At 42.0% G+C, this 72089-nt stretch overlaps 1 protein-coding gene and 2 long non-coding RNA genes across 5 annotated transcripts in view; 1 reads left to right on the plus strand and 2 right to left on the minus strand.

Moving 5' to 3' along the window:
• The first annotated feature begins 17417 nt into the window (after nt 1–17417).
• LOC117244028 lies at nt 17418–26349 on the plus strand. 2 transcript variants are annotated; one of them, XR_004496347.1, is made up of 4 exons: nt 17418–17542; nt 20571–20713; nt 23998–24159; nt 25251–26349. It is a non-coding gene; the product is annotated as an uncharacterized LOC117244028 (long non-coding RNA). The 2 variants fall into 2 exon arrangements; XR_004496348.1 differs by lacking the exon at nt 25251–26349 and having other exon boundaries at nt 23998–24512.
• Nucleotides 17788–55666, minus strand: LOC107200081. Of its 2 annotated transcripts, XR_004496349.1 has the most exons (3): nt 53201–55666; nt 28853–28989; nt 17788–18700 (listed from the first exon to the last, which is right to left on the minus strand). It is a non-coding gene; the product is annotated as an uncharacterized LOC107200081 (long non-coding RNA). The 2 variants fall into 2 exon arrangements; XR_001519488.2 differs by lacking the exons at nt 17788–18700; nt 28853–28989 and adding an exon at nt 50993–52775.
• Nucleotides 55667–70854: 15188 nt separating this feature from the next.
• TMSB4X (thymosin beta 4 X-linked) overlaps nt 70855–72089 on the minus strand; it is a 1691-nt gene continuing 456 nt past the window's right edge. The window contains exons 2-3 of the mRNA XM_015629881.2: nt 71735–71852; nt 70855–71355 (exon numbers count right to left, since the gene is read on the minus strand). Coding sequence (XP_015485367.1) covers nt 71321–71355; nt 71735–71834 — 135 coding nt within the window. The 5' untranslated portion in view covers nt 71835–71852 and the 3' untranslated portion in view covers nt 70855–71320. The remainder of the gene's footprint in view (nt 71356–71734; nt 71853–72089) is intronic.

Here is a 72089-nt window from a genome sequence, read left to right on the forward strand (position 1 = left end):
TTCCTGATACCAGAGTTTCACCTCAGTAGAATTAAGCTTTGCAGAATCAGAGAAACAATTCCCTCAGGGCAGGGGATGAGGCACCTGCTTAGGGGAGCACTACTAGGCAGAGAACTGGTTTCTGCTTGTTTCAAGAGACAAAGTGAATTTTTCTACCAGACAGAAAATTCAGGTTTAAGCCAATCTGGTTTTAGCAGTTAGGACCCATGAGGATAGGGCAGGGATGCAGAAGAAGGGGCTGCTCAAGTTTTTGGGGTTTTGTTCCTGTTTTCCCACAGTTTTCCTTAGAATTCAAGCAACCTTGTGCAGCTGCACACTTTCATTGCCTATTTATATCTGGCTTTATAAGAAACGTGAAACACTGTGCATGGGGGAAAGCTGCCAAACAAATAGCAGGTCTCCATCATTAAGAGTAAAGATGAATGCAGAAACATACAAACCTAGAGAGCCTGATGAGCTTGTGATTTGAAAGCAAGAGCAGCAATATTTCGACAACATTTTACAGGAGAAGTCTGGCATCCATCTGCACCGTGTTCTGTCATCCCTGTAACTTGTGCAGACATGAATGTGTGTTTTATGGGTGTAATTGAAGGACACTGGAATTATTTCTAGTAACCTTAAAGGGCTTTAAACTAGGTACCATTATAGGCAGGATTTTCCAGTGATTAGTGACTTTGGATTGCCCTTAACATTTGGGAATTCTGTTTGTGTCAGAGCTCATGGCAGGCACAGTTAGGTTTGAAATATATGTAAATAATACACACATAAAGTGTGCCTATCAGTGCTAAAAAGCCAATTTATATGCACTCTTTGCAAAGAAAATTCTGTTGTGGCACAAAATAAATTCCAGCTACTAAAATGGCATTTGGAGGACAAAAGAAGCTGCACTTGTCTGCAGAGAATAGAATGGGTTAATCCGGAAACAGGAAACATTGACAGCTTTCTTCATTATCTGTTATTTGGCTGCATTTAGCAGGAAGCTCCCAAGAAAGCTTATAGAACCTTTGTTTTGCCCCAGATTTTCTTCTGAATGAATCATTTTTCTGTATTCTTAAACTGCAGCCCTAGGATTTAGGTCTGTGTTTCCTGCACCTCTGTGCAGCACTGCAGGAGGACAGGGAACCCATCCCTTGTGCAACCCAGTGATGGGTTTGGCCTCTACCTGTAAGAGATATATCAGGCATGTACTTTCATGTTTATTTTAAAAAGCTGGTCTCTCTCCTCTGCAGAACATCATGTAGTGATCAGTACAGGGAAATGTACATCACTGTTTCTCTGAACACCCACCCTCCACCTACTGAAAAATGTCTCCTGCTGGAGGACTTTAGCAGCCTGACACATCAGCTGAACCGCGATCTCTCAGAAGGAGCTCACATGAGAAGCTGAAGACTATGACAGGAGATTACTGTGCAAACAGCTGTGGATTTAAAATATGCCTGTTTTGTTGGCAAGGGTGACTTTCCCACAGCAGGTTGGCAGAAGGACTGGCATACCTGAGCCTCAGCTGCTGCATTCCCTTACCTGGGCCTCTAAGAATGTGGTTTTGTATTCCACCTCAGCTAAATATGAGACCTTCCAAATGGCCAGGCTTCTTGGCCTTACCTTCTGCCTCAAACTGGACCTAGCAGTTGTTTGGATAGAGGATGAGAGGATGCAGTAGTTGAGCTAATGAAAAATATTTTCATTCCCCTGCCCCCTGTTTTTGCACAGATAATCCTTGCCAGCTCAGACAGCTGAACTGATTCAAAATGCAAGGTCTGGAACCTGCACTAGAATTGGCAGGAGGGACCAGGTGGGCACAGTATAGCTCTTTCCACAACAGCTATTTCTCCTATAATATTAGGTGTAACCTGAAACCAAAAACTTACTTCAATTTCACTTTTAACAAGCATCTAAACTACTACATCTGGAAGTGAACAGTTTCCTCTCTCAATGAACACAGTGAGAAGAAAGGGAAATACCTAGGAGAAGCAGGCAGAAGTATTCCCTGAGCATAGGGACAGCACATAAAGTTATAACAAAAGGAAGTACTAGTTGCTGTGTGTTTTAGATTAATGAATCATTTGAATTCCATGCCGCTAAGCATCAGGCATGTCCAAGGTAAACTTGCCTGACCTGACTTTCCCAAGGGAGGAAAGAGGAGTAATGAGGAGGAATACTTTGACTCTAAAATGGCTTTATGGAACAGGAATGTGCCCTGCTGCTCAGTCTGATCAGGACTAGGATAATTCTGGAGAGAGGGAGCTAGACTTGAAGCACTTGGAGAATTTCACAGGTATAGACAAAATACCTGTGAAATTTAACAACCTTTATGTTATGAGGCAACTGAGCAAGAGTTTCTGGACTTTGTTTCAAAGATTTAAACGTAAAAGAAAGACACTGAAGTGTATGCATTCTTTCACCATCCCATGAGGGATGCTGTTGGTGAAACTAAGCATGAAGGGCCCAAAGTAAACTCTAGGTCTGACTTGAGAACTTTATACCATAGAGGTTAAAACAGATGGCAGAATCCATACCACTGCTGCACAGTGGTGTCTGAGTGATTGCCCCCCACCCAGGCAGAGCTGAACATTTCACGTTTCTCTGAGTAGTGCTGGCATCATTTGGTAAAGGGTTCGAGTGACACCTCTTCCAGTTTTGGAGGTTCTAAGATCAAGACTTGAAAAAATGGGTAAGTGCTGTTCTGTTGTTAGCAGAGGTAGGTAATGCTTAACACATGCTCAGGCTCACTTCCCTTACACCAGCAGTTCAGGGTATGTTTAGCTCTCAGACTGTAAACTAGTATTTATTTTCCTCTCATTATGGAAAATAGCAGAGGAGCTAGTGGTGACACAAATTTTTAGTGATCCAGTCCCAGCCTTTCTTCCTGCTTTTGTCTTGAGAAAGGTGACACGGGTGCTATAACCTCATCAAGTGACAGCCATCTCCTTCAGCTCCTTACAACAGAGGTTTTTGGAGACAATGCCAGCTCATTCCTGCCTTTTTTGCAGGGTACCTCATCTGTCAGATGAGGAGATATCCTGAAATTGTACATACTGGTAGTCTCCTTGCATCTCTCTGAAGTGCCTGCCTGAAGAATTGACAAACACAAACCCAAAGCCATGGCAGCAACATCCCCAGTGGGATTCCATATGAGGGGAGACAAGGTGATTCTTATCTCCAAGACAATTTATATCTGAGCAACTTCCTTGATGTCAGCTCTGGGCACAAGTTTACACAGGTGAACATCAGAGCTGCAGTGCAGACACTGTGCAGGTGAGCATGTGTGGGCAGGTCCCTGTGCAGGCCATGTCCCATTTGTTCCCAGCCCACAGTGTCCCTGCAGTGCCGCTGCCAGCCCTCTGTGGCAGTCTGCTCAGGGGCTCACATGCACACCCAGGCAGGCAGGGCACCACTGAACTGCTGGCACACACTCACACCTGCTTCTCCCTCTCATGCCTCAGGCACCTCTGGGGAACAAACTGAAGAGAAGCCATCATGAGAGGATAGAGAAGGGGGTGCAATCCTCTGCACTGGAAAGATTGCTTTGCTGCAGTGACATTCTCTTTTTGTGGCTGCTAGCGACCAGCCTTTGCTCTGACCTGAAGCATGGCCATGCTCATAATTTTCATGATGCTGTACTAGGCACCAGATACCCATACCATGTGCTCTTATGGGTTGGGGTTTTTTTTGTTTTTTTTTTTTTTAGGAGGTGGGATGATCCTTTTTGTGCCAAATGGCTTTAGCTGTTCTAAGTTATAAGCTGGTTGAAGTAGAGTTAATTGTAGATCCTTCACTGTAATTGTACTAGAAATCAACTGCTGTAAAGAACTGAGCTCATGCTGTGTGCAACCTTTATCTTGAAACATGAGCAACAGGAAATCTGTGTGGGTTTTCTTGCAACAACCCAACACATACAGTTGCTTTAGGAGGAGCAGCAGCTAGGGAGACTATGCAGCCATGCACGATAGCTCTCAGAGGGGAAAAGTTATCATAAAGGCTCCTGTCCAGCATTTGAAACAGAGTCACTGCAATTTACCAGGATCAGCTCTTCAGTCTCAAAATTAAATTCAGAGCCAGCTCTGGGGACTAGCCTGAAACCTCTTTAGGTGCACCAAAGATCTGCATATCCCAGTCCACACATTCATGATTTGGCAGTTCTTTCCTCAGTCTTATCCAATGTGATCCTAAGGAAACAAAATCCACCTTTCCTCCTGCTCTGCACAGGCCAAAGAAAGGGCTAAGGATTACAAATACTCCCACTTGCCTCTCCCCCTGAGCTGCCAGCCCATAGTCTGTGGCATAATTCTCTAAGCTGGGGAAGTACTGTGTGGGGACAGGCACTTTCAAAAGAGCCTTTCTTAATGCATTAGATTATAATTGTCTTGCTTGGCTACTTACTGAGAGTTAAAAGTGAGTCTTGATAGCAGAGATTAGAGTTGCTATGAAGAGATTGTGGAATCTACAGTTTTTCATTCCTCTTTTTCTTTTTTTTTCTTTTTTTTTCTTTTTTTTTTTTTAAAGTTTTGGGAATTCTATTTATCCAGGGAAGAAAACCACTGAAACAGATTGAAACATCATGTAACAGTTTTTGCATGTTGCTATGTATGCTTTTAGCACACATATGTGCTTAGTGCTACTAAATTTTTATTTGAAAATCAGTTGGGGTTGTTGTTGACAGATAATTTGGGCTTTAAGGTTTTCTGACAAATAGAAGAAAACTATGAAAAGCTGTGATTCCTCCTGGAAAACACTATATTAAATAAAGGTTTTCTCAACTAGGATTTGAAACCTCTTCTGGTGGACCTTTCTTACGGTGCCTAGTCCTATCACTACAGACAGATTTTCAAATAGGCTCATCTTCTGTTGCCACACTAGATGCAAATGTCCATGAATATAACTAGCTAAGAGCACTGGGGGGTTGGCATATTTTGAGGTTTGGCTCCAGTTTCCTCACTTGAAAGTGTAGAACACCTGAGAAAGAATTTTTGTATCTGAAAGCCAGCTCCTTGGGAATTGAAAAGTGAGGAGCTATATACGCAATAAGCTGTATGCACGGGCTCCTTTTCTGCCACTTGGTTGTGTTTTCTGCAGAATCACTAATTGCATACTTCCCACCCAAACCCAGCCTTCATCAGCCTTCAGAAATTGCAAAGACATCCTTGCTTCCATCGTGACAGATGCTGGAACTGAAGTTAAAAAATGAAGCACCCAAAACTGAAATAATGAAAATAGTCTTTTTATCTTAAATTGTACTCTGATTTTGTCTTAGAAGTACTGGAGGAAAAATAAAAAGCTTAGTACAAGAAGACCTCCAGATCTATAACTGATGTTAAGGCACAGCATATCAGCTCCAGTTTTCCAGATGAAAGAGATGATCTGTCTAAATGTTTAATTGCTCAAACAACATAAAAACCTTCCTGATAGAAGGGCAAGAAAGTGCCCCAAGTGTATTTAGGTACTGAAGAAAGGCAGGTGGGAGCAGGGGGAATTGCAGAGGTGTAACCAATCCCTCTAGAAAGCAGTGCTGGCTGTGCCCCTGCCAGAGCTCAGGGGAGGAGCTAAGGGCAGCAAAGTACCTCTTCAGTTTCAAATCTGCACAGGAAGCACATGATGCTATTTTCTAATTTCAAAAGGCCTTGTGCAAGCTCTCTGTGGGACAGCCTGCAGCATGCCACTGAGAGGGACTTCCTGCCTGCTTGCCACGATGATTTGGACACTGAAGCTCCTTGTGCAGTCTTCACTTTTTTCTCACTGTAGAGCAGGCAGGCAGCTTTTTTGTCAAATACATAGCACAGTTTCAAATACCTTCATGGGAGGTAAGCAGTAGCTCTGAAAGCATAATTAATATTTAAAAAAATAAAAAAAAGAAAAAAAAAAGAAAATAAAAGAAACAGGAATAAGGGGATAAATTTGGAAAGGCTGAGGAGCTAATAAATGGTTGTAAGCATAAGCAAATGGAAAGAAACCATGGGAATAGAATGCTTTAACAAGCCCCCTGGTCTGTCTGCCTGGGGAGTCAGGGCTGTGAGACACAGTGCTGAGCACAGTTCAGATACAGCCTGGAGAGCACTGGCTTCCCCAGTCAGGCTGTCACTGTCCTTTTCCCAGCCAGTCTGGGTCAGAGCAACCTTCCCTAATGCTGGGGATGCTCTCAGGATGCCTGTCATTTTCTGTTTGCAGATAATTGCAACTGGGCTTTCAGTAGAGCACAACTGATGGGTGTCAGAGCAGCTAAACTTTGGATGCATCAATGCACCCAGAAAATAAACTGGTTCCTAATTCAGCTAAGTGGGAACTACAACTCCAGGCTCATTTTGTGTTCCTTGCTGTATCAGGTTCTTCCTCAGGCTGCTGTTTGCAAGACCCAACACGCTGCCAGGCTTTTTGTCTCCAGCTGGAGGGAAGAAAGTGAAATGGCTTTTCAGTCAGCAGTCTCTTGACTAATGGTTAGCAACAAGATCCATGAGTGCTAATGGCAGTATTTCCCTGTGCTTTCAGTCTTGTTTTCTGTGTTCTCTAAAATATGTGGAGACTGTTGAATTTTACATGTAGATGTTTGAACTCTCAACTCAGTCTATGTTATGAATAATAACTCATCAACATTTTACCATTAAAAAAAAAAAAGACTAAATCAAACTCTAAAAATTATTTACATATTTTGCAATACCACAGAAATGTGTTGGTTTATTATGTCAGATCTGTCAGGATAGGGTTATTCCTGTACATGTCAAATTCCAGGTTCCTGCAGAGTCATGACAAACCAACTGCAAGAACAAAACTAAATGTGTCTGCTACTAAAAACTGAGCTCTAATTCTGTAGAAAAAACTCATTTTGCTGATTCCCTCTGTCTACTTTTATTTATATGTAGCTAGGCCTTCTTCCCTCTCAGGAACTATTTAAAAAGTATTAAAAGACAAAACAAACCGTAAAAGAGAAATGAAGAATTACCTTGTGACTGATCTCAGTTCCCTGTGAATCTGTGGGTTCCCTCCAAAACCTGCCCAATGGAGGCAATGAGCCCAGGTGGGGAGAAGGGGGATGCACTTCCCTCAGTGCAGTATTTGGGTGCTTTGGAGAACTGTGTGCAGGGGGATTGCATGGCTCACCCTGAGGCAATCTGTGAGACTCTTTTTTGATTTGTTTTATGTTTTTAAATGTGGGAAAGCCTGTCAGCCTAACACATTTTTAAAATTACCTCTATGTCCTGGAGATTCTTTAAAAATTATCACTTTGCCTTGGTTACACCAAATGGAGCAAATAGTGAGAGCAAATGTTGTAGAACTATAACAGATGATTGACATGTTCATAAAGTTGAAGTTATTTGAGCTGCTTATACAGAGTCTAAATGAAGCCCTCCATTACTTTATTTCTATGGTAGGAATAAGTAACTTTGATTCTTTGAATTGTGAGAATTAAACAATGTAAAGTGACAGAATAAGTAAAAAGAAGAACTGGTGGTTCAGCACTATTTTCAGTTAAATTTATTGAGGAATTTCTGTTGAATTCATTGGAAATTAAATATCCATGAGATATGCTACACACTTTGGATCTGTTTTTTTTAAAATAAAAACAACTACACGTAATTTTCACATAATCACATGTAGCATACCTAGAACTTGTCAGGATTTGGGTTATTTTATTTTTTTTTTAAATTGCAAATGCTTTCCATGAGAAAATACTATGCTAACTCAGAAACTTGTGTCCATCTGACAAGACTAGGAGCAGCTTGTCAGGCCCAGGTATTCCTTGGTAAATAAAAGGGGTTGGGAACTACGCATCTGAGACGACCAATGGTGCAAAGTCAAGATGCCAGAGACTCAGCACACCTCCAGAGCTCTCTCTACCTGACAGAAATCTGAGCCAGGGACATAAACAGCTACACCCCAATTGCAGTAAAATGTCAGCTCATAGTGGGCTAGAGACCCATTTTTTCCTTCTTCCTATGCAGTTTTTTACTCACAGGAGAATAACTCCAGAAAGAAAAATTAAGGTGTCTGCATGCACTCATTTCAGATAGAAAACTTTGGGATGTAGTTGTGCAAATCAAAGTTGGTGCAGGGATTTGGACCCTGGTTGTCTGCACTCTATAGCAGTGTCAAATTAGCTCTAAGGTACAATTACTCCCAAAATCAACTTGTGCTTGGTTTTGGGGATTTGTACCCTCATGGATCCTCCTTGGATTTGGTGTCCACAAGGCTCAGTTCAGCAGCTGGATCACAGCTTCCTGGTGGCTCTCAGATTGCTGGCCTGTAAGATTTCCTCCAGAGCCAATACCATCATCCTTTTCCCCATTCATTACAGCAGGGAGGAAAAAAAACCCATAATTTGTGGAATTCAGGACATGCCAGTCTTTGACTTGTCCTTGTGTCAACAGGGAGTCACAGATGGCACCAACAGTGATTCTTCTTTGGGCAACCTTGTCTGACAAACAGAAGGGTTCTCACACCAAGACTTTGACACAGGCTTGAGGAAGTCACAGGGTGCAATACAAGTGTCACCTCCCTTAGCTGGTACCAGTCCCCCACTGCAACCAGCTCCAGGTGCCCCAGCACTGGTGCAAGATCTCTGTAGTTGGCATTATCATGTCTGTGGAGCAGCTTTAATTCTTTTTCATCCACTCCTCCTCTGGTGATTTCCAACCACAGCTCCAAGCTCCTCTGAGAGCTAAAGGAGACAGCAAATTAGTGATACCCAATCTCCTTGTGCCCATCTGAGACACCCACTGTAAAGTCTTCTGAGGTTTGGGCTGGAATAAGTGGCAGCTCTCTACAGTTTTACCAAGCACTGTAGGTCTTCTCTGCAGTGTTTTGGCAGCACCAGACAGAGTAGTCTGTACTGAAATTCTGATACTGAATTATTACTAGCACTTCTATAGCACTGGGGCCTAGAAGCCAAGATTTCCTGTGATTATTCTTGGGGCTAGATCAGCTGTTGATGCCCAAACTAAGATCAGAGTGATGCATTTTTCAAACTGATGGCTGAATCACACTATATCTAAAATATACTTTTTAAATTGCATTACTTTTTTTTAAAAAAAAAAGAAGTGAGGAGGTTTTAAATTGTGCTTGGTAGAAACCACATATTTTCTTTATCTAAAACTAAATGCTAAATTCAGTTTTTGGTATTTAAACACCATTTATTATTAGCTTATTACTCCAAATGTTTTGAAAAGTAATGAGAATAATATTTTTTTCCTTTTTCTTAGTAATCATTTTCTACCTGGAGAAATCACAAGCTCTGTTAAATTCTAGGAATAGTTTCTATCTTTCTAAAAACCATAATTTTGATTAATAACATATCTTTCAGCAAAATATCTGAATGTTACCTGGTAAGCTCTAAGTTTTTCTCTGTAAAACTGTTACTTCTTAGTTTAATCAAAAAGACTACTGGAAAAATGAGAACTCTGGATGTTACTCAAGATAAAAGCCTTGTGGGCTGGCTATGGTGCTATAATAGGTACACAGCTCTTTTGTTATTAAACCCAGTATAATGGAGCTTTAGATAAAAACTGTTCCATGGAGGACAAAACAAGAGCATTGAGTGGTCTATTTATGATTCAGCAAACTTTCCATAGGATCAACTGAAAACAACACAGGAAAATATAAAGACATGGAACGTCAGCCAAATATAGCACCAAGGGCACGCAGCAACTGTTTGGTGTTGAGCAGAAAAAAACCCACATAAAATCTCTTGGAAAGCTGAGATTTCTTTCCTGCATTCAGGTGCATGAGGAGCTCCCAGCAGGAGCTTTGGTGCAGATCACACATGGCTGGTGGTGGACAGCAGCACAGGTGACCTGCTGGTGCAGGGGGAGTGGAAATGACACAAGCCTGTGCAGAAACCAGGCCAGGATCATGGGCTGGCTCCATCTCCTGCCAGGCTTGGTGGGTGCTAATCCTGCTGCTGTGCTCAGCACCCAGGGCTGGATCCACCTCTCCTTTGTTCAGCACTGAGCTGAGCTCTGGATCCCCCCCTGCAAGGACTGTCCCCCTCCACTGTTTGTACACAGGGTCCTGGTGATTCTTTTCCTAATTGCAGCACTACAGATAAAATTTTCCTGGGATGGCTCTGAACCCAAACATCAAATTAATAAGATCTGATAACTCAGCATCTTTGTTACATCTTCTGTTTCTGTGCATGGTTTGTTTCAGCTGCAAGATCTTTAAAGCAGCATCTGTCTTTCATTACATGATTGCATGGCATCAGGGACTGTGGACTTAGGCATAAAAATACAAATGAGAAATGTATTTAATTAATTTAACTTACATGTAACTTCATTGTGCTGAATGATGGTAGGGAAGTATGACCTCCAAATAAATAGCCTGCTATTTACTCATGATGGTTTTTATTCATGTCTGGCGCACTGTGGCAGTTTCTCTTTAGAGCAAAAGCCAACACTGCCAAATGAAAATACCAATTGCTGTGTTATTGTGCTGTGCAGTCTCTCCAAAAGCCTCGCTAGCACCTTTCCTCTTGTCTGGGAGGACATTTTCTGTATTTGTGTATGAATTATTCCTAAAACAAAGATGCATTCTCACTCTCAGATTGTGGACCTGGAACACATTTTTTTTTAGAAAACATCAGAGCTGTCTGAATAAAAGCTATTTCAACATTGCCTTGCTGGTGTGTTCAGCTCTGTAGGAAAATGAACAATGAATTTGTTACTAAAAGTGACATAAATTATATTTGATTTTGCTTACTGCCTAGAGAATAATTAAAAAGCCATTTAAATGGAAAATAAATTGTGTAAAACATAAATTGAATTTTCATGCAGCAAAATGGTTCTACAATATAATAGCACATAAAGTTCATGGTAGAGAGCTCTGCTTTTTTTCTTTATGGGACTTCTGAGACAAATTGTCCCACAAACTTTAATGAAATGTACACACATACACTTTCCCAATAAAAAAATCTATTTAATGATTTGTCAGATATTGTTATTCTTGGATAGCATATTCTGGATGCTATGCTTATGTAAATGCTTTTCTAGTGCTGCCACTTAAAAAACTGAACACACAGATACAGTTAAGATCATCTCTGATGGTACCTATGTAAGTGATGCCAGAGATGGTGCCTTTTGTTTTGGGTGGGAGGCATATTTCTCATCATCAGCTTTTCAGCGCTCTGCTCAGCTACACAAAACCAGTGGTGGTTGTTCACAGCAGGACCACCAGGTCCCTCCCACACACAACAGGCTGAGGCAGGTAATGCCAGCTTCTCAGAAAATATAGAAAACATTTCCACTAATAAGCCTGTTTGCCTCACTCTGTTGTTTGACTAACAGGAAAAAACGCGCTGTGAACAGAACAAGCAGAAATTGGGATCAGAGCATCTTTTGCACGGAGGTTAGCATAGCACTGGGGTGAAGGCAAATCCCTCAGTATCAGCTAATTGAGAGATTTTGCAATGAATCAGAAACTTGTGGTTCATTCCTATCCTAGACATGCCTGCAGGGAAGGCAGCAGTGTGGGGTGAATGAAGGATTTGCTCGAGTCAGCCACATCCCTTTGCTTTTCTTTCATTCCCTGGTCTGTGACTCTGCCAGCCATTTGGATCTGTTGGTAAAAACCTCCACTGGGACTGTGCAAAGCTGTGCCATGGACACCAGGGGTGTGCTCCACACCTGTGAGAAGTTCATCCTTAAGCAGAGAGCTGGAAGAGATGCTCATAAAAGGCTAAAATCTGGAGAGCTGAGATGGTGAGCTGGAGGGACTGGCACAGTTCCTGTTAGGAGACCCAGCTGACACCAACAGCTGTGTGAAAACACTGAGACATCATTTGCTGATAAAATTACACCTATGGATCTGTACTGCTGGGGCAAGGACAGCAGTGTCACCCCTAAGGGGTTCTGCCTGGGGCCGGTGGATTACATTGCATCAGAGGATGCCTGGGTTATCAGTGTAAAACAAATTCAAATTCTTCCTCCTTTTGAGCTGGATGCTGGTCCATGATAGTGTCATCCCTTTGACAGTGACATGAAGGAAAAGCCACAGAGGACCAGGCATAAACAAGTGAAACTCAGGACAGTGTTTCTTTCTGTCCTCACTAAGGTGTTATGTGAACTCAGCATTACTGAGGCAGGAACAATACATGGGGGAGAGGCAAGAAGCCGTTGCTGTATTTGAAATGTGTTGGACTAATGTTTTTTTTAGAATTCATTTGATAGACACGGGTTCAAAACAGAATGAGAAATGGTTGAAGTGTTTGAGCTCAAGGACTGCACTACTGCAATTCACGTCCCTCACAGAGGTGCTGAGCTGCTCAGTCTCATTGCCTCACAACCTGGAAGCATAAGAGCTAGAGATGGCCACTTGGGGAAGAAAAACACATCCTCCCACTAAAGAAATCCTAAAGAATAAAGGAAGTAAAAAGGTAAACGTCATGCACCAGACAAAACAGGAGATGTTTCTGCAGGGAAAATGGGGGCTAAATATATCGTAGTGTCTGAGACATCAGCAGGGTTCTGGAAGGGGCCCTTGGACAAACGTTGCATGGCGCTGTGGTCATGTCACTTTGCCCTGGGAGCCCTTTTGGGTTCTGCTCATAACCAAAGGTTTCATGAGAAAATAAGAGCTTGAGGGGAGCTGTGGTCTGTAGCAGAGCATGCCCCTGAGTCCCCAGCATCTCTGGAAACAATAGTGGCATCTTGTGCAGGCCAGCTCTTAGCAAAGCTTTAGCATTGACCCCTAATGCCAGGGAGGGCAACTCCCTCCTTCACAAAATGTTTCATTGCTCGTGAGAAGGCACTGCTAAATGAACCTGGCCATAAATTATTTCTTTCCTCTGGTGAACAGAGGTGATTTTCAGTTTGAAAGCATGAATTTCTAATCAAAAAGAAAGCTTGTGGGGAAAAGTACTTCCAGCACACTCTCTGGAGCTTTTGATGAAAGTGCTAGGGAGTAAAATGCAGAGTTGGAGATTGTTATGAAGTGCTGTGACTTAAAAAAAAGCCACAAACAAGCAAAATCCTGACACAGTCACAGACAAAACTCACATTGTTATTTCCAGAGCAGAAAAAAGATGCTGTATAAAATAACAGAGATTGTTTACACTGGGTTGCTGACACAGCATGTTCCCCAGCTCTTTTCACAAGTGAAGGCCATGCTCTTGGTGGTCTGCTAGCAGAATTGGCTGCATAATTTTCCAATTTTCAACAAAGGTATGCATGGTTTAGGGATGGAAATACTTAGAAGAAGGATAGGGATTAATAGAAGGATTCTATTAGCTTCACAGGAACTTTGACTAATGTCAAAGAAGTTCATCTGGCCAAAATGCAAGATAACCAAGTAAAGGAAGAGATATTGGTATCACTGGGAAGAATTTTGTTTGTTTGTTTGTTTGTCTGTTTGTTTGTTTTAGGGAAAAGTAGGCATAGGTAGGTTTCATTTGTATAGAAGAAAGGCCATTAGTCTCAAGATAGAATTAGTAGCTTCTATTAGTCAGGACATATCTGAAATAATAATGGATATATAAGATATATAGGGATATATAAGATATATATAGATATATATGGATATATAAGATCATCCTATGATCTTCTGTGACCATTAAGTGAATAAGGCATCAAAATAATATGTCTCGTAAAAATGGCATGGAGTCTGTCTCCAATCTGCACTTACCACTGTTATTGAACAAAGCTTCTCTAGCAAAGCATGGATTAACACCTACTGATGCTTAGTTCCCACAGACAAAGATACACTTCTGGTATGTGTATCTTTTTTCTAAATGGTGGTTTTGCACAAGGCCACCACTAGCAAAACAGCACAGTATAAGAAGGATTGCTGATTCATTTTATTCAGATTGGACACCATGGATTCAAACAGCCAAAAAGTGAAAATACACAGGCTCATAAATTGCATTTTGAGAGAATTTCATCTTCTGTCTGGTTTCCAAAGGAAATAACACTTGTGCAGCCACACTGTATGTGTGTAACTCTCCATCTGCCTCTGCCTGACTGTTTGAGATCTGAGCCCATTCACAGGTGCCAACAAAATTTGTAAGGGGGCAGAGGTGTCAACAAAATCAGTTTCATGAAAGCCAGTGGCTGGGAGGAGAAGGCTCTTCATCCATGTAGGAGGAAGGCCATGGTGCAACAGAGGGAAAGGCTGCAGTCAGAGCTTATAAAGTCAGGCCCTACCACAGCAGAGTGAATACACAGAAGACGAAGCTGTGAAAACCCCACACAAAGCCAACACTTGATCAGAATTTGATCCTCATTAGATGTAAATCAGCCAGAGGACAAAAGTCTACTGGAAACAGATTTTCATAAAGCTACCTGAATAATAAATCTGGTTATATTGGGTAGCCCAGCATCAGCTACACCCTGTTTTTTTATTTACCTCAGCATTTTATCCAAGATGTTTGGTTGCAAAGTGGTTAGGCATCAGCACAAACTAGGACAAGATGATCTAAAGATGATAACTGAGAATAATTTTAAGATCATTTAAGTAATGTAGGAACATGTGTGAGATTTTGGTTGCAGCAAGATCACAACTTTTTATGTTTGTAGCAAGAGGAACCAAGTTTCTGGGGACTCAGCCTGACTTCACAAAACTGTATTCAGTTTTGGATTTGAGCCAACATACTAGTTTCCAGTACCGGAAGGACTTGGCAAAATTTCCTTCTGGATTTTTCAATAAAGACAGTAAAAAGAATGTTTCCATATTGTTAGAAGGGAAGTGAAAAACCTGAGGAACTGGAGGAGAACTGAAGCATTATTTCATCACTCATCCTTTTCTCATCCAAGCTTTCTGTATACAATGCATGCAGGATGGAGGAGAATATAGGACAGGATTGAAGCTTAGCACATGCATGACTGACAAGAAAATCTGCAAATGAAATGCAGTACTCAGAGTCAGGGGATACCAGGAGGTACATTTACCTTCGACTCCTCTACACTTCCGCCCAGTCAAAAGTTTGAATCTGCTGCAAGAGGGGAAGCTAGATATTGCTACATCCAGCTCCTGTTTCTGCTTTTATTCCTGCCATCAAGCCAGGAGAGAACACTGAGGATAGTCTCAATATACAACTGTGCAGTTGCACAACTGAAATCACACTTGTTGCCCTCTCTTAAATAATGTTTGCCTTTCAGATTTTAAACATCTCTGGTCCTGATCATGACTAAATAGTATGAGTGTAAGTCAGGTAACCAGGCTGTATTTTACATCTGTTTGTCTAAGACTATTTTTTGAGGCATTGTCTTATACTATGCTTTGTCCACTTGTTACACAATGCATTAAATCACACTCTTCTTTGCAGTGCTGGATTGTAAATTAAGCATTTTCCTCTTCACCACATTCCCAAATATTTTGCCAGCAGTCACCACAACGTTAAGCTTTTTGACAATAGCCAGTCACACCATATTAATGAGAAAAATTTAGCTTGGACACTAGAGTTCTACCACCCACCAACATTGTACCACCCAGAGATGTGTTGCTGTAACCTTGTTTTCTTCCCTTTATTTTCCTTCCCCCTTTCAGCTCACACAAAGCCCTGAGCCCTCCATGAGTGAGGCTCCCTGCAAGCCCCTCTGCCCTTCAGTCCTGTCCCCTTGCTTTGCCTCACTGGGAGATCTGTGGGAAAACACTGGGCTGCTTTTTGTGGGAAGCAAGGTACACAGAGCAGGAGTGGCACCAAAATCAAAATTGTGTTGATCCCGTTCCCAATCTAAAAGTTGGGTGGGACCTGCTAGCTGTGTTCATCTCTACCTGCCAACTGGGAAGTGTGTCCAGGGTCTACTGCTTCAAGGTATTCCAAAATATCTTCTAGAACACATTTTAAGATACTCTACAATTAATTTAATGTTGAAGTATTTAACAGTTTCTCACTCTCACAATTCACATTACAATTGCTATGGTAGATAACACACAGCCTTAAATGCCTCCACATGAAAAGGACTCGGACAAAGCAGAGAAAATTCTGAAGAAAAAAACCAAGAAGGAGAGTGACTAGTAAATGGCATGGGTAGAAAACTGCAGAGCACAAAATATGTGTTAGCATTACATTTGGTGAAACAATGACAAGGCAAACCCTGGTAACTGTCCACAACAATATAAGATTGTAAAAGGAGAAAGAGGGGGTGGGGACGGGGGCAGAAATTATTTAGTCTGGCAGTCAAAAGCCATTTGGGGTGGTGGTACCACAAAACCCAAAAACCCCACCCCAAACAAACAAAAAACAAACAAACAAACAAAACAGAACAAAACAGAACAAAACCCCAAACCAAACAAAGAGGAAAAAAAATGACGGCCGGAGCCCCAGCAGTGTACACGCTCGGTCACGCAGAAATTGCCTCTCTGGGTCATTCTCCCGAAGGAGGGATCCCTGTTGTGCAGGGCCAGCTGCTGAGCTAGCACAAGGGAGATGCTGCAGGAGCCACAGGCACCGAGGCCCTGCACTTGGTTTTTGCCTCCCAGACGGGATTGTGAAAGCGGAGCCCATTGTTCCTGGAGGCTTTAGACGTTTCTTTACTGGTCGCCTCATTTCCATAAAGCTCCCTGGCCTCCCAGTAGCCCAAATTGATTTCATGAATACAGTTTTGTGTGTTTTAGGATTCATTATTCCCCACATCCCACCCTCTCAGTTTTGTACCAAGTAATCTCGGTCCCTGTGCAGAAAGATCCTGCTGGAGCCTTAATTAAAAGCTGCGGGCACAATATAAAAGTGTTTTCCTTTGCTCCTCTGGGTGCTAGCCGCATACTTCTGCCTGCTTTCCTGCTTCAGCTGAAAACAAACAGAAAGGAAGGACACATCACTGCCTGTAGCTCTGGGATAGGCAATAATATGACTTGCAAGAATGTGGGAGGAGACTCCTATGCATCTAGAAAACCTGAATCTATGGAAATGTAAAATTCAGAGTGGAGGATATTAGAGAGAATGAACAAGTTCTTCCTTCTTCACTCTTCCATCTCCAGGCGTGTCTATGTTTCTCTGCATTATCATTGCAGCTTAAATTTTGACACAGAAAGTTTACGGCTTCTCTTCACAAACTCCTTGTTGCACTTGCTAGATAGTGACCTAGATATTTTTTGGTTTGAATTCAGCCTTCATTTTGCAGGCTTTTGATAATCCAGGAAAGGGTGAGGAACCACAGAGATGAGCCACAAAAAATGTATAATCTCTTCTAAGAACTTTTGCATCATTTTGAAGCTGAGGTTCTGCATGGCTGTATGAAGTAACTTTGACTGTTACATGTCACAGAAAGGCTGTGGAATCATAAAAGTGTTAGAGCTAGAGGATATCAACAAATATTTGGCAGTTTTCACCATCTTCTTGCCATCACAGTCCAGTTTAGACAACAGACCTTCCAGTTGTTTTATTTACCCTAAAGATAGGAATTTTCCTTCACCTGGGGGAATCTTCATATATGGTACCTTTAAGAACACTTTTTCTGCCATTAAACTTCTGGGTTTTTTTCCTCTTCTTTACCAGCTTATCCCTGCACTGGCACCAGGTTAATAACTCCTTTATCTCTACTGAAGTCTGGCAGCACTATCATCATTCATTTGTACTGGTGTGGTGATCCAGAAGACACCTTGTCAACCTCAATGATGCTGTTGGGTGGGTACGACCTTTGTTCAGGAGTAATTCTCACATTTAAGAACTCAGTTTCCTTTATAAATATTTGCAGGTGCTCCCTCAGAGTCAGCAAGACTGATATATTTAGTTCCTTCTAATAAGTCACTTGCTATAGCTCATTAATCACTTTTATTACCCTCTCAATGCATTTGGTGAATGTAGCAATATGGTATTAGAGTACCGGAAATAAGACAGCTCATTAATTGAGGCAGTGCTTAAAACCACATTTATTTTGCTATTCATTAACAAATCTACAAGTAGATTTTAGTTCAACAGGATCCTCACAGAATTCACTAACACTGTAAATATTTGTGTAAATAAATAATCATATTCAAAACACCATTCTGAATAGGAGGTCATATTTGCACAAAAGCTTTATCTGAACAGCGTGTGGGCTTGTGTCTATTTCATCTGCTTAAGGGATACATTAAATATTCTCTAAGGTTATTAACCTTGGTGTTTCAACACAGGCCATATGTAAGAACTCTTTTTCCAGTGTGACCCTGACCCTATCCTCAGGCAGATGATTTGCATCACCTATCATCTCACTTTTCCTTTCCTGCCATGGGTTACTTTCAAAACTAATGAATCAGAGGTGGATTTGTTATAAACGGTGAGGGGATCCTTGTAGTATCCCACTGCTCTTCTCATTTTGAAATTCCAGTGTATATTGTACTTTAGTTCAAAGGCACAGTACTGCTGATGGGGAATAGGAGACAGTGAGTTGTGTGGAAAGAGATTCTTGCTTGTGGTCAGTCCCACCAGCCCCACAGCTTTCATCACTAGTCCTCACACCCCACTAAACTGAGATCCTAGCAATTCTCCACTGTCTTTTGGTGAAATGTTTCAGTAACCCATGTCCAAATACCTCCACACTGGTTCTGGCTGTACCAGAGAGCCAAACTCAGGATAGTGATGCTTTGTTTCTTTTCCCCCTCACTCACATTTTGTCTGCGCCTGCTCTTGATGTATCTTCAGTGAAAGTAGGTATTAGTGTGATAGTAGGCTCAGATCTTTGTACTGTAGTGTAGCTTCCTTCATTCATCTGTGCTCCACCATGCCATTGCTGCCTGGGAAATGTTCTGTGGCATAAATCTGCTCCTTGGTGCATGCTGACATCTATGCATCAGCTCTGGTGCACTGGTAAGGCAATGGAAAGGAAAATAAGATAAACAAGATTATGGTTAACAAATCTGCAAAAGACATGAAAGCTGCAGTCTTAATTTAGGCTTAAAGAACTGAAAGGACTGTATCAGCAGTGGCAGCATCTAGGTGTTCATGTTCTATGCACAGCACAGAATAACAGGGTCACAGAATCATTCAGACTGTGAAAATCATTGAGTGAAGCTTACATTGCCAAGTCCACCACTAAACCATGTCCTTAAACACATCTACATCTTTTAAATACCTCCATCTGTGGTGACTCAGTCCCTTCCCTGGCAGCCTGTTCACGTTCAGAGTATTGCATCCTGCACCTAAGGAGATGTATTTCTGTACCACAGATTATATGGTGCTTGAAATGATTATGGGGAGGAGAAAAGGCCTGGAACGTAGAGATGTTTTCTTGAATCCTGTGTTAGTGTGTGCAAAACAGAAGGGAATGCAGCACTCTGATATCAATGGGCACATTAGGTAGTAAAGACAAAATCCTTCAGAAGTTAACCATGTTTCTGAGACACAGACAGAAAATTCTACTTCCTCCCCCTGCCCCGCAGAAACCAGGCATCTGCAATGGAGAGGCAGAATTGCAAAAGAGTGTTTTTGTGTAGGAAAGTGTGTACATGGGCTAAACTAGTGCCCAGAGGGTGGATCTCCTGCTCTAAATTTCCGCTGCACCTCCTTTCACCCTCTGTGCTCCATCAGACAAGGGACAAGACTGCATTACACACCTTGCGTGAGCTGCTCACAGCTGGGTTATGATGCAGCCATCATCAACCTCTGTAGAAAGGAGAGCTGGCCATAAAACCATATTCCCTGGCTCCTGGCCAGTTTTCCCCACATTTCTCTATGCCTGTCAATGGTGTGTTTTTTTCTGTGGAAACATCTCATAGTGTCAGCTGTTCCCTCTAGAACGTACTGTGCCATTGGATTGATTTTTTGTAATTGATCTGGACATGCTAGTAGCAGGTATGAAAGTGGAATAACATTAAAGCAGTAGAGACTACTGGAAACAATGTCATTTGTCAAGGAAGGACAAAATTTACCACCTTGGACATGAAAAATTTCAGGGTTTGGTCTAAAATACTTTTTCCTTATTGCAGGTATGCTGAGTTGCTTCTTAAAATGCCATGGGCAGATAATTTAAAACCACCTCTAACTTGCATTAGTATTTAATTCAAAAAGTTTCTATACACTAGATGTTATTCCATATTTACTATAGGTGTCTTACATGCTTACAGGGAAGAAGTGTTCTCCTAGTTATTATTGTGCTCATTATTAGCAAACATTCACCAGCAACAGGTAATTAATTACCAGACAATTATTAGGGAACAGAAGCAATCAGGCCATGCAAAAATGTCTCTGCTGGGGTCACAGCTAGAGAAAATGCAAAAAAAAAGGGTATTTTTAGAAGCTTAAAAAATTAAGGCTTAATTCACATAGAAAAATTATTCAGCACAGCAAACTGAGGCTGCAGTATCTTTGAGGGATGCTGCAGCCCCATCAGCAAGCTCTTGACTCATAAAAACAGCTGGTGCAGGAAGGTTATGATTAGCAGGTTTGCACTGTGTGCCTTAAGAGCAGCAATCAGTTGGCAAGGAAGAAAGAAGGCTGTACCACACACCATACCAAACCCCTGCTGTTTCCATGAAGAGGTAAATGAAAAGCACTGAGAGACATCAGGGCAGGCATGTACTACTCATTAAAACTGGAAGGAAGGGGCAAGGACACAACCCTAAAATTGCTAATTCTTTTGGAAAGGCCATGTCAGTTTTAACTCCTCATGGCTGAAAAGCTGGACTTTCAACGTGAGGATATCTTACTAAGTAAGTATATATTCATTCATCCTCAGGGCAGCATAAACAAGGCACTCCTGTTTCTGAAACAGTCCCCTGTCACATGCAGAGCAGCTGATGGAACAGAGAACCACCTTTGTACACGCTCAGTGCCACCCATGGATACACATTGCTGCTGGAGCCTGGTGCTGCTGGAGAGGTATCGCCCTGTGTCCACAGAAATCATCCTCTCAACACGCCCCGTGGTGCATCCAGCCCCACTGATGGTATTTCAGCTCACAAGAGTACAGCAGGCAGGGATGCAAGTGGAAAGAAATATATTGCATGTGAAATTGATGGATTGCTTCATACTTCACTCAACATTGAAAAGCTTACTGCTTTTTTTCTCTCTTAAATTGAAAGTTCTCTTACTTTACCACTTGCTACTCTACTTTCACCTATGCCAGGTCCCATTCCTAATGCCCAATCAGCCCTCTCCACCTTGGGACAGACTTGGGGCTGGTTTTCTCTTTATGAAACAGAGAAGTTAACTCTGTGTTGGGACAGCTGGGACATAGCTGTCAGTTCCTTTTCATTATCAGCAGCACCCAGCTGGATGTCTGGAATTCACAGACACTGGGGGAGACTCATGTTTGCTTGAATTTTAAAAGCAGGTTGCTTGCTGGGAATGAATACCCTGCAACAGTTGCTCAGCTTCGCCTCTTCAAAAGTAAAAGCAATCCCAGTGGCCGCTAAAAAGCAGAAGAGAAATCAAACTAATCTTCAGTTCAGAGTCTGGGTAGTGCTTGGGAGTTTTGCTTTTGCTGCAAAATAATCTGCACAAGAAGTATTTTTTAAAAGATCAATACCAAAAGCAAAATCAAAACTAAGGAGAAACCCCAAATTCTCATTACTTGAATATCAGTTCCCACTGCCACTACCCTTATGAGGTAAATAACGACACAGCTCTAAGTAATTCCAGGATTTGCTGGAATTTTGGGTGAGAATCTATTGCTGAGCACCCTAAGATCATAAATGATCTGTTTGCCATGTATCAAATTAGCAACATATGCTGAAGTCACAGTCTGAAGACTATCATTTGTGCAGTGGCACTGCTTCTTGGAACAAGAAAATATCTCTGAATTTCTCCTAGTGGGGGTTGCAGCTGGTGTCAAGGACAGGAGTTTAAAGTATTTCTCTCCCTAATCCATATTAGCTAATGACTTGGAGGAGTCCTTTACTTACTTGCTTCTCAAGTAAACTTCCTAATTCTAAATTTAGCTTGTCATCTGTCACAAATGAAGGCAGTTCCCTTCTGGGAGTTCAGGCTGCCCTTTGCAAGGGCCTCCTCTTCATTTTGGCCTTGCCTTTAAACATAACTGGTTTCCCAGGTATATTTCTGCCCACACAAGACCAGACTGTCAGAAATCTTGGTGGAGACCTCCTCAGACATCTTTCTTCTTTTACTTTAGATTGGGGGTTTCTGTTTGTTAGGGGTGTTTGGGTTTTGTTGTTTTTGGGGTTTTTTTGCAGGGGGGGGAGAGGATTGTTTGTTTCTTTGTTGCTTGGACCAAAAATAGTTTGGGCTAGCTAGGTGGTCATGTCATTCAATTTATTAGAAGTCTAAGTTATTTTCCACCTGGCTGAAGCTGCAACCATCCCTGCTGTTGAGAATGGGCTACTTCATACATGTAACACACTCATCATAATGACTGAGAAATCTTTGCATGTTCTTCCTATGAAATAGTTAATATCCTAAAAGTAACAATTACTCAAAAGTACAACCAGTGAGCTTAAATAGCCTGTGTAGGGGAGGAAAGTAGCTTTTGTAAAAGGTCATTTACGTGGAAGCCATACTGACAGACAAACCCACAAAACAACTTTTATGTGTAAAATTATATAAAAATCTCATGACAACTCAGAATACAAAAAGAAGGGATGTAGTGAATGTTAATGGCCAGCCATTCTTCTCACAACTCAGACTGTGCATGGCAAAATAGGCTCATTCCAGCTAGCTGGTGCTAAATACAATTTATACCATTGGTGTGCAACTGCCTTCAGTATAACTGTTCCAAAATCCCAGTGTAATATTTTCTCCTGACATTCTTCCTGCTTGTGCTGGGTCACCTGGGAGTTGTTTGGTCTTACCTAATTCTAGACAACCAGCATCCAGGTCACAACCAGTTAGTAAATAAAAATTTTGCTGGTGGTTTCAAAGCATTAACTCATGGAAACACAGTCTTAGCAAGCTGATACACATGATCAGAAACACATTGGCATCATCACTGTTCAGGATCTTTAGGAAATCCTAGGTGAAGGGAACCCCAAAGTTTAAGCAAGTTTTAGCCCCAGCCTGCAATGCACACTTTAGCCCTCTGTTGTTTTTTTATTTTCCTGAAGTGTTAATATTGCAGCCTAAAAACATTTCCCTTCAGCTATATTAAAGAAGACTATAAACAAATGCAATCTCACTTCACCTAGGAAGTGAGTCCTAGTCCCAAGGGATTCCAGGATTCTTTGTGAAGCAAACATGCCCTGCTCCAAACCCAAACTTCTTGAGTTTCAGGTGTTTATTTAGATGTGCTTGGCCTGCAGAAGTGCTTCTTTTCTTTTTCTAAACAAGGGTCATAGTCTATTAAAAACTCAGGCAGACTGATGATTGTATGAATGTCTTTTGATGTTACTCTCTCTTCAGTGAGGTTTGGCCTCCTGGTGTGTACACACATCTATTCATGGCCACAAGTTTAGAGGAAACTATCTTATGTCTTGAAAATACCAGCTCTTGGTCCACCTTACCAGAACACAGACAAAGGTTCTTGAAGTCCAGTGGCCAGAAAGTGGCAGCAATTTCAGGGTTAGTTAAATTTGGTGCTGAGCGTAGCAGAAAATCCAGTTTACTGGATCAGAGCAGAAAACCAAAGATATTTTATAAGAATAAGCAGGCTGGCTGCTTTGTTTTGGGGCCTTGGCTGTCTTTCCCAGGAAAAGTTACAGCTCCCATTTGTATGTTGAACATGATCCTGTGTTGAATAGTATCAGAAAAATATACCAGCAATCAGGTGTGATTTGGACACAGTCTGGACATAAAATAGCACTTCTGTTGAATAAGACATGGTTCCCAGCAAGGTGTTTACCTCATTATTTTGGTTCTAAGTTCATGCTATTTCAGCTGTGAAACAGAAATTGTTGGAGCAGAATTAGAATAGCATGGACAAGCATATACCACAAGGTATAAAGTGTTCTGGGACAAAGAGATTTTCACAGGCTTTTAAATCACAAAATAGTTGAGGTTGGAGAGAATATATCAAGGGCATCCCACACTTATGGAGGTCATCTTCTCCAAAGTAATCTGGTGTTTCTACCAGGTCAGTTCTGTGCACAATGGACCAGCTGGATGGTACTCAGCTACAGAGACAAGCTTCATGTATGATGAAACTACAGTTCTACTGATAGCTTTAAGTGTTCTGAATTATTTTTTTTCTTTGTTTGTTTAAATATGTTTAGGTTACATGGGACTGGATGAGCTTTGCAACTTGGTTGAGATACTGTGGCTTTATGACTGCATAAAGGAAGTCCAGGAGCTTGTCTCTCACTACCAAGTCAAGTTTCATGTTCCACTCCAGAAGGAATTTCTTTTGTTGGAATGGCCCAAATCAGGGTTTGGAGGTGAGTTAAAAATGAGACAGGGCAAGTGAAGAGGATGCAGTCTTGTGTGTCCTCCCTGCTTCACTTTTACTTAGCATTATAAGCATGCTCATAAATAGTTGCTGAATTCCGTGTGGGATTTGAACAGGAAAAGGTTTGCTTTAAACTACCTTAACAGTTCCCACAGTCCTTAGGACATCTGGCCACACATCCTTTTTCAACACAAAACAGATTGCCTTGAAATGGTCCACCTCATAATCCCAGAATTTCTCCAATAGCAGCAAATATTCCAGACATACCTTTTATTCCTTACACAAGCTTTTATTTGGAATATGTTTTAAATGCAGAGAAACTTTTTATAAGCCCATAGGAGTTCTCCCAATATGAAGACATTTTTGAAAAAGCAAATAAACCTGAAAAAGACCTTTTGGGACTTCTTGTTATGTTTTCTTAAATGTTTTATCAATTACTATATTTCCCATGTGCTAAACCTAGCAAATGGTCTGAAAAGAGCACCTGGCTCCAAATCTGAACTTTAGAACTGACTCCAGAAGATGAACCATGACCCTGAATTCTCACACCATTTCATAAGTACTCTTGTTTCTAAAACATCAGATCTATGCAAATTACTTTCTTTGTACCTTCTTTGTATCCAATTACCTACTTGTATAACAAATACCCTGAAATAAATAGATTCAAGGTGACACTGAACTTAAATTCAGCCTCCCAAAACAGAGACGAGGAGGAGAGACTCAACAAAGAACTGTTCGTACCACCTTCTGTATCACTGTTGAAATCAAGAGGATCACTAAATCCTCTGCAGCACCTGGCACATAAAATCTTATCTCCCTCAAAATCCAGAGAGATATTAATGGAGCTTACCTCCAGCGCCTGAGAAATTATTAAACCAAGTAGGCTGACTCAGTGTTTTTTACCTACATGAATTCTGTGCTACTGTGTTGTTCAGAGTGATTCAAAACAAAAGCAGAGCTTGTCTTGTCAAAGAGCTAATGCATCCAGGCAGGATCCCCTCTGCATCTGATCATTTTAGAGTCTGTACCAAAGCACTTCAATGAAAATCTGCATGCTTCTGTCTCAATGTGTTTATCCAGGCCTCATCATTTGGCAGCAGCTCATCAGCTTGTCTTCTGGATCTGTTTCTGAGGTGCTATGGCCCTGTGAGAGGGTGTGCTCTGCTGCAGCTGGGGGGACACTTGATGGTGTTTTGAGTGTTCAGGTGACCCTGAGTCTTGAAGATACAAACAGGAAATGCTTTTTATATGGGGAGACACTGACTGAAGAAATACTACTACAGCTTCTAGTGGAAGAGCATGTCACATGTTGGGTGTTTTCAAACAAGATGATTTTATTATAACTGTTCTAATTTGTTATGAATAATTACCCTGATCTGGTCAGAACCATCAGAGACTGAATGAAACCCAACTTTATTCCAAGGACAAGTGCCCACTCAGTTTTATAACTGCCCTTCAAAAATTAAATATGAGTGCAGATTAAGTCCTCTGGAAGGACAAGCCTGGACTTTACATGACAGCCTGGCTGTGGGAAAGGCCCTATCTCCAGTGCTCCTTGGGTGCTGAATCAAACCATATGTTCATCACAGCCAGGGAGATGAGCTGATGATATTCAAGCTTGCTTTTGTGTCTTCCAGTCCAGAGTAAAGTACAATGGTTTCTGGGATGCATAATCAGGAAGACATTCGGTGCTTTGCCTCTTCCTGCCTTGCTTCTCTCAACTCTGACAAGGTGAACCTTTGTGGCAGAGAGGCGATTCAAACCCTTCCAGTCAACTGACTTAACACAATTCACAGCAAACATGAAATCTGCCACCTGTATCACAAAAGGACATGGTGGCATAGGTGAAAAATAATCAGGGCATACTTATTTCAGGAAATGTTCCAGGACACATTAGATGGAGCTTGGAGCAACTTGGTCTATTGAGCAATATCCCTGCTTCTGTCAGGGAGCTTACAATTAAATGATCTTTATGGTCCCTTCTAGCCCAAAGCATTCCATGATTATTTACTTCTATGACACAGAAAGCATGTCATGCCTTTGGTGAAGTGTCCCTAAGAATGAAAAATGAGATTTCACTTCCTGTGTGTATCATGATTAGCAGCTCTGTGATGTGCAGCCAACTTTCCCTTGTATTTGGAAATAAAAGGATACCTTCTTATGGTAAGTAGTACCACACGTAGACAGCTCTTATGCTCAATTGTGTCAGTCTGAAGAGGAGTGGTATTATAGCGCAGCACAAATGATTTATTGCATGATGGCTTTTTCCTGAAATTAACAACTGTCTTTTGTTTTAACATTGTGTATATAAGGAAAAGAAAGTCATAAGACATGGAGCACTTCTAATTCTTAAGGGTACTCTGCGTTACCTAGGAGAAAGCCTAAAGTTTGCACAACAGCAAAAAACAGAACAGCCTTAATTTTGTAAGCGTGTAGTAATTTTACCGTGGATGAAAACTCCAAAAGGAAGCCTCTGTTCATTTCCAGCACAATTCACTTGTTGTTTGTGACTTTTGACACACAAATGCCAGGAGATATAGTGAGGTACTTTTCAGCTAGCAGGCATCCATTTCCTTCCAATAATCATTGTTGAAATCTATCTCTAAAAACAGGAAGCTTTATCATTTTGATTTTCTAGCAACCTCGCCCTTTCTTGTGAACCTGACCCTGGCTAGGAATCATCTGCTTTGATTCAAGCACGGCTGTTAGAAGACTGAAGCGCAGCTACTTCCTATTTTGTTCTAAAGCACATACAGTGTGTGCTTAGAAATGTCCCTGCTCAGGGTTATTCATCCAGCTCTGCAGGAGCATTGGTTAATGGAGCCTTACACAGGAGATCCACATGTTTATATCGTGCTTTTGTTTATGTTTTATTTCTGTGGATTGGAGGGAATGAAGCAAGACCTCTTGTGCTGGGAAAATATTATCTGAGAGCAGAGCAGAGGGAAAGTGCTGAGGATGAATTTGCAGGGACCACAGCACAGATGATGTTTTCTGACATAGCAGCAGCAAGTAAATTACTCTCCTAGTGGTACTTAGCAAGAGGGCTCTCCACTCAGCAGTGTAGCAGGCTCACAGCTGCAGTGGTGTTGTCAGCCACATTTCATCCCTTCTGGAAGGGATCCTTGGCAGTGCACACAGGGTTGGTGCTGACTAATTGATCCTGAAGAGAGCAGTCACCAAGACCACTGCCCTCCCAGCACTGTAGTCACTGAAACCCCCAGCTCCACTCCGTGTTTTGGCAACATAAACATTCTCTGGGATGCCCTGGGCTCTGGGATAGCCTATGGGAGAAATCCCCTTCACTCCCCACTGCAGAGGAAAGCTGGTGCCCAGCTGAGGAGTCCTTGGGACACATTAGCCTGGGAAACTGCTGTCATCACTTTTGTCACAGGCTTTTGTCTTTGGCTGGCTGTGAAGTAATCCTGGGGTGATGATGGTAGAAGAAGGGATACAGGCTTGAATGCAAAACACTGTTAAAACTGCTTTATTCCCAGGAGGATTGGCTGAACACCTCACTAAATCAACTCAGGGAGTGGGCATTTAAATGGCTGGCAAGAAGATTCAGAAAGAAATACTCTGAAAAAAATTGTAAATAAGGTCATTGTAGGTCTGCATCTCCAGTTCCAGCAGAGAACAGCACATTTAACACAGCTTCTTGCAGTATTACTACTTTCCTTAAGCAGGCTGGAGAAAGATAATGGGAAGTGGTCTGGGAAGTTATTTTCCATGTTGCCTTGCACTGTTTGGACAGCCCTAAACATTGTTTATCCTTGTGATCTTGCCCCTCTGTGTCTCCCACCCACAGCACAGTGGTCATGCAGAGCAGCCGTGTGCAGGGGTACAAGGGTCCAAGTACACCAACGTGCAGTTCATGTGAGTTACACTGAGGCCAATGTACCTAAAGACAAGGAGAAGGAGCCATGGTGTCCCATTCCAGTGCTTGTAGCACCCTCTTTATGGCATTGTCTGCTCTGTGCACGTTGTGTCTTTGTGGCCAAAAGCCAGGGCTGTGCTGGAAGTAACTGATCAACCTTGGTCAAAACTGCTGTTGAAATCACAGTCAGTTCCTGAAACAGCAGATAAGACATCCTTCTGCAAGCTCCACTCACTGGCATCACTACTTCTGTCTTTTGAGGGCAGCTGCCTGCTCTGCCTCCAGTTCTCAGCACCTCCTTCTCCTCCTGCCACCTGTGGTCCCCAGCTCCTCCCTTGTCTGAAGGGCTGGGAAAGCCCACCTAGGATGTCCAGTGAAGGAACATGTAGGTGCTAACCACCCAGCCTGCTCCTGGTGCCTCCTGAGCACCTCTGTGGAGCCTGCATGGCCTGGGCTTGCCCCCTGCATGCCCCAACAACCCCAGAAGTGTCTTGGGAGATGATGAGGAAGTGATGAGGGCTGGCCACAAATACAGACTGTGTTCTGGCTGTGAACTTGACAGTCAGGAACTGCAAAATACTTCCGTAGCCTAAAGCAGCATTTTCAGTGCTTTTTATTGCCTGAGGTTTCTTTTGCTTTGTTCACACCAGAGATCACTGATAATGGATGAGAAAAGGGAAGAGGAGGGTTTCTCATTTGCAAACACGACACTCTGCTTTCAGAAGAGGAGATTTTGCAAATCCTTTGTAAGCAGAAGAGCAAAAACTCACCATGGAAAATGCACAAGGCCTTACCCCCTCAGTACCTGCATGATGATGTCCAGCTGACAGGAACAGGCTCTCCTGAGCTTTTTTCCTGCTTACTGTCACCAGAAGGTTTAAGCATGCACATGTCACACCCCAGGATGATGTGTAGCTGCATGACACAGAAGAGAAACCGTTTCTGTGGAAGGAAAAAAACAGCTTTACAGACTGGGAAGGAAATAAGCAATCTGGACTGAGAGTCTAAACTTCTTCCCCTGAATGCTTTCCCAGTCTCAGACCTCTCATTATTTGATTACCACAAGAGAAACCTAAAGAGTGTATTCACTGACTCCTGAATAAATGCTGACCTGTAACATGGGTCATGCTTGCATACTTCACATTTACACCAGTGCATATGGGACCTGAGCACTCTGGCAACAAGTGCTGAGTCAACTGTGAAGAGCCAGAACAGCTGAGACACTGATTATTTCAACAGATCAATCAAGACAGACCAGCCCAAATGTTTCTTGGTATCGGATTTTATATTTCTGCTTCTTAGAGGTTCAATGGATGTAATGCCCAGCAACTTCATCTGTGGTTTCTGCTATGCATGGCTCCAACCAGAGAGCCTACTAGAAGCCTTTCTTGGTCCCATTGAGTAGCAGCTGTGAAGAAGATGGACGTGAATGATCAAGTAAGAGAGCAAAGGAGGCAGCACTGCGCAGCACAGCAAGCTGAAGGTGTCACTTCCTTCCTGTAGTTCAGATTTTTGTAGGCAGTACAGCAAAAGATGTTTTTAAAGCTGCATTTAAGGAGCTGCACTAGAGCCTGCTACTAGAGAGCAGTGGACACTCTAGTGAATACACTCAAAATCTGAGGGGAGGCGTGGGGAACCTGGTGGGCCTAGCATAGACCAGATGAGATTCTGGTAGAGAAGATGTTCAGCACTTGCTTCTGTAGTCACACCAGGGTGCAAGTAGTGAGATGCAGACAAAATGGTATGCCAGGAAGGAGACAGTCCATGTCTGATAAAGGAAGAAGAGCCTTCAGGGGCTGTGCCCCTAAAGCAGAAGGGTAGGGCAGCTGGTGACAGTTTGGGAGGGAGAAACAAGAGATAAACAGCCTCTTTCTTGTGGCATACAGTGATTAAAATCTGAACTGATTTACAATGACTGCAGCTATTGCTGTCTCACTTATCCCAGTTCTTTGCAACATACCCCCCTTCTTGCACCCCAGCCATCACTCTGCTCTTGTTGATCATGATTTTGCATAAGGAACAGGCTGACCTTCCTTCCCACCCACACACATTTGTCGGCTTTTTGTGTACAATAGTGTTTATTAAATCCTTAGGCACCAAATTTCTTGCTCTGAAATATTTCAAACCATATTTTTTTATCTTTCTAGTCTGCAAGGCACTAAGGAAAGTCATGTAAACCTAGCTTTATCATAGTGCAGAAATTCAGTCGTTCCATCTGGTAGAAATCTTATGTCTCAGCAAATTTTACATTTTCTCAGCAGGGAACAGGGATGTGCATGCACAAATCTTGGCTGTGCATGTCAGATGTACACATCAGTCAGACACACACAAAATTGCAGCTCTATCTGAGAAGCAGGATCCAAAGAAACAGTGTTAGTGGCAAGACCCTGCACTGCTGCTCTCACATATCCTTGACCGCTTGAGTCCCTGAGAATTGTCCAGCTCCTAACATAATAAGTCTTTTATAAAAGAAAGAAACAACCTTCCCTTTCTTTTTCTGAGGCCATGACTTAGGCTATTGAGACTTAGGTCCAGGAAACCCAAGAAGGATGTGGCTTTTTAAAGCGTCATTGACAGGTAGTGTGAAGGCAATTAAATCATTATCACAGTGTTTAAGTCAGGTTACTGAGTTGCACAAAGGCGTAGGCAAGAAAATGGTAGAAAAGATACTGTTCCTTTTGGTTTATTGAATAAGCTTGGAACTCCAATCTCCTTAAACAGACTGAATTACTGAGAATACAAAAAACTAAGAAATACATGCTAATTTTGTCTGTAATACACCTCCTGTGGATGCAAGAAGAGAGACTGTTCAGAATAAGGCTGTCATTTTTTACATGGGTAGAGTTTTGCAGGCCAGCTGACTTAGTGCACACAGGCCACTGATGAGAATCAGTCTCCCTCATCTGGATGTTCTGGTTCCCCATAGGATGGAACAAGTGAAATGTCCACCACACCAAGCAAAGGAGTTATCTTTGCACCCTGCAGTCAGAGTGCAAAGGGGAGGGGAGAAAAGGAGGAAGAGTGAATCTCCATTTCAGAAGTAATATGGATTTGCACCATGCAGTCTTGCCCACGTCTGCCTCTTTGTTTTCTTCAGACTGTACAATGCATTTGAACTGATTAACTAATGGGGTAAATATTTGCAATGATCCTGAGTAACAACCAGGTCTGTATTAAAGATAATATTTTAAACTCCTTCCATCACCAACTTCTTCCAAGTGAGGCTGACTCCAGCTCGGCCTGGTGCCCTGGTGCCATGCATCCCTGCTGCTGGCAGGAGCTCTCTGCACTCTCACCTGATCCCATCAGCTGCCTCCTCCCCTGGGCAAGCCCCCATGGGGCTGTTTCAGCAGTGGTAGGCAGATACAGCTTTTGTGATCCCCATCTCAGCTTGCCATCTCACGGAGGGGCAGGTACTACACAAACCCTGAGTTTTCCTCATGTCCTCTTTCTAGCCCTTCATCCTATGACTATTAAAGGGGAAAGGACCCCAAAGACCAAGGAAGAAATAATAGAAACAAAGGTGAAATTTATTGTCCCTCATCTACCTGAAATTTATTCTACACTCCCCACTCTGAGAAGAATTGGTCTGTCTCATATTCCTCCACTGACTGGGTTTTTGAGTTTGATTTAAAAGAACCACAGCCTAAAAGAAATCAAGGTGGCAACTAGATTTTTCTTTAAAAAGCCAAAGTAGATTCAAGTAAGAGTCATTATAAGAAATATTCCCAGATAAGTTTTCTATTGATATCCTAGTCTGGTCTATATTTATTAATGATATATAATGCCTGCTCACAGTTTAGTGGGTATTTTTGCAGTTTGTACAAAAGTGATGAAGGGATGCCAATGTTAGAGTTGTGTTTCAGTCCAGCAGGCTGGATAGGAAGGAAAGAGAAGGTTTAATTATGGCAAGGTGTGGATTGCTGATACCAACACATGACTTCTGAATTTACAGTAATCAGTAAAAGATGCTCTTTTGCTTTAGGAGGAGAAGCATTTCTTGAATGGTTAGAGAGGACACAAGCACATGTTTTTTTTCAGAAAAGCTTCTACTCTCACATTACCAGGAGGAGAAATGGAACCCCAGCAGACTCACTTTTAAGCACTGAGGAAACAGTAAAGTTTCAGAGTAGTGGCATCTTTTTTTTAACTGAAAATTGCTTGATATTTTTATACTTGCAAACATTTTTAGCATCCAAATTTGCTTTAGGTGATTTCCCCAGGCAACTAGGTAAAGACAGTATCCCAGTGTTATTCATTTGTCTTTATCTTGCTTCATGCTGTGCCTGGTGGCAGTGTTGGTTTTCAGTTTCCCATGCTTTTTCATTAAAAAGGAGAACACTGAATTCTACACTGAACAATGCAGTTCTGCAGTTTTGTTTATTTTTACAAATTAAAATCCTGGTTCAACTTTGGACCTATCAGCTCATGTTAGTATTGGATCTAGAAGCTGGTGTTAGTATGGTGTAGGTTTGGCTGCTACATTCCTCCAGGTAAAGCATGGTTGGCAAGCCTTAGATCTTCATGCACAAACCAGCCTTTTCTGTAGCACAGCAACCAGAGAAACGCACGGGATTAAGTTCATGCACCAGGTTTATTGTGGTGGTTGAGCTCCGAACATTGTTCAGTGCTCCAGAAGGGTGAGGATCACTGAGTGTTGATCATGGAGGGTGGGAGCAGCAATTTTTGAAGAAGACCAGAGGGGAAACACACACTGAACAAGAATGAGAAGAGGCAACAAGCAAAGAAAAGGGTTGGGGGAGAAAAAAGAAAATGAGAAGCAGACAGCAAAAGACAGTGAAATAAGTAAAACACAGTTGTGCATTGCAGACACAAAAGCAGAAATGGAAGTGAAAGAGGGGGTGTTTCGAAGGGACACTGAACACCAGCCCCAGTCACGCTGGTCAGCATTTCTCAGCCTTAATGCACTCAGGCCCTGTACCATTCCCTGGTCCTAGCCCAGAGCAGAGGTCTCTCTCATGACTGCAGCTAAGGACACTGCAGTGCCGGCTGCCACAGAAACAGTCCTGCTCTACTCCCCCTGGTCAGGCAGACCCATACTAAATGAGGCACTCTGGAAAGTGAGGTTACTGCAAAGTAAGGTAAGAGAATAGCCTGGGGTCAAAACATGCAAAATCTCAAAGCTTTCCATTGCTACTGTTATCACTCCTGATCTATTTTTATGTCCAAGTACCTTCAGGTATGGTTACTGCAGCTGGCTGAAGTTAAGAAACTGAAAAAAACACAGCATTGCCTTTCCACAGAGCAAGTAGCCTCCCAGCAATTAGCCAGCTTACTGGGAAAGAGGAGCCTTGTGGAGTCATGGTCACTTGTTATTTTCATTCTGCCTCGTCAGCCTTTCCTCTGTCTGTGTCACAAAAAAAGCCAGTTGCCTGAAACAAACTCCAGTTGATCTGAAGTCTGAACTAGCCCTGACCCTAAAGACTCATTCCCATATTTTTCCCATTTGTTCACTAGCCAAGAAAAGTTCCCCTTGGTTTGCCAAATTTTCAGGACTTTCAGAATTTTCAATATTTGGGTTGTAAGTTTGGAGAGATTTTCCTTGTGACTAGTTTGACTTGATCTTTTTATTTGTTTGCCTTTCTCCATGTGGTTATGTAGTGGGATAGGCTGGAGCAGACAGGAATGTGCTCTCTTAGCCCTCGCACATTTTCACATTAGAAATTTCATTTCCATTTCATTTTCACATTCACTTGGAAGAGGGAACTCTCTTCTGGAGCCCAAGCAGCCCATCCTAATACTCAATTATCCTCATAGCTGTAGAGGATGTTAGTGGGGCTTATTCTGAAGTATTTGTCTAGTTGGACTGTGTGAATCCAAAGGAACAGCTGGTCTAAATTTCACTAGGAATGGTTATCTCTGCAAAGATTCAACTAATTTAATTTCTGCTTTGGTTTTGGTCTGTCTGGTCTCCATGCCACCTCACCACTGGGACAGCCACACTTAAAGCAGAGCTTTCCTTTGAAAGATGTTAGTGGTTCATATTCTCCTACCACAGCTCCCTGCAGCTCTTCAAACAACTGCTTTACTTGCAGAATAAAACCCAAACCAGAAATAGGAAGTTCACAGACAGTTTACTATGTAATATGTTAAAAAATTAATCATGAACTCTGTTTACACATTCCTGTTTTGTCCACACAAAAGGTCTGTGATGGCACTTTTGTTACGCTATTTAATTACACCACTTCACAGGCTGGTAGCTTCTTCTGTCAGTGATAAGGTACACAGCAGGGCAAAGCACCAGTGGCAAAGCCCAAACTTTTAATTCAGGTACTCATTTAGTGCTAAGACTTTGACAAAGTTTGAAAAAAATACTTCATGACTGAATCACAGTCTTGATTTTTACAAGCCCACATTTTAACCAGGCTGATGCTTTCTTAACTGCCTATTGATTTGTGTTCATCATACGCTATATTTTTATAACTTCTGTCAGAGTAATTATTAAGGCTACCACAAAAATTCATTCCAACCTTCTTTTTGCAGTGACCTTTCCATGCAGATGTTCTGCAGAGAACCCAGTCCCCAGAAAACCCAACAGGGATGAGCCAGGAAATGAAGTGCTGAGAATCTCGGGCTTGATCTGGAAGGCAGCCAGGGCACACTCCCGAAAGCAAGCAGGAAGGCTTCTGCCTTGAATGTAGGTCACCAATCACTTATGGAAACTCTCTGCTCGTGAGAAGAGTGCTGTGAAGCACTGCTTTAGGGAGAATAGACAAACATGTAATGCTCTCTGTGCACTAATTACCGTGATGTGAGGGGGAGGGCTCCCAGTTGATTTGGCTTTTTCTAATCCTTTTTCACCACCTCTGTAGAAGCAAGGCATGTGAACTGCTGACATCACTAGAGAGATTCCTCGAGGGTACATTTCACTTAGAAGCATACTTTAAATACAAAATTTCTTGATGTAAATAAAGCATCTGCCTTTTGTTAAACAGATTACACCAAAGGAGTTGTTCCAGGCTGAATTCTATTGTCAAGGTGAGGAGATGGCAGCAAGCTAATCTCCCCCTTGCCTCTAGATCCCTGCCCACAAGCCTGCCTGCAGCAATTGATGGGGATCATTTCACTCTTGAGGAATACAAACACACACAGAGATATTAATTTGGTGATCTGACTTCTCATGGGCTCTACTGACACAAATTGCAGAGCATGCTTACTGTTGGCATGTAACCACACAATTCAATGCGCTGGTATTGTACTCCCAAAGCAAGGAAGAAATAACAGGTGTGGTCAGAGCTTACAAACCTTTCATCTGTTTTCATCTCACATCATACTCATCAGAACATCTTCCTTGTATCTCATTTAGTTGCAGGGCAGTAATGCCCAGTTCTCTGCCACTTCCCTTGTTTTGGAGATCCACCACCAGTCACTTAATGACCTGCTCTGCTGGCCACTCTCATCACAGTGTGCCAACATCCTGTGCATTCAATAAACCTTAATGTATCTCAGGCATGATGATGCAAAGAATATCTAAGTGTTCAAAAGAGAGGTCCCAAGAGACAGCACACTGAAAGGCTTGTATTGGCACTTCAGCTTCAGATGAAGCCATCAAGGTCTTTCATATCGGTTATCTGCTCTGAAAAGGCAGCATCTGCTCTTGTTAATGGTCCTGTTCCTGCCTTTCCATCCTTTGCATTTACACTGTGTTTATTTCTTAGTCCCTGCATGCATTCCTCTCTGCAATACTAAATCTTTTGATAAAATTACTTTTCTGTCCACCGTCCCACTAACAGTTGCACTTCCCAGAAACACACTCCTGCTAAATAATGCAGCTGGGTTGCATGATGCACACCAGTGCTAGAGCCCTAGCACTGCAGCTTTGGGCCTCAATCAGTAGCTCCCCCATGTCTGTGACAACAGTTACTATAAAAAAAGACCTTTTATCCACCTTCATTACAGGGGCTGTAAAAGGAAAGGATTCTCTTTGGCAGACCAAATCAGGACACCAGGCCCCAATCTCATACAGTCTCAGTTCTGGCTCAGTACCATGATTATTTCTTCTTGCTGGGAAATACTCTGGTTGGAGACATGCTCTATCTCAATTCACTTGCTCCCAGATAAGAGGAGAAACTCATACAAGTGACTTTCACATCCCAATTCTGATACATATTTGTCCTGGTTTAGGGCAAATTTGGGAAGAAACTTCCAAAGGGATCCCTCTAGGAAGCAAATTCAAGTACCCCTCCTCCAACCGATTCGGGAAAAGATTTGCTTGGAAAAAAGTGGAAAAAACTGTTTATCCAACAAGAAAAGCATAAAAAATTAATAATATTAAACAATAAAATCTCTTGCTGTTCTGAAGAGATGGCAAATTCTGAAAGTTCTTGTTGTGGGGTGTAGCTGAGCTCACTCAGTCTCTTATCAGTCCCTCTGGCACCAGAAAGTGCCGAGCCCAGGTCCTGGTGGGCCACAGTTCTTGGGGTTTTCTGAGTTTTCAGTCCAGAGCAGGCTGATCAGCTCCAAGAAAAAGAAAAGACACAGTACAGGAAACTTCTCTGACTCAGCTAGCTAAACTAAAAGCTAACTAAAAAGCAAAAGAGAGCTCTGTCCCACTGTCCATGCTGTGGACAACAGTCCATGAGAAGGAATGTGGGGGAGCAAGTGCAGTTTCTGCAAACAGACTGCCCGCTTCTTTCCTCCCTTTGCTCTTGGAACCCGTCTTAAAGCTGCAGAACTTAATATCCAGCACAAACAGAACAGGCAATTGGGGATGCAAGCATCAAAAAGTCACCTTAGAACATTATTAAAAGCAATTTTTAATACAACTGTCAGGACAAAAGGCTTTACTAGCCAATGACCATTTCTGAAGAAATACATGGAGGATTCAGGGAGGACATAGGGACCTGCATCCAAAATTAAACTGGAAAAGAAAACTAAAACAAAAAAGCCAAAACCCAAACCACTGGCTCTGACTCTTTAGGAGTTTCTTCCTTATACTTCCCGGTTTAAATTCCTCCACTCCTAGAGGTGCAGTGCTGAGCATGCCTGGAAGTGCCTTGCTGCTAACCTGGTTGAACAGGTTGCCATCCAAGCCTAATCAGTAATCAAAGGTCAGAATACAAATTCTCTGTTTTATCAGTTAGCAGCCAGCCAGACAAATCTCCCAGTTAAATCTCCCAGGCTTCATACAGTTACTTACAGATTTTTCTGAAAATGGTCAGTATTTCATTGCAGGAGCCAGTTGCAACCACAGCCCTTTCTGTAACACAAACCCTGAATTGCCTTGTCACTTGTGTTCAAAAAAAACTCTCACTGCTCTAGCCAGAGTCTGGGCTCCAGCACTCCACTGAGCACTTTCAGCATCCTCACTGCCCTGGCTGCTAAGATGGGGACAGGTTTGCTGTGAACTCATCACATGCTGAGAAACTTCATTCAGGATTTGTGCAATGACACATACAATGAACAGTCTGTGGGACTTATCTACAAAGCCTGTAGCTTCAAAATACAAGCCTCCACCTGTTTAGCACAGGAATAGCTCCATTAGATGATAATATCAGGAAATTATGTACTTTATTCAAACACCTATAGGAGAAGGGTACAATAATATGTGTCTATTGAGAAAAAAAATAGTAAAATACCCCAAAATCCTTGGTGGAAAGAGCTCATCCTGCCCAATCCTGCTCCCACTGCCAGACTTGCTCCAGAGCCACAAGCACATGGCTGAGGAAGCACATTTTGTGTGGAGCAAGAAATGAATGGTCAGGGAAAGATGGTGAAGGTGATGATGATGGGGTGAAGGAAAGACAAGAAAAGAGTGGTGGTCTCTCCCATTGGCAACCACATTGACAGCCATGCATTGTAAACCCCATCACAGAGGTTTCACGTGTCCATCCTCATACAAGCAGATTTGTTAGTGTGAGTGTACAAGAGATGTGGCTGCCAAAGCTGTTGGAGGGAGGAGAGGCAGTGCTTCCCCATCTGCAGACCAGAACACGCTGCTCCCCATGCTGGAGAAAACAGCCTCCACGAGGTACTTATGGGAAGGACAGGAAGACAACCAGCATTCAGATGTCCTGAATATGCAGATTTATATTTGGAGGCTGTTAGAAATACAATATTTTAAAGCAATCACATTAATCAGGGACTTCTTATGCATTTGCTACAACGAGACCCAAATGAAAAGAATCACGAGTGCACACTGCATGTAAAGGTTAATCAAAGGCAGCTTCTTCTTTTGGCAGCCACATTCTTCTGCTGGTCTTTGCCAGAAAGCATTTACTCCATCGTTTTTCTTTATTTTTTTCTGGTTTGGGGGTTTTGTTTTGTTTGGTTTTGTTTTTCCTTTTACTTTCTGTTAACTGTGTATGTGTTACTCCCACTGTCAGGTTTCCTTAAAGTTATATCACAACCATTTTATATATATAGAGAAGAAAATGGCAGACTTGTACCATTGCAAAGCTACTTTGACAAATGGGTTTCCAGTAGTTTTGACTGAGACTTTTCTATATCTTTTGTAGAAGGGCTGACGGATCCTTTGTTGCAGACATTGGAGGTAATCCCTTTAAGAAAACCACCTGAGCTAGCAGAAAACTGCAGAGCAGCCCATTTGTCAAGCAGCTGTACAGGCTTGTTGATATATTTGTTCTGGAGACAATGCCTCTTACACACTGCTCAGCTGGGAAGCATTTGGAAACATTTTATGGACGGATTCAGCATTAAATGGTGGGGTTGACTGCAGACTGCAGTGAAAGATTGTAGTATCTAAGTCATCTTTCAACAAGCTCATGCCATTTTTAGATGCAATTTACCTGGTAACATTCACCCTGGGGAAGCACAGACGTCACCTGTGCTCTCATTCACCCAAGCAGATCACTTCACACAGCTTCACTAAGAGCTAAGCCATCAGAGGAGCCCTGATGGCAGAAGTCGCAAGAGAAGGACTAAATCAAAGCACCACCATTCAGCTGGAAAGTCTCTGTGTCTCTGTGTGCTGCTCCTGTTGGAGCTGGAATGGATCTGTCTGTGTGGGCCAAGACTTGTAGACCCTCCTGCCACTGTGAGCCAGTGCTAGGACAAATCCAGGTGGAGATGCTTGGTCCTTTGGTACAGAAACAGAGCTGATGTTGGCTGCACTCCCTGCCGTAAGCACCGCACTTCCCATAAATCATTAATTTTTAACTTCTCTCAGTCTATGCCAGGAACTAAATCACTGTAAAATAACTCATGCTCAATTTGAAAAAGAGACTGAGATAAGCCAAGATATTACCTTTCCTCTTTGAAGGAATTTTACTCTCTGAGGCCTAGTAGGTACAGTAGAACTGTTTGCACATTCCACCATCTCTGTCCTTCCTTTCTAGTTCCTCACTGGACTTTTCTCATCACAGAAACTCTCTAATAATTTTCCTCTTCATGTTCGTATGCCTTTTCTAAACTCTACTCTCTGAATTTTCATCTTGTTTAAATTTATCTTTCTCTACTTTTTCCATTATTATTTTCTCTATTATTTCCATTATTAGAAAGGTATAAAGGCTAAATGAGGTGAATGAGAGTTTCACCCTCCAATTTTTTTAGTTGCATTTTCCCAGTCAAGCCCTGGTTCTCAGTCTCAAAATTCTTACATTAAAGTTTCCCCTTCAAACTTAGACTAGATGTAGCTAACATGCCCAAAACTTTGAAGGCGGATTTCTGAGTTCCTTTCAGCCTAGTAGGTAAAAACCTGCCTCTGGCTCTGCTCTCAAGATACATCAAATGATCATGCTGTCTGCTTTCAAACTTTCACCTGAAATGAAAGTGAGTTTCTATCTTGATTTCTTAGCCATATTTAGACTATTGATTTTAAAATTTCTAGTTTATCTAATAAGTTTGCATGTAAGGTATAAATGAGATCAAAAGCCTACTTTGGCTGCTTTTATTTGCAAAGCAGTATGTTTTACAATCTCACAAGCAGTATGTTTTACAGTCTTTACAATCTCAGTGTTTTTTCCCCTTAAGTGGCTTTAAAAGCAGTTGATACCATTGCAGCATGTTTACACCTGCTTTATAAACATCACTGGTGCTGTCCCAAGCACTGGAGGAGCACACTGGTGACATTAACATGTCTGCAGCACAGCAGAAGGGAGATGGGGTGTTCTGCACCTGAGCTTGGCTATGAGACATGTTTGTTGTTCTTGTGCCACACAACCCTGCCCCTCCAACTAGCTGGGATCCATCCAGAGTCTCCAGGAAGGGATAAAATACTACTTCAGTTTCAGCATAGAAAGTCTCCCTGCTGTGCAAAAATCCATAACTACCCAACCCCTGACAGGGGCTGGCAATTTTCCTGGAGGTCTTGATCATGAGAGCTTGTCCATCCAGGTCAGGAAAAGGTGGATGGATGGAGCAGCCCTGGGAAATCTGTATACCACATGCTGCCAAAAACCCATTCAGTGAAAGTCTTCTGTCTTCCATGCAGTTTCATAAAGAATTTTCATGGCATATGAAATGAGTCAGGATTTTTTCTGGTTAAATTATATTTGTAGTCTGTGGAGAAGTACACTTTCCTTGCAAGCTGAACAGTTACTGCAGAGGATTAATTTTAGTTTAACTTTGATCAGAAAAGGTCTGTTAGGTACAGAGAGGTAAATCTCATCTAAGAATAGTTTTGTTTTAGTCACGGAACAAAATTCACATTTCCTAAAACAAAACAAACAAAACAAGGTGAAAGGGAGTAAGAGAAAACAGAGAGAAGGGAAGGGCTAAGATCTGATAAATGTTGGAGACTGTGACCTATTACTTATGAAATTACTGTGCTGTGAAAATAAAAGTTTGTTCTGTTCTGCTTAGGAATTTAGGTACACAAGACAAACAGCATTTCTCTGTTCAAATACAGCTTTTCAATGGAGCAAATACATTGGTAAACATCACAAGCTGTGCTCTATTTTTTTTTTATTCCATCAAATTTTTCTCAGTTTCTTTAAACATCTCTTATTATCCTCTTAGTGGACACTAGCTTACAGCTTTTCTAGGTATGCTGTTTGTCTTACTGGTGTTGTAGGACAAAGTACAGCCATCCAAGATGTGTCTCCAGCAATAGGATGATTCAAAACTGTTCATATGACTTATGTGCTGCCTATCCCTACAGATATTTTATTTTGCTTCACAGCTGCCTTTCCAGATTTTATCTTGTTTCCACTTACCATAGTATTTGTTGTGTGGGTGTATTGCTAGCGAACACAGCCTAACTAGATTTACTTAAAAATGCTGTGAATTTAAACTGCAGCAAGTTATTATGCCTTATCAAAGTGCAAATACTATGTTCCTGCCCACATGCCTCTTGCAGAGCTGCAGGTTTTTAGGCTGGAGTCCCTTCTTCCTGTCCAGTTAGTATAAAAGCCTAGGCAGAGAATTAGGTATCTATTAATGTTTGGAAAGTTGAATTAATGAGTCCAAAAGGAGTTTACTAATATTTTGAGTTTGTGTGCACATATATAGCCATGGTGTATATCAATAAAAGGTTCTTTATTAAAAAAATTCCTTCTTTCTCTTTTCTATCCCTTCCTCACCTCCACTCACCACAGCTCAAGTGCAAGACCCAAGTGAAGGTCACCTATTAGAGGAGTCAGGAACAGGAATACAGTACATTAAAGTCTGTCTGTTTTGCTGTTTGGCAGAGTAGCCCATGAGGAGATGGTACAAGATAATGTCAGCCCCCAGGACAGTTCAGAGATGCCTTCCCATCAGCAGCCTCCCATCCTGTCTTTGCTTTTCTGGTCTAAGAACCAGTGCAGCTCAGAGCCCGTGCAGATGACATTTTACAAAGCCCTTTGAAAATTAATGAGGCCATTCTATTCAGGAAACTCCATGTGAGTGTTACTCAGGACCTGCACTGAGGTGCATGAGACCCAGCTCTTGGAAATACAAAGCTGGAAATTTTCTTCAGCTGGTGGGAAATTTTGCCTTTTTTTTTTCTTCAGTTCCTATTGCAATTTTTGTCATCACCAAAGAGACCCTGAATTCTGGCAGATAGCATGGAGGAACTGGGAATCCCTGTTCCTCATTACAGTGTTAGACTGAGCTGCTCCCAAGGTGTTATGAAACACTGTAGTGGGGTCACAACAGGAAGCACAACCATCAGCAGCAATTTAAACAGGCGTTCCTTCCTATTCTAAGACTCCAGAACTTCCTTATCCTGCAGCTCAAAATCCTCTTACAGCTGTTGCATTTATTTAAAGCAGGTTTTTTTTTTTCTTATTGCTGCTTGGGACACATTAAGGACCCAACCCCTGCTCACTCTCTCTGCATGCAGAGAAACAGGCAAAAAGAAAAAAAAAAAAAAGATGCAGCTTAATCAATTCTTAGTGGAGACCTTGAAATCACCAGTCAAAGGTCTGCAGACTGCATTATGTACTCTTCTGGTTCACCTGAGCTCCTGCCAGAGCTTTGTGTTGTGTTCTTCCAGCCTCATTTCTCTTTTTCTAATTATATATGGTGTGCCATCAGGATGGAAGGTAATCTCACAGCCTATTTAATATGTACCTGTTGACTCCCACACAACAATTTAATCAGAATTTGGTAAGGTTTGCAAGCAATCCATCTGTTTAGAGGCCAAAAAAGTACAAGCAGTCTGAGAAACAGCTCTCAAAAACCATAAAAGGGATTATTTCCAGCTAGGTGCAATGCCTGGGACAGATCCTATTAATTTTATTTATATGAGCAGTCAAACCATGAATGGAGTGACAAGACTGCACTAGGTAAGAAGGATCCAACCTATTACATTCAGCTCCCTCAACACGCCTGGTCCTCATTCATCAAGAGTTCCAAGGACCTTTTGGCCACAGTCAGGCAACACAAACAGCAAGTTTAAGCACAGGATTATCTGAGCAGTTAAATTTAGGCACATGTTTAATCATTTCCTGAGTTAAAATTCAGAGCAGTTCTTGGGGCTTGGTCTTCCCTGCTCTCATTTGTGGATACAGAGGAAAGTCTTCATGAAGATGTGGCTGCTTCTAGCCCTCACACAGATTAACATGATATAGTCCAACATTTTTTTGCCAGCAGGAGAGTTTACTGTGTGAGAGCTTCTGCAGCTGCACAAAGAGAGTCAAAACCAGTGACATCCATGAGCTGGATTTCTTTTCTCTCCTTTTAGGCTGACTGTCTGCACAGGCAGAGATATAAAAGGACTACTGCATAAATCCAGGAGGATGAATGAGAAAGCTGGTTCCCAGGTATATCATGGCCAAGTACCACTGCTGCTGGCTGCAAAAGGGATGGCTGCAGCTCCTGGCCAGGGCTGTGAGCAAGGAAAGGGAGTCCAGCAGTGCAGGCAGTAGTCACACATGGTGTCAGAGCAGCATGTATACCTTCATTCACCACTGTGTGCTCAGCACCTTCTTTTAGGAGATAGAATTCACAGAATGACTAGGTTGGAAGTGACCTTCAAGATCATCGAGTCCAACCCATGCCCTAAAACCTCAACTATAACATGGCACCGAGGGCCACATCCAGTTTTTTTTTTAAACACATCCAGGGATGGGGACTCCACCACCTTCCCAGGCAGACAATTCCAGTACATGATCACTCTTTCCATAAAAAACTTTTATCTAATATCTACCCTATATTTCCCTTGGTGCAGCTTGAGACTGTGTCCTCTCGTTCTGTCAGCTGCTGCCTGGTGAAAGAGACCAACTCCCACCTGACTACAGCCACCTTTCAGGGAGTTGTAGCGAGTGATAAGGTTACCTCTGAGTCTCCTTTTCTCCAGGCTAAATAACCCCAGCTCCCTCAGCCATTCCTCACAGGGTTTGTGTTCCAAGCTCCTCACCAGAGTCGTTGCCTCCTCTGGATGCGCTCAAGCATCTCAACATCCTTCCTGAACTGAGGGGCCAGAACTGGACACAGAACTCAAGGTGTGGCCTCACCAGTGCTGAGCACAGGGGCAGAATGACCTCCTGCTCCTGCTGGCCGGGAGACAGGTACAGCCCTGCTCCATCCTTAGGAGAAAAAAGTTGGGAAAACATCAATCTGAACATTTTTACTGTATCCTTAGTGCTCTGGTGTAATTAATACTTGAGCCCACCCACAGATTACACAGATTAGACAAGCTCCCAGAGCCCACTCTGTATTTCCATAGTGCTCAGCTTTTGTTTCAGGGTCCTGTAGCTGCTCCAGCTACACCAGACCTCAGGGCCTCCCTCTGCAAAGCAAGCTCTGCAGCTCCAGGATGATCTGGCTGTCAGGGGCAGGGGCTGTTGATTTTCAAGTTACCTGGCTTCTCAGGCAGGATGCTGGGCACAGTGATACAGGGTAGGTGTATACCACAGCCTCTCAAGGTTAGTCAGCAGCTATTTTTAGCCCTGAGCTGTTGATCCAGTGACCCTTTCTTCGCCTCTGTAGGTCAGGTACAGACTGCAGAAAAACTCGCAAAGGAGTGAGCGGTGACAGACACACTTCAGGAGACAAAAACACAGTGACCCAGATGGGACAACCTCTCTCAGCTTTCTTGAGTCCCCATCCATCCTGAGTAAACAAGCATTGGTGCTGAGTTGCTATGAAATGGTCAGAAAAGGAAGGCAGCATTGCTGCCTTTACAATTTATTTACGTAAATTGTAAATTGTTTCTTTCCTTCAACTCCTAGTATAAAAGTATTTACAGCCTGGGATTTGATTGACAAAATCAAACCCATTGCATTGCACACCCCTTATGCCCATTGTCTCAGCTTTTGTAGCTTTTATATTACATGTTGCAGAACACATACAAGTCTAAGAACTAATGTTCATTTTGCAAACAGCTGTTCTGATTGAAAATGGAACTGCCTTGACTTCCTGTCCCTGTCCCAAAATGAAGATCGCTCCCTGAACTCCACACATTCGTAGAATGAAGGCTTGTGTGAGCTTCTCCTCATCCTCTTCAGGAAAAAATGCACTGGGTTATTCCACCTTGCCCAGAAGAATGCTGATTTCCAGACCAGGTGATGCAGTAAAATTTGGGCTATTTGAAAATGTTGTAAATCAGACATTCAGAGTCTCCAGACACTGTTACAAAACTTAAACCTTGAGATTTATCAATCAAAAATTCTCCAGATTAGCACTAAATGATTCAGAACATGTTAATAAAATCTCTCTGTGAAGTAAAATGGTGCTGTCTGAAGACACATATATTTTTTTTCAAATACACTCTTGGACTTGACTCCAGTTTTGCACATTATCACTACTTGTGTCTAAAGTTCCAAAAGATATCAAGACTTCTTTCTCTCAGCAAATATGAAGAATCAGTATCTGGAATCATGAGCCCAGTGACTAAATTTAAGCAAAGCACAGAAAAACATCAGGTCACTTTTCTTGTTAATATGCTGTTTCTTTGAAGGCACTGCTTAAAACAAAGTTAGCAAACTTCACTGAAAATATTAGCACTAGAAAACACAGCTGGATTGGATTAAAAAGCAAAGGCTATTTCCTTTGATAAGTGTTTGCCTGCAAAATTTCAACTCTACAGTAAGCTTTACAGATATATAAAATTTTAGTAGATATAAGTATCTGATATAGGAAATTTAAGAAAATAACAGGCACAATGGACACATCCAGAAGATGGATACACTTATCCACAGAAGTTCATCTTCAGCAACTTACTCCAAAATACTATTCCTTCCACATTTTTTCTTTTTTTTTTCCTCTTGGCAATTGCGACTTTTGTTTAATATTTTTATGAGTTTGTCTGCTTGTGATTCTGACAAAAATTATCTTTTCAATCTAAACTGAAATAGAATTAATTAATCCCAAGACACACTGATATTAGCATGTAAATGATTCTTATAGAGTCAGTGTGATGTTTATTGTAAATGGTTGCTGCAATACATCATGATATTTTGCAGGTTCAAAAAAGACTAAATTTTTAGTGTAAAATACTATTTTTATTACATAGGTATGCATTGTACTATAGCACTGAGTGCATTCATTAAAAAAAATCTATTAAGCATTAGTTTTTCCATATTTTTGCAGCCATTTTTGCTTCCATACAAGGGTACATTTTAAAAGGTAGTCTGCAATTGCTCATCACCAGCAATTATTCTTAATAATATTTTTCAGTCACCTAGGTATTCTGCTAGACATATGTAAGGTAAGACACACCTCACCAAGGAACGGACTACGTTTTAAGGTCTTTTTTCTTATGAAATACCCTGCCTAGAGATACACTGAACTGTTTTTGAACTGAAAGAAGAGAGAGGTAGAGAAGGAGCAAGCAGCATGGTGAATGAGCTGGTTAACAGGGTGATCCAGAGCAACAGCTCAGGTCTCAGCTCCTGAGGTACATTGGTTTGCAGTCCAATTCTATAAACATTAGTTCTTCAGGCTGGCAATGGCTCTCATCATTCTTTTGTGTTTATAGAAAAAGAAAATCTAGTTCTTTCCTAGGTTGTTAATATAATAAAACTTCTCTCCAATCCGTGTCTGAAGTGTAAATGCCCTGAAAAGGGCTGATGGCTTGAGTGCTTCTGCTACTTTTGTGCTTCCTTGTATGTAAGTCGGCAATTACCCTGCGTGAGCTCATCTTGCAAACTGTGCAGGACGGGCCCTGTTCAGATCCTGTGACACCTCTGAGAAAACCCCTGGAGCTCTAGAAAGTGTAAGCTCTCCTTTGTCATGGGACTGGCCTCTGATGGAATGCTTTAATTGCTTACAGACCAGCAGGCAGGATGGATCACCAAGGCTGCACCAAGCCTAGCACACCTTCACCCAAACCTTCCTGAGCAGTGTGAGGGTGCCCAGCTGCTTCTTTCACAAAACCCAAGCACAAAGTGGCCCAACCCCGGTAACATTTCCAGGGAGCCAGCCATGCAGAGCTTAGTGCTGCCTGAGGCTGACCAACACCCTGTAGTCACAGGCACTGGGCAGAGAGAGTATTATCCAGCCTGATCGTTGCCTTCTCCACAAGCCACAAAAGCCTTTTCAGCCGCCCCATTCAAATAAAAGGGCCCATCCTACAGGTCTACAGAGAAAATAAGAAATTAAACTCCAGGTTTGCTGCTCTGGGTGCTTTGTTAGTGAGTTTATAAAGTGCCAGAATTGTCATCTCTATTTTTTCAAACTTTGCATTTTCCCTCTCCCAGAATCCCCTCCTGAACTGATGGGTAAAATTGGTTAATGACCCCGGTTCAGGTAATTAGTCTAACCTTGAGCAAATCAGCAAGGCATGCCAAAGTAGCTGCCAGCAGTGCTCCCACACCATCTCATCCCAAACTGAGTTCAGCCTCTCAGGCTAAAGACAAAGGTAGAAATCCCCTCACACATCTTCACAAAATGGTCACTTATTAAGAAGGAAGTTGGCAGGTTATGTTTAACAAGTTTAGTTTCTAAATCTAGAACTGATTGTTCCATTTGTACATTTTGTACCATGATTCTTATCCTCTACTTTCCCCTGATCTTCTTTCTCTTTACTCTTTGAGTAATGTAAAAAGTAATCCTATTCTTTCCTTTCTCTCTGCTCAGCTAAATAAGCTAAGATCCAATAATCTCTTCTCATTTGTTACTCTCAGTTTCCGCATCACCTTGGTAGAATTTCTCTGGTCCCATTTCAGTTTAAATTCCCTTTATTTTTTCAAATATAAAAAGACTCTGATATTCTCTGATATCAAGGTATTGATACATATGCCCTCTATAGTTGTACTAAAGCTTTCTTTTTTTCTGCTGAACATGCTTGGATTGATACATCATAGAAGTGGAGCAAGGTAAGGCTGGAAAAGGACCACTGGGACTACCCCAGACATTCGATCCTGCTCTTCAGAGTGGCTGAGATTGAACCCCAGCAGTATCACACTGGTGGTTCACAGATCTTCAGCCACCATTCCACATCACGCTCTTCCCTGCTGCCTCGGACACAGGGACCCTGTTTATGAGCCCACTCTCATGGCTTTGCTCTTTCTGCTTCTGCAATTCACTGTTTCTGCTGCTCTGATAGGTCCTCTGGTCCTCTCTGCTGAATGATGCTCCATCCTTTTCAGCATTAGTGGCCCTGTGCCATTTAATATTACTGGCAAATGTCTTAAGCTTAGACCATGTTCTTGTACCCAGGTGAATAATGAAAGAACTGGATGGCATTGGTTTCCAAAAGCACTCCTGAAGGACATCACTGATAACTTCCCCCATTCTGGCTCCCCATGACACGTTCACTTGCCCCCCATACTAATTCCAGTGTGAAACCCTCTCCCCTCATTACATAACTACTTGCTAATACATTTCAGCAATGCTCAAGGCACATTATTCACAGAAAGCCTAGTAAACAAGGGTTCAATAAAATATTCTTCTGGGTTTAAAAATGCAGGTTTTTGCTTTTGACAGAAGTCATAATGAAGGCAAGACCTCCTCTTGTATTCTAGGGTGAGGGTTTTGGACAGTTTATGGTTTGAAATCTTTTAAATTAAAAATCAGAAAATGCAAACTTAGGATGTATAAATGTAATTTTTTTTCTTGTTTTCTGGTACACTCTAAAATAACTGAAGCTGGGCTAACTCTACTCAATAACATTAAGAATAATAGCAAGAATAATGCATTCTTAAATGTATAATGGCAATAGTAAATAATATGCAAGTAATGAAAAGAAAAGACTAGATAGAAAATAGTAAATGTGGTGTATTTTTTAAAAGTTTAACTTTGGCAGAAATATTGTTCTGTTATTTGCAGCTACCAAATGTGACTTGCAAGTTAAATAACACCTTGGAAACTGCATAGCAGATATTTATAGCAACTTCTCCCATCCTGTATTTCTCACTCTCTTTGTAAGGCTCGGAAATAAATTGTGTTAGTAAACACATCTCACAATGTGTGAGAATTTTGAAACAGCTAATCTTCACAGGATATTACAGTCATAAATTACCTTTAAAAGTATTGGGGCAGTGATCTGGTTTACACTATATTATGCAGTTATTGGGAACTACCTGCAGAAGGTGTTACTAATGGGAGCAAAAAAAGCAGTAGTTAATGAGTTTTTCTGATACAGCATTGTTAATACCAAACCACAAAATTTCTTGGATGAATTTGCAGAGGAAAAAAAATAAAAAATAGGGTATCTGATTCCTGCCAGCCATGATATAAAAATAAATGTATTTTACATGCAGAACTATTGTATCTCTGAAAATTGCCACCAAATTGTCACTGGAAACATCAAATCATCTTTTTGTTCAGTTTTATATTTATTTACCAAACCACTTATGGAGGTCTACAATCAACAGCTTTTTCTTAAATCATATGAAAATGCCATTCAGATAAATTCTCAGATAATTTCCTATTAAAACACAAAAAGGCAGCTTTATAGTTAGAAAGCAATAGATTTATAGTTGCGTATGAAACTTGGCAGCTCTGAATATGAGATAGAAATAGAGAGCTGACTTTTGTGGGTATTCCTTTCCTTGTGCCTAAAGATATCTCTCCCTATCTGTCAGAAACATTGCTTATGGCTTTTCTGTGACAGACAGGGTGGCTCTAAGCAGAGCCCAGCTGAAATACAGGGTCCAAATCAACAGATCCCAGCCTTCCTCTTGTCAAGTAGTCCACAGGTTTCCCTTACCAGCTTTCTTCTCTTTCAGCTCTATTATTTTCACATTGTGCCACTTCAGACAAGTGAAGCAAAACAAAGTCTACTGCTCCTGTTATTTTTTATCCTCCCCTGCTTCTACAGACCTCTCTTCTGCAACTAGTAAAAGATAACACCTTTGGTGACTTGATGCAGAGAGTACTTTAACATAGTCAAGGAAACCTGCTCAATGTTCAGAGACAGCTGGCCTTTGTTCAAGGAAATCAAGACTTCAAGACAGGTCACTTCTCAGTGCAGGACTCCATGGCTGCCTTTGCCACCTCAGCATCACCTCACCATGTCCCTGGGTGTGCTCGCAGCCAGGAGCCAGAGACAGACACATCCTCTCTGTAGTGCTTGTGATCTGCTGGGCTCCAATGCTCTACTCAGGGCACACTTCACCAGAAATTGAGTGAATGCAGTGAAAATGCGTGAATGCAAGGCTTTTCACACCATGCGGTAAAATTGTACACCATTCGTTTATTTGATGAAAGGGAGAGGCTCCAGCTCACAGATTAGCACAACTGAAGTTTCCAAATCAGGTGGCCAAATTCAGAGGCATGAAACTGAGCACTGGGAAGCTGGCCACAGGCAGCAGAAACCATAGACAGGAGAAGGGCAAAAGCCACAGCAATGAGCAACCCTTCTCCTCTCCATACCACTCCCAGGCCTTGGTGAGAAACACACCAGGGCATATTGCAGTGATAACGTGCTCTAATGCAGTTCCCCTGGTGAAATGTTGGTTTTGGGTTGACAGTGCAGCCTCAGAGTAAAGGGTCAGAGCAGCTGCTGAGCCTCAAAGGGGAAATTGGGACGGATGTGGTTCTGTGCAAGTTTTACGTCCTGTGTTCCTGTGATCAAGAGTGGATGGAAAGTCTAGAAGCCAGAAGGGGGTTGTCACCAGCCCCAGGTGTTTGAATCCCTGCCTTGGATTAGGGTGGGCTGGCAAGACCCCTTTGCTTGCTCTGGGTTTATGGATTTGTGGAAATACTAACATTGATTTTTTATTATTATTTTTTTTTTAATTATCACATTTGAGATAAACAAAGAACAATTCAGTGATCTGCACTTATCTTTGAAATATATAATTTTTAATCACTTCCTCCCCAGTTTGATACAAAGACAGTGTCTCTGTGGACTGCTGGCTTTCTCTGAACTCAGGCTCACAGCAGCAGAGACACGCAGCCTCCTCTCTTCCTCCAGCAGCTGAAAGGAGATATTTGCAAGCGTGTGCTGTGGGGAGCAGAGTCACTTCCTTACCATGTTTGGCCAGAGAAAGAGATTGCACCAAACACAGAAGCACTCATCATTGTGTAGTTCAGGAAATATTCCAAGCATCTCTTTTGACTTCCTGCCCTTTTTTTTTCTTCTTTGGTAAAGGAAGATGCATATGCTTCTATGTTACATTGTTTGAAAACAAAAGGCTGAGCCGACTCAGACTCATCTCAACAGTTTTATTTGACAAAGTAGAATTCTGCAGTTGAACTGAAACCAGCTGAAATGCAGTGCAAGCTTCAGCAAATACTCTCAGGGCACTTACTGAGCAAAGTGGTGGAAGTACCAAAGCACCTTGCAGGTCCCTGCCTAAGTGAAATTATACCACAATTGATAAAAACCCAGCTAGGGTATGAAAGAGATTAAGCACGGAGCAGGAAAGCAGGTACCACTGAGCAAAAGGAGTTCTTAAAAAAACTGTTGTTTCAGCACTCTACATCAAAATGCAAGTTATTTTCAAATAAACTCTGCTGGGGATGTGTGCTACTAGCTGGGCATTCATTTTAAATGCTATCAAAGCTGTTACTTATGACATTTTTTTGTCTGTCTCATAAAAGATCAGTGTCTCAAAGAATTCCTATTAGACTCCCACCCTGGGGGCAGAGTGCAGATGAGTTTCTTGGGTAGGCAGCACCCATGAAGGTTTCTGAACACCCTGGGGGCCAGGTGCTGTCACTCACTGCTGAGGCATGGGGAGGTAGTGTAAGTACCTCCACCACATCTGTCTTTGGGTTTGCCAGTGTGAAAGGGCTCAGTGAGTGCGCTCACAGTTGAAAACTCAGTGCTGCAGGTTTGGCTGACCATGGAGCAAGTGGTGTATGCCACAACAGGCCTCAGTCTGAACTGTAGGGATCTAAGTAAGGCTGAAAGGTGATGGAGGGGCTGCTAGGCAGTGTCCCACAGGCTGCTCAGGAAGGCATGTCTCTCGTCTCCTGGATGGGTGCCCATACACCTCCTGTCCCCCATGAATGATTCTTGCCCCACAAGCAATGCCTCCAGCAGAACACAGTGCCAGCATGACTGATTTGCAGGAAATCAGTGGTTTTGCTTTCAACACACCTTACCCTAGCAGAAGGACAAGCAAGCGGTGAGAATGATCCAGTAGCAATGTGCCCTTTTTGCTCAGCTGCCTTGTGCTGGGCTGTGTGGTGCCTCCCTTTGCACAGCCCTACAAATGAAGCAGGAAACCTGCAGCAGGAGGAAATCCATCGCTTTTCCTTCAACAGTGCCCCACACGTGTTGTGGCACTTTGGTTTTTTTCACAGGATGGAGGCTTTGGAGGGTGTGCATGCTGCATTTCTCATTTCAAATTCTGAAGGAATTCTCTTCTATAGGACTGGTTATGCCCTCATCACAGGCTTGTGGTGCTCCCTCCCAGTCACTTAAGCAGTGGTGAGAGAAGATGGGGAGCAGGGCTCCCACAGAAACATTCTCCCCTGATTGCTGTTCAGGCAGGGCAGGGGCTCCATGCCTTACATTGCACTGACACACCACAGCACAGGGAGACAGAAAAATCTCCCTATCTGGGAAAGCAGTTGATCCAGCTTCTACCAGGGAAACCTCTCAAAGGCAACTGAAATGAAAAAAGAGTCATTCCTCGTTATTAGTAATAATAGCAACAGCAGCAGCAGCAACACTGGATTGCATTCATCATTCTCTGCACTGAGAAGCTTTTGGCCTCATTTGCCTTAGTTTTTAAATTAAGAGCATCTGGAGCTTACTGATTTCCCTGGGTTTCATCCCATTCTTTGGGATCCAGCAGGGGTATATTATCACTCTGTGACTGCAGCTGATTCGTAGAGCAAGGCTGGTGGTTCTCCACCTCTGCAGATGCTCATGGGCTTCCACAGAGGCCACGTGCAGAGCTCCAGAGTCCTGCCCAAGCTGTTGCTAGAGACCAAAGATGTGTCTCCAGGAAGAAGGTGTAAGGATTGTCCTCTCCAAGCCCCTGGAATGAGAAGGACCAGAGGAAAGGTCTTTCTCTGATTACTACTGATCTTAAATAAGAACAATATTTTCTGGCTTTATCCTGAGAAAATGTTGACTTCTTAGTTTTTCCTAGTAGCAGTCTACAGAGAAAGGTTACTACTGTACCAAATCTAGGAGTTTCCAGTCACTTTGGAGCTGGATCTTTCCTCTATTCCCAGCTGACTGATATCCTGCTCTGAAATCCCAAACTTTTTCACCGGACAAAAATAAAAGATTCCCAGCCCCATCTCCTCACAAACCTCTGTGGAACCCTCATAGCAGGGAGAAGTGCACAGCTGATGGAAGGGACAGAACAGCCTGAGTGCTGCCTGTAGTTACTACACTAGTTAATACTCCTAGTAGTTAATATCACTTCTGCCTGAAGTATTAGCCCCTGCATCTTACCTGAGATCATAAGCCACCTCAAGTTTGCCACTCTGAGGCTCAGTCTGGCCTTCCACCTCATCCAGTGTGGCCCCAGTCTCTCAAATTCATGCCCAGTTTCCCCTTCTTTTCCTGTTTTTGTGCACGTTTTCTTCTTGCTTCCTGTCACACTTCAGTGCTCCCTGTGCTTGAGAACAAAACTCTTGACAAATGTCACTGGCAGTTTACTACCATGAGCTTTAGACAGCTGAGGTTACACATCAACCTCTGTTTGCATACCATAAACACCTCAAAGATGAGCAGCAGCACTTTCAGGGACAAAATGTTAAAAGCAAAGACTTTTCAGTGTCAGTGGCACCACCCAGCCCTATGGTCACCTAGGGGTGGCTCCAAGCCTGGTCCTGACCACAGCACCCATGGAGGTTTTCCAGTGGAATTCAAGAATAAGGAAATCCAGAAGCACCAGGTACAGCGTTGTCTTTTGCTTTCACTTTATGTTATCAAATATTACTCAGTTTATTGCTTGGTGGACTGATGGTCACCCTGCGTGGCAGCTGGTGACTCAAAGGCAGCACCCTGTCTGAGACAGTGCCATGGGTGTGACATAAGCCTACACCCATGGGCTCAGGGATCAAACTGACATGGGTGGATGGTGGGACGGAAAACCTTGCTGGCTAGAAGTCATGACATTCACTGAGCACCTACTTCTTAGCCTCTGATTCATCCTGAAAGCAGTGCTGGTGGACCCCACAATGCTCACACAGCCGCTTGCCCAGCCACATGTCACCCCCTCACCCTCACCCTCACCCTGCACGAATGGGATGAAGCAGAAGTTCTTCCAGACAAGAAAAGCCTGACTCATGTCACTAAATACAGCCAACGGGACAAGTTTCTTCCTTGTCTGCTTGACTCCCATCCAGCAGAAGAGCTCTTGAACCAGGTGGCCAGAAGCAGTGTCTGGGTTTAAGGTGTTGCTGAATGATGTGCCTGATGAAACTGGCAGAAACTACACCAGGGTCCCTTAAATTACTCATGACTCATGCATCTATGAAGTCATGCCCCTTTCCTGTTTATCTTTTTTATCATTTTTTATATATTGTCTGATACTATGTCAGCTCTAGTGTTTTATTAGACTTCCAGGTCAAGCGTTGTGAACTTATTTGTCATTGTCTTGTGCAATAAAATAACATCTTCCATCTTGTCAGCAAAATATTTTGGTTTTCAGTGAGGATTTCATTATTCTTTGCAACATATGTAGTTCTCCAGATGTCTGAATGCTTATAGAGTCAATACAGGCTTCCAGCATTTATAATGAACAGATTACATGTGTTTTTCTCACAGCATGTCCAAACTTCCCTCTTCATGGCCTCTGACTCCATTATTTCATGTCCTTCTCATATGTGAACTCTTAAACCTAATACTTCAACATTAGCCTGGCTGAGATAGTAGTTTTGGTTTATGTTTTATTCTGTATAGCTTTGAAAAACAGGGCTGGAAAGAGTTTTGAGAGGTCATGAGAGAGAAAAAGAGAAAGAAAAATTCAGCCAAAAGTCTCTTAAATTATGATCAAATGGTAAGTGACTCTGCAATCTCACAGCATTCTGGGTCCTGGGACCAGAATATATGCAGAATATCTGATATATCTGGCTGATATATCAGGGTACAGGCTTGGGTTTGTGGCTCAAGTGGGAAAGGATGTCTTAAGTTTCTCAGGTATGTGAAGTCTTTGGTGGATTTTCCCTATTTCAGACATCAGAGTCAGAAGGAAGTCCCTGCCACTGACAGTGGATTGATGGTCAACATGTGCTGGGGAGGATGAAACAGGGAAACCTTATGAATATGATTGTTTAGCAAAAAATTCTGAAAATATGAAACTTAGAATCAAAATAGAAATGAAAGCTAGCTTTGAGTCATAAGATACAGAGCGCTAGTTACTATATAACCAAAAAACAATAGCCTAACCAGCTGAAGGAGAATCCTTGTTGATGAAACAATGTCCTTCTGCTGACAGAGAATCCAAAGGTCAAGCAGCAAGAGAAGAATTTGTAAGGCTTTTAGAGTTTAAAATGTAACATTGTATGGTAATGTAGTAGTTCTTATAGTCTATATGTAAATTCTTTAGTATGTGTGTCATGTACTGGTTGGTTACTGGAAATTAGAATAGTCACTATAAAAAAGGATATAATGCATTGTAACAAGAACTTCGCTCTCTTAAGCTCTCTCCCCTTGCTCTTAGCTTCTCTCCCATAGCTCTTAACCTCTCTTACTTTTACCCCCTCTTACTTGCACCTCTCTCTCTCTCTCCTCTCCAGTCTCTCTCTCCCTCCCTGACCACATGTATGCTGAGGCTGGTGGTGGAAACAGGTCTCTTCCTCCGTCTACCCAAATAATAAATTGCTTATACCTGAACAGCTTGACCCTGGAGAAGTCTCTCACCGTGTGTGATTTGTACATCTATAATCATGGGACTACACAGGGAAAAAAATTATGTTAATAAATTGGGTAAGAAGGCTGAAATGCAACTAACACGTGTGTTTGTCTTAATATTTTCACAAGCTTTTAAATGCTGAAAACTGAAGAAATGCTCAGTTGTTTGAGTTGCTTGAGTACTGCAGGAGAGTACAGTTACACGAGATATGAGCACAGTTGCAGTTGTTATGTGACTGAGTATTGCCTGCCTAGTGCAAATAATGCCAAAGCAGTCACCACACCACATTGCCAGTATTCATCTCACTGCTTGGAGAAAAGGAATGACTGACAAGCCAAAACCAAGTAATGCATTGCAAGAACCACTGCAGCACTGATCTGATCTGATAGTGCTAGTCTAGTAACACATCTGGTTAAAGAGCAGGGAAATAGTTCATGCCATGATGATCATATGATATAAATTATGTATGGCTTCAGCTGCCCTGTGCTCATGCTATCCCCTAGCACGAAGCTGCTAATTTCCTGCCTTCATGCCGTGTGCTAAATTTCTATCAAATAATTTAGTTTGCAAAGGAGGTCTATGGGTCATCTGCTCCTACACTTCACCCAAAGCAGAGCCAAGCTTGCAGTTGGATGCTTAGAGCCCTGGAACTTCGAGAATCTCCAGTGATGGAGGTCCCCTCTACTTCCAGCATTGACTATCCTGATTATTGTAAGCTTTTTTTTTATATATAGCAGTTGCAACTTGTAGGTGGAAAGACTGGTTGTATCTTCTCTAAAACATCCAATTAAGGCTGGGTTTGCTCCAAGCTGCACAAACCCAGATGCTCTTGGAGTCTTTCCTCTTATATCATACTCCCCAGTCCCTAGCTATTCTCCACTGGACTTGTTCCCATATGTCAATGAGCTCATTGTACTTAGGAGCTCCCCAAAACATTTTCTCAGCTGTAGTTTCTAACCCTCCATTGTTTTCAAGCTTGTAAGATCAAGAATGATTAATCTATTTATTTAAAGGAAATAAAAGAAAAAGTCATATAAGGGCACAATCTCTGGGCTGTCTCTGCATTTAACATTAGACAGATGGCTCACATTCCACCTGAGTCTCTGGAGGCACATGCAGCCCAGATCTAAATGGGGAGCTGCTCAGCTGCAGCCATGTCAAATGCTGACCATATGTCACAATGGCTAGTGTCAAGGAGAAGAGGGGAAAATACAGCTTTACAGTCCTGCTCAAGTGTCCTGAAAATCAGCACCAAAGTCTCTTGTACTGTCTTCTGTTTGCTGTAGATCTTAGAACAACACGCAAATTTCCTGTCATCAGCTGTCAGGCAAGTAACCCTCAAAGGATGAAAGTCAGAATACGTAACATCTTCTAATGGCTTGTTCTGGAGTAAATTCATGTGGGACCACAGAAGCAGAGAAGTGTCACTGGCCACTTATAAAACAGAAAGCTTCATTTGGAGGTAAGGATGCAAGCAATAGCCCATATGGAGGTGAGTACAGGAGGATGGGAGAGATGACAGCAGTTTCATACAGCCTAGAGTAATGGAAAAAATTAGACTGGTGTCCAACTTTTAAAGGAAAATGTTTCTCACTTTTAAGGAAAATGTTCACTGTATGGAGAGCCTCAGCTCTGTACTGAGAATTAGTCCCCTGACCTCAGCTAAATTAAACGCTAGAACCTCACACAGCCATTCCAATAGTGTCACTCAAGATGCATCCTAGGGTCCCATTTCTAAAAATGCTACACAGAAAACACATAATAATACAATCAGTACATAAAAATAATGCAAAAATCATCAACACATCAATATTGATGACCTCCATATCAATTTATTACTTGAATAATACACCAAAAAATGTAATTGTTTTCCAAGTACACATCTGTAGGCAACGATGTGTATGAAATATACCCAGGTGTCTAGCCAAAGGTATTGGAAAAAAGTACATTTGGGATGTGCCACAGACTTACACGGTTATCTTTGACAGACAGTCTTTGTGGTGCTTATCAAGGTTCAGAGACCATTAACATGTTTCAGTTTGGGCACTCAGATTCATGCAGTGTCTTACTAGACAACAAGAAAATTTTAAATTGAGCTGGACAATCACCTAACAATAAAAAGCGATGGGTCTAAGGATCATATGTTTGACTCTCCTGCCACAAGTAATGGCCAGCAGTTGTACCACAGAAACGACCGTCATATCAGTGCTGTCCCGGCGTGGGCCAAAAATAATTGTGCCATTGCTAGGCACGACTCAAGAAAAAAGAATTACTTTTGTAGCTGGGAAGAACCAAAGAGCACCACATCCATCTGCTTGCCTTAGGGCCGGCTCAGTTTGGTGTTTATGCCGAGCTGGGCGGTTCGGCGGCTCCGCTCGGGCAGCGCGCACGTCCCGCTCGGCCGGGAGCCGGCTCCAGCCGAGCGCCGCGCTCCGCTCGGGTCAGCGCCGGGCTCCGAGCCCCGCTGCCTGCGGGGGAGCGCGGCTCCAGCAGAAGCCGCTTCTCGGAGGGTGCAAATGACACGCTTAGCAGCCCTGAGGAGGAGCAAAGCACACCCAACCGCGCTGTTCTGGAGTCAGCCACGCTCCTTCCCAAAGGCTGCCCCCTCTCCTTCCCTGGGGAGCGGAGCCTGAGTCGCGGCAAGGGAGGCGCACGGCAAACCTGGGAAGGAACAGACTAAAGGCAAGGGAGCCAATAACTGCCGAACTGGAATTAGGGTCTTGGTGGGAGGCTGAGAACAAATCTGTCATACTCAGCCTCTCTTTCAGCTATTGCAGAGCAGGACATTACATCTAACAATGAGCCCAGCAGGTAGCGTATAGGAACAATATGGGGCTGAGGGAGCTGCCGCTCTCCCCTCTCTGTTGCTTCTTATAAGTATGCTTACATAAGTATACTCATTATTTATGTAAGACTAGAATCCCAGATTCTCCATCTTAACAATAGCCAAAAGAAAAAAAAAATCTTGCTGACTGTTTAGCACCTTCAGAGAGCAGTGTAATGAGGAAAGTGGAAACTCCCATTCAGCTGACATGGAAAGATGCAGTAGCACTGCAGGCACTTTGGCTTCTCAGGGTTTCCAGCTTCTGTTACTGCTGGAGGACCCCTGTCCTAACCCTGCTTCCCTCCCACACCTGACAGAATCAATTCCTAGCTATTATGGAATGTTCTCAGCTAATGAGAACAAAACTGATAGGAAAGCTCCCCATAAAAACTAACCAAAAATGGGAATACATGGGCTAGTTTTTGCCAGAAGTAACACAATGATGTCGTAAAGTAACTGGGAGTGTTGCTAACTGTGAACAAAGGGAAAAAGTAGAAGGGCTCTGAGAATGGCCTATAATAAAAAAATGAGCTGAGCATCTCACAAATAGACAAAAATTGACCTGGCTACACACTGAAAAAAAAAAAAAAAAAAGCCTACATTGAATTACCTACTGGAAGAGGTGACATGATGTTTATTTCCTAAGCCACCATAATACCTATGGATCACACTGCACCTGAAAGAGTGTGGCAGACTCCATAGGATCTACTTTATAAAATTTGTCCTGAACCCAGGTTTTAAGGGCCCAGTCCTTTAAGGATGACTTTACAGAACAACTGGAGCTACTTCCAAAAGAGGGGGTTTCAGTGCATGCATGTGTCCAAACAAACTGGATGCTTTTGCAGATCTGTCCCTACCTGTGCATACTAATTGATTTCCAAAATTTGACATAAATGTAATGTAGAAGATAGTCCAAGTACTCAGGCCAGTTTGCAATCTAAACAAGAGAAGTGGCAGTGTAATTAAGATAGTTTGTTGGTTTTTTTTAAGAAACACCAGTTGCTGATGCTGTTAACACTCTGAGCACATTTCTTAATTACAAGATGTGCACTACAGTCCCTTTCCTCAGTCTGTTTGTGTGGGTGCTCTGGGATCCTTCACTTTCAGCACTGGAGTCTGTCCTTACAGATTAACACAAAAGAGCAGAGTGTGAAACACTGTAAATCAGGAAGCATACGGAAATAAACCCAAGGAGTGAAAGACAAAGTAGGAGGAAAACTATATTCATAAAGGCAGTAGGGCTAGGCAAATATTATATTTGGTATATAAGGCTATATATTACCATATAAATGCTTCACATAACTATTCCATACTCAGAACTTTTAATATTCTGTGGAGATCACATACACGTGGTCCTAAATACTTCACTCACTGAACATATGAAATATCCCTGCTAAAACAATTGCACAGGATCTAGGGGAAAAAGCCAAATAAAATTATCAGTTAGATCCTTTTGTATGGGAGATCAGCCATTCACACATTTTAATGTTCTTTTAAGTTACTGGAAGAAAATCAAGACAACAAGAAGCTCATGACAGTAACAGACCTTGATATTTGGTTCATTTCATGGGGGATTTATGAGAGATTACTAAGATTGCTTTCCCTAAAGTGGACTAAGCTTCTATACTTTGACCCTGAACTCTAAAGTTATAAGAAACCAAATAATATCCATAAATTCCATTTTTCTTAAGAGGGAACAATGCACTGCCCTGTCTCAAATTTTTTTCTTCTAAATGATGGAAATTCTAATATTTGCACCTGTTAAAATTGTACCAGGAAAATAATTCAGAGAATACTGCATAAGAAAGGTGTACATTTGTGTGGTACAAACTCCACTATTGCTCTTAAATGACTGAATGTTTACCATTAAGATAAACTAGCCAGAAGACCCAGGAGAGGATAAATGAGAAAATAGAGGTGAAATTAGAGGCTTGTAAAATAGGACTGAAAAAAGGCAGTTATTCATTTCTAGCCCTATTAATTTGCTGCTGAAATATGACTTCCTGCTGTGAAACAGAATCAATGGTCACAACTGAGAAAGGAATTAAAAACATCATCATAATAAACCATTTCATTTCATTTTCATTTAATCCTCATATATTCATACCTGCTTTCTGAAGGTGGTAAAGTATGCATATTCTTGTCAATTTAGCTACTGACTGAGTTAAAAGTGTGGGGTTTTAAAAGAAATTATCATTGTCTTAAGGGATAATGCATTATGATTGAATTGTCTGAAAAGCAAAGAATAGTAGGACCTAGAGGAAATAGAAAGTGGCATTTTATGTGTCTGTTGAATTCATCACTTTTGTCTAACTCCAGACAAACCTTGAACTATAAATTAAATACTTCTCTAAGCAATGATAGTGCAGCCTCAGGCTGCCTCCTTTTTTGGTGTGTTGTGGGTTGCTGAGGGATGAGGAAGAAAAAAGAACTGCTCTGGAACAAGGACCAGCTTCCTCAATCTTGAGAGACAGGGATGGTGATGAAGAGTGCAGATGGTGGTTATTCCCACTGAAGGAACATTCTTTTGCTTCTGATTGCAGAAAGTCTGTCTGTGTAGGCACCTTTCTTTTCCTAACCAAAACTAGTAATATCAGGCAGTAAAAGATGTGTCAAGACTAGGTGTGGATATACATTTACAGTTCCTCCAAGCTCAATTTGCAGAGACATCCCTGCTCTCAGTCCAGCTGAGTATTTGAAGCGGAACCTGCAAAAAAAACAGAGTGCAGTAACAGGCCCTTGTTAAAGGGAATCCACATCATCTCTATTAAGGCTGATTTGGTGATCTAACTTTTGTACAATTTGAAAAGCCAAAATTAGCAGACAAGCTCCCTTTTAATGTCAACAGAGATGCCTGAAGTAACTAGCTGCATATCTCCTTGTTTGTTGAGATAAAACTGAAGCATATTTTAACATAAAAAATATTTGTCAGCTGGGTCAAATATATAGTAACTCTTAAAATACTACCAAGAATGGCAAATCAAGAGACAGTTTTTGTCTACATATATAATTTGTCTTAAGTGCACAGTGTACACTAATAAATGGGATCCTGCAAACTTACACTGGAGATATTGAGTGCATTATTGAGTGCTGTAACGTTTGAGTGTTCCAAAGGGCAAAAGTATATTTGACTGCCTGGCTGGAAATACTGTTCCACATATTAGGAAGGAAAATCTGCGTGTGATATGGCCCTTCTAGGCAAGCAATAAACTGTGGATAAATTGTGCTGGACTTGTAATAATGGCCTCACTACTGTCAAATGCAGGAATAGTGGGAAGAAATGCAAGAAGGCAACAGACAGTCCATTACCAGATTAAAAATCTACATTCTGCATCTATGGAAGAAGCACTTTATTAGGGCCCACTAACATATATTCGTATCACAAAGGATAATTTCTCAGACTTCATTACATCTGTTGAAAGAATTTAGTGTATATGGCTGAAATTCAGCATGATGTTATAAATAATTCACATTGGCAAAGACCAAAGCGCAGGCATTGATCACATAATTAATTGATTTATCTGCCCAGAGAAGAGCTGCCAAACCTTTGTTCATTGGCATGGTGGTTACTCCTGTGATTAGTCCTGCTGGTTACTGCCACCTTGGCTCAGCCTGGAGCTTGCCCTTCCCATAAAAAGTCCTCCACAAAGGAATGGACATGGATGTAAACTGCTAGTGATTGCTTTGTAATCATAAAGTTTGTATGTTGAGTTGTTCTCTCTCGTGGCCCATTTTCTTTTAACAATAACATTTGAAAAAGATACCATGCCTGAAGATATATGTGATTAAGATGCTCTTAATACAGCCTTGATCTAAGCTATATTACTTCTATAAAAATATAAATAAAAAGGAATTTTAAAACACGTTAAGGACTGCATGGTACTCCAGTTTCCTATCTGCCTTTAATTCCACATGCATATTTGGATGCTGTTCTGGGTGAAGGATGATGAGTGAGATGTTCTGTTCCAGGAGAATCAGTGCTCTGGGTAGTCCCATCCTTGCTGTCTCTGGACAAGCAGCAAGTAACAAAAATGACAGACTTTTCAAGATCACATGCCACACCTGGGCATGAGGAGATGACCCTCTCCCCCTGCCCTCTTCTAAAGTGCTGCACAGAAGAAGGTCGCCACGGACCAGGCTCTAGCTGAGGATTGCTGCTTCCCTGGCCGTATCCAGCTGAAGTCACGGCTGCCCTTTCCATCACATGTGGCTCCATTTTGTCACCTGTACTGGGATGGACCCTCACAAAGTCCTGCAGAAACAGCAGAGGTCTTGGCTGTTGATCAAGGCAGTGATCAGGGCAGAAAGGCCTTGTCCAAACAGTAAAGCTTTTTTGTCTCAGCATTTGGAAACACACTCCATTTGGAAATTTCATTTCTGTGTGTTTGTGTGTGTGTGTGCTATAAACAAAATGCTCTCACATTCATTCAGGCCAGTTTTGCACTGCGCTGAATCCTGACCAGCAACAAAGCTGTCTCCTCTCCCTGCAGACTCTAAAGAGAAGCAGCAATGACTCACTGGTCTTCACATGGAGATTTCACACGTTTGCCTTAGCATATATGCCAGTTCCACTCCATATAGCCTGTTTAGCTTATGGCACTGCTGGAAGGACGTACAGCACCTCCACATCCCTGCTGTGCAAGATAAGTACACAGTACTGATATGAAATGTAATTGATTTCACTGGCACAGCCTGTCTTGCAGTTCACAGGCAACAATCTCAAATAATTTAAAGAGATCAGTAATCTGATATTAAATTGCAACTATTAATATGTGATATTGCTTTTTCAACCACCCCAGTGAACTATTTGCAATGGCTTCCTTTCTTTCTTTGTAACTTCAGCCTCCTTCTTTCTTTCTCCTTCCATTTATATCCTTCAAATATACTTATCTGAGCACTCCTGAAGGATGATATGTAGGAAAAAAAGCTATACCAAGACATAATTACACTGGCATAGCTAACAGAAAAGACCTAGATGTTTCAAATGTCAGTAGATCTGAAGATGTGTGGGCAGGATTTACAACACTGGTATGTTGCCACTGGTTACTGACTGCATTTTTAACCTTCCCACTGCTGGCTAGCAGTGTGAAAAAGCATAAGTCTGGGAATTTAACACTAGAAATAAACAAGCTCATTACAACCCTCTAAAATTTATTGTTTTGAAGCTGAGACAAACAAGAGGAAGGATTGTATAAAGGTTAGAAAGGAGCTCTTTCTTCCTGATAGGCAGCCTACACAGCACCTAACCCTTCCAGTTTGCTGGCATGCAGCTGTTTCCTCTGCTGGATCAGCCCTGAGGACCAGTTTTGGTCACTCCATAGACGGGAAAGGAAAGAGTGAAGCTTTAAAATACCGGCAGTGTTTTAAAGGCACAGCTATCTCAGGCAAATAGAGTTCCACTGTCAAAAAGTTGGCAGAGGTCTCCTGCTGAGAGTGAGCAATTTGGAGACACCAAGCAATCTGACAGACTATTAGACCATATAGTGGAGTCAGACATATAATCTGAAGCAGGGAGTAGTTGCTTACAGGGGTGCTACACCCACATCTTAGGTTTGATGAGTGAGGACCAAGGAGAAGACCAAACTTCTTGAGCACATAATGGTGGTATTATTACAGTGCTTATCTAGGTGGAGGAGAACAAATTTGGGACAGGATTCCATGAAAAACCAGAATATGTGAAAGGAGACACTGAGAAAAAAAAGCCTTGCTGTATGTGATTGCACTTCATATGTTGTGCAAAGAGGGGGGATACTCCCATTCCTTCTGAGAAGTGCTCATTGCAACAGAGTCCTGGCTAGGAGGCCCCATACAAGCTAATATCATAAACTGGGGAGAGTTGCATGGGACTAAAACTATGTTATTACCCTTAATTAGACACCCAAATGAAAAAATAGCCTCATATCTAAAACACTCACTGAGATAAAGGCAACCACACCTGCTCAGCACCTTGGCATTTCACAGGAACTTCACTTCAGCAAGGAGGGAAATTTCACTGGAAGGTCTGAGCATCCAACTGCTCCATTACTGTTAACCCTAAATGTGCATTTAGAAGTCTTTTAGGCAACCACATTAAAAACTGTATTAAACCATTCCTGGTCTCAAAACAATATTTGCTGTTTTGTAATTATCTTGGAGAGAGCAAACTGTAGATGTCAGAGCATTGCCTTTGCTGAAAACAAACTCTGTGCCGATCGGCTCAAAAATTCCAGCTGAGAACGATATAGAAGAGATAGTGCTCTACTCGTGCTGCAGTGCATGTGATTAAACAGCTCTTCCATTTAAAGACCTTTAGGAGAATGCCAGTCTGTTCCTAGTTTTAACCTTTAAAATGCAGCAAGGACTTCAAGAGCGACTTTGGCATTTCTCAGTGTAACCCACACCTCCCACACGCAGCAGGGATGACTTTACAAGCAAAGCAGCAGGGAAACAGACATGTATGAATATACAGTCTGTATATGAATGTACAGTCTGTGGACCCCTGTAAAAGGATGCATGTCTCCCAGAATTTCACCTGTATTCCTCTTGGCATCATTCTAACTCCTCATGCTGAAAAGTGGTGTCATTTTTAGCCTCATTAATTTTCAGGGCTTCCCCTTCCCCCCTGCACTTAATGCTGGCAAGTTAGCTACCATGAGTAAAGCAGGCGGCAGAATTTTTTGTCTCTCTCGGAGTGGTAATTAAAGTTGCTAAAAAATAATAAAAAAATTAAAGAAACGTGAAGTTCTTCCCAGGAGCAATGTTCTCTGATCCAAGCATCAGCTGCTTTTGTAGTTGCGAGCTATGGAGATGAGATTGTCTGGGATCCATCTGTCCTGCCCCAACATGTCAGAATCGTGGGGTATAGCTCAGCTGCTAGGAGATTTCTTATTCCTAATTCATTCTGAAACAATGCAGTGGGAGCAAAATCATTGATGCTTTCACCAACTCAATTTCTTGTTTTGTTTGCTACTGCTGGGGAATAGGAATTTTCGTATAAAGCTCATCTTTTATCGCTTCCTCGTGAAAATAATTTTATTATGCCTTCTATGATAACTTTTCATTGGACTTTCTAGCTTTTGGTGTAACATAAGGACAAGATTTTTTTGAGAAGTAGGCATCAGGCTTCCCATCAGCAAAAGCCTTCATACAGGTTGTATATCCTTAATCTAATGTTTAATTTCTTTAAGTAATGGATTTACGTATGAGCTGTTTGCCCTGTTCTTTGGCTGTGAAGCCATCACTGTACCTAAAGTTATGGCTGGTCTGCATTCCAGCCTAGTACTTGTAGGGCTCAAGCATTTTCTGTTACTGTTATTAGCTGTACTGCTCTGTACAGCTGAAACTTTGTGACTGAAGTGATGGGAAAGCTGAACTGAAATGTTAAAATAAAAAAATCTCTGCTGCCCTGGGGCTGCCCCTGGGGCCCACCCTGTGATACTGCCAGCAGTGCACACCACAGGATGACACTGTGGGTGACCTGACAAGAACCCAAAATAATGTGAGTAAACCTGCTGTGAGCCTGGAGGGTCCTCAACCTGCTGAAGATGGCACTTCGGCAGGGTGGATGCTCGGGGCCATGTCCACTTTTCTGTCTGAGGATGTCACTCTGCAATGGCCTCTTTTTCCCCACTACTGGTTCTCACATTAAACATCAAGGAAAACGTGCAGTGCAAAGAATGGACTTTTTTATTCACACTGCACAGGGGGTCAATGGCATTTCTCAGAGCCAGTGTCCCGTTTAGCTGGGAGGATGAAGAATATCCTTCTGTTGGCTCCATTTTCTTGTACAGACCACATGATATAGAGCAGGTGAGGTGAACTAAGATGCATCCATCCAGCAAATTTTTTTTCTGAGTATTTTGTAGCTTTACAATTCTCTGTATTATCTTACATCAAAATCTAGCTGAGCAGATTATTTATCCTTAAATTCCAAAACTTTAAGTGATCATTGAAGAAGTATTTATCCATTTCAAAACATTTAAAAATGCTATACCTGACTAATATAAAACCATATCATATATAGTTATATGTCAGATGGAAAGGAAGCGCCATTTAAAAAAAATAAAACATTAAGTAATAGCTATGGAAATTTGTAAAATACATTAGGTAAGACTTGAACCATCTGAGAGTCTGAATTTCATACTTTTGGTCTATAGAGTGGATTTCAGCAAGTTCATTTGACTTATTTTAGAGACCTGAATGTTACTGCAGTAGTTTCACACCACTAGAAGATACTAGGAATAACTAAATTCCTCATGGCACATATTATAGAACACACAAATGCATTCATCTTCTTGGTCTGGTGTTTGCTGGGGGGAGTTGTTTTGATTTTGGGGGATTTTCTTTCCATTTTCAAACATATTTCTAAGTGTAATATGTGTACTCAATATTTGACCATAACATACAAGCAAAGAGCACTGCAAATGTCTGTTCATGGAATCTGCAATGTCTAAAAATCACATGAGATTTTTTCCAGGCCCAAATTTCAAGCCCATGACCACATGCCAAAGATAAAATGATGAGAATTACAATAGAGGGGAAAAATTTCTTCATCACTGAGAAGCCTTTGGTCAATATAATGATGAATTTTTTTCAAGACAATGTTTTGATGGGACACGTGGTGAATATCTGGGGACTATTCAAATGCTGGAAATGTATTTAAGTTGGAGTAAATCCACCCACTCAGTTCCAAAATATTGCTGAAAGGAAAATCTGTGTTAGGCAAAAAATAAATCTAGAGCTATCAGAAAACCTGAGGTCACAGGAATTGTAAATTAAAAAAAACCCAACATATTTACTCATCTCACTATGCCGTTCTTTGAATATTATGGCCTGAAACTAAGGCTATAGGCCAACACTTGATTCTGCTTGGCCATCAGCATCCACTTACTGTGAGGGAGCAGTGGTTGCAGAACCTCTCAGTTGTCAATTCCCATAATATTGCATGAATCTTGTTGTGCCTGACAGTTTTTATGAAGCCCAAGCTCCATGAGACTGAAAAGTCTCCTGAGAACTCCATTTTTTGATTACAAGGAGAAAAAGCAATGTTGTAATCGTCACGATTGTAGAAACAGGAGAAAAAAATTATCTTTGCTCTGCTCCCAATATGCCAAAATCTCATTAACCCAGAGGCAAATTAAGCATCTCTGAGAACCCACTATGTTTATTTTTTTTTCTTTCTAAGCAGGAAGAAGAGGAAGTCAGAGAGGGTTCTGACAATTTTAAAACCCTGTAAAAGCAATACTGGAATTCAGGCCATTAACTTCAGCTGAAAACAGAGAGAAAAATAGACTCCTGTCATTAAGCCACAAAATTTTGATACAGCTGTATGGTAAAGTGCAGAGTGTTTTTTTTTTTTAAATCACCAAATCACAGGGACACTACCAAATGAAACTGCCAGACAGCATACAAATAATGAATAAACATTGTCTGCAATTCCTTTTCTCGGAATTAACAAAATTGCCCATTTTTTACCTGTTCAAATTGAAGGATCTCAAAGAGGATTTCAAAGAGGGACAAGCCTGACATAGGTTGCTTTGCATAGTCATCCTATTGTATATCAACAAATAAGCAAGAGCTGCATTTTTTATTTCTTCACACCCATTTTAGTATCAGCCCAGTGGAACTATTGCACTGAACACTGTATCATGTGCTCATTGTGTTTTATATGTGCTTGGAGTAGCGCAGGGATCCTTGTTAATAAATTTCTTCTGTGCAGCAGATGTATGTGGCAGCCATGTATGATCACAATACACAATAGGAACTGCTCATTTCTACACTGTTTCTAGGGAAGTAAAGGGTTACTAGGGGAAGTGGTGCTTTATCACACATTCACCATTGCACATAAAAAGCCTAGAAGACCAAAATGCTTACACTGAAGTCTCCACATTTCTGTAATTAATACCACAATGATCTATTTTGGATATGGTTAGCATATGCTTTCTGTTCAATATATGTATAGTTAATGATATCTGGGGACATGCATGAAAGGGAGAGAAAAATCTTCTGAGAAGTACTGAGAAAGGAAGAATTTGCTTCAGTACTGGAGGGCAGAGCTTCTCACCACATCACCTCGGCAGAGCTGCCTCTCGGCTGGGGGTGGGGAGGCAGCAGCACCAGACACCATAAGTCTCATAGAGCTGGCAGACTGTGTCTGCACAGACTGTGAGATCAAAACCCACATGTTTCTCTTTCTAATGACCCTTTTTCATAACCAGGTTTTGGGCTGTATTTTATTTTCTAGCTAATTTGTTAAGTTAGTTTCTAGACTGACAGCTGAAGAGAATGATTTTATTGATGCCCAAGAACCAGTCCAGACACAGTCCTGAGTATTACAATTGATTCCAAGCCTTCATGTTTCACATCATCAATTGCATTACCGTGAAATAGGTGTCAGATGTGACCACCTCAGTACTGCCTATGCAAAGCATGGCAAAGACCTGCCAAAATTTTTTTGAATGTGTGAAAAGAGCTGAGCAAGGAGAAAAGCAGGGGATTATAAACCCCAGTCAGTAATCCCTGAATTTGACCTGGAAGGTTTTTTTCACAGTTGATTTTGTAATTTTGTTGAGTCCTTGATGGCAGAAACAGAGCTATAAAAGTAGCAGTAGCATATTGCCTTATCTCCTGAAAACAGATCTGAGCTGCACCACCTCTTGTTGCAGTTGGTGGTACCCTTTGACCAGCACTGATCACTTTGGACATGCAGTTCTGAAGTCACAGGCCTCATTACTCATTACATTTTTGCTGAACTATGCTATATTACTTTCACTGACTTACGCAGAGCTGTGCATACCTCATGCTTTGCCTCCCCCACAAACACCTTTCTGTTTTTTCCCATAGATAAATCCCCACTAAGCTCGATTCCACTCATCTGCGCACGTGCAGCTCATACTGTACACTTCTGCACCACGTTGTGTCACATCCCATGTTACCTGATTAAGATCAGTAGCTGGGAGTTGATTAATTGACTTTTCAGAAGTTCAACTTGTAAGTTTCCCATCTTTCCCATTATACACAGGGAATAAAATCAGAGCTTAAACAAGCACAAGAAATGGTTCATTTCCTTCCTGAACTCATCACCTTAAATTACTGTGAAGGTCCTTAGATGACACCAGGACTTCCCAAATCTTCCCACAGACTGCATCAAAATATCTCAAGCCTGAACCAAGACTTATCAAACACTCAATTCTGCAAGTTCTCCACTACTGGGGGGCTGGAGACTGTGCCCACAAGCTTGTGGCATCCCTCTGCCTCCCAGCTTCTCCAGCACAGAAGTCCACCAAATCTCCAAGGAGAGGATCCCCACTTCCCTCAATGGTGTAAAACCAAGGACAGCCTATTGTTGCAGTCAGATACTTCTAAGAAGCGGTATTAGAATGAAACCCCAAATCTACGTGACCCCACCAAGTCAGCAGCCTCAGCAAAACTTAAGCTTCCCCAGAGGGACTTTATGCTTTATAGGAACTGGCTGAAATTAATGCAGCCTCAAATCCATAAGCTAAAACTAAGGCACTGCAGAAGCACGCTCACCACCCTCCTACAGGTTATCTGACAGCATTTTTGTTTCCCAGAATGTTCATTACTCACTCCACTCTGATGAAATTCATGACTACTAAAGTCAACTCCTACTGATCTCCCTGGATCACAGGTTTTACCCGCAGTCATTTGAAGAAAAATAACCAAAAAATGTCCAAGGCCTGAAAAAATTGCTGTAAACCAGCAATGGAGTGTGGCTATTTGCCTGCCAGATTTATTATGGTCTTTATTTTATAAGTTACCACAACGTTTTTGTCCCCAAATGGTCCATTTTGAATTTTAAAGAAGACTGTAGCTTTTTAAACTTTGAAAGCAGTTCTTAGAATCAAGGAGACTGTTGTTCAAAACATGAGCAACATAGTAGCAAAATTATTTTTATTTCCATGGTACATCAACCACTAAATGCTTTACAAAACCAAAAAGCTTATGTTCAACCTTGGACTTAAAATTAAAGTTACGACTTCCTTTAAATACCTCATCAAAATAACAAGCCTTAATTATTAAACAAACTAATTAGGGGTTTATACAACCAAGGCTGAATCTCTGCAACAGTACAGAATGGCTCTTAATAAAAGAGCTATGCTATGGGTGGGGCAAAGCAATAAATGCAGCCTGATTTTTTTTTTTTTCCTTTATCAATCTCTACATAAAAGAAATACTTAAAGGGATATACTCACACGGTGAAAAATTAAAAGATATGCAATTTTTTACTGAAATCTGTCTAAAAACTAGCTTCGAGGATCACAAGTTTTATGTATTGGTGAGCATACATATTGAAAAAAATGAGAATGGTGACTGATGCTTGAGGCATCTCCAAAGGTTTTATAGTATCCTGTGTCTCAGTACCGGCTCTTATGCTTCTTATCCATTGATACAGTTCTCCAAATAGAGGACATAAATACCATCCAGGTTTTAAAACATTTTATTTGCATATTAAAAAAATTGTGCATTCCAATAATTAAAATCATTCGAACAAAAAAAAAAAAAAAAAAATAATATAAAAAAAAAACACAGCAAACAAAAAAAATGGCACTCGATTAACGGCATTTTACAGCTCGCAGGACCTTGGTACAGCTTTGCATTTATTCGTGTGTTACTCTAGTTTACTGTAGTCCCACCCAAGTTCTTCTTTCATCAACATGCAAGCTCTTTCATGCCACCAGGACCAAAGCCAGACAGGCAGAGGGAAAGGCAGCGCCTTCATTCAGTGTCAGTAGTTCTCTCTATTCTTTTGATGTGAAAGGGGCAGTACAGTCATTTTAAACTTTATCCAACCTCTTTGCATCTTACAAAGTTAAACAGCTAAAAGAAGTAAAATAAGAAGGCAATGCTTGTGGAATGTACAGTGCATAATTTGGAAGGGCAGATTTCATTACGATTCACCCGCTTGCTTCTCCTGTTCAATTGCTAAAATGGGGGAAAAAAACAGAAAAGGAGAAAACAAAATGAAAATCGAGAATCTGGAATGCATTCACATGACAAGTGCTATAAATTGCTAAAATAAATGTATATTTTTTAGCTAAAGATCAAAACAGGGTGTAAATAATTGTAAATTAAGCGCTGCTAGGCGGTGGGTTCAGGTTTTCGCTGTCTAGCTGACACAGCCGCGTATCCTCCCTCCACCCTACAGCCGCCGCACCCCCGGCTCCCGCCTGCCGCCCCTCTTTGTCTCCTCCCGCCTCCCTCCCTTCATCCTTTCCTCCCTCCCTCCCTGCCCGTCTCCCTCCTTCCCTGCCTCAGTCCCTCCCTCCGTGCCTGCTCTTCCCTGCCGCCTGCCCTCACTCACTTTCTTTTGAAGGCAGCGGGTTTTTCTCTTGCGTCTCTGTCTTCTTCAATTTGGACTTGTCAAATTTCTCGATCTCAGCCATGTCTGGTTTGTCGGACATGTTGGCAGGTGCCTCTCTCTGCGCACGGAGGGGAAGAGCCCGTTACCCCCGGCCAGGGCTGCCCGGCCCCCCCGGCGCCCCCGCGGGGCCGCGCCCGCCGCACCCAGCGCGGGGACCCGCACGCTCAGCCTCGCTGCAAGGGAAACGCTTCACTCCCCACAGATTTAAAAATAATACTCATTTTTACAAGTGTCTGTATAATCCAGCATCCCGGGCGCTGCGGTTTGCCGCCACCCTCCACCGGGGCAGCTCCCA

Source organism: Parus major, chromosome 1, assembly GCF_001522545.3.
Source record: "Parus major isolate Abel chromosome 1, Parus_major1.1, whole genome shotgun sequence".
NCBI lineage: Eukaryota > Metazoa > Chordata > Aves > Passeriformes > Paridae > Parus > Parus major.